The following is a 72,089-nucleotide window of genomic DNA, read 5'->3' on the forward strand; positions in this document are numbered from 1 at the left end:
TGATGTGGGAGAGGAACTCACCGTGCTGTCTGACCATACTTTAGCCATCGTCATCATTTGCAATGTGTAATTCTGCTTGTAGAATGTTGACACCTAAACATTCCAGATCTATTTTGTATACAGCTAACTTCAGCTCTGATCCATCGAGACTAGTGTTGAGCCACCCCCGTAGTGTTCGAGTTCGGTTCGGTTCGTCGAACACCCGTGTGTTCGCCGAACTGTTCGTCGAACTGTTCGTCGAACACCTTCGAACACCGTTAAAACCAATGGCAGGCAAACAAAAACACATAGAAACACATAGAAAACACCTTCAAAGGTGTCCAAAAGCTGACAAACTGCTCAGAAGACACAACTAACACATGGAAAAGTGACAAGTACATATAGTCATGCGAAAAGAAAAGAGGTGGAGGAGTAAAAGGAGGGGGAGACACAGATATAGGCATGTCATGCCCTTCTAAAATCCAAAAAGTGAGAAGCCGAGACGGCCAGTCCGCTCCTGCCCGTGCCACCTCCGTGTCGCCGGGTTTGTGCCAGAGCCGCGGTGAACCCTGACGGCCAGCCCCCCTCTCCCAATACTGGTGCCTGTCCGCTGGTGGGTCGAGAGAGCCCCCCTGTGGTGGAGGCAGCTCTAAGCTTTTTAATTTAAATTGTCCCTCTAATTTGAATGAATACACTTTAAATCCATTTACAAGGATCTATTGGAGGGCAAGTCTCATGCCAGCAGCCGCGTAATTCCAGCTCCAGTAGCGTCCACTAAAGCTGCTGCAGTTAAAAAGCTTTTATAAGGATCGAGCTCGGCTGTCCACCGCAAGGCATCCTAGTGCCAGTCCCAGCCCCTATGCCTTGGGGTGCCTCCTGATGCTCTTCACTAAGTATCCCGTGGTCCCGAAGCATTTCCTTTGAAAAAATTAAGTGTCCAAACTACAGGTGGTGTAGCTTGCTTAACAGCCGGGATAATCCGCTGACTAGCAGACACTGCTACTAGGCACAAAGTATTTCCTGGGCTAGATGCAGTTAAAAATTTGTAAGTAGATACTCTCGTTGGATGCTGAGAAAGCATTCCATAGAGTCTCCTGGCACGCCATATATGATTCTCTTAAAAAGCTTGGGGTAGGGGTCTAGGGGACCCTTTTATAGCCAAAATCACGGCCCTGTATCACAATACGTCACCTAGGCTGAAGATAAATGGAACTGTAGCACCGAGGGCTCGGTTGCTACAGACGTATTGCACCTCACCCAGAGGTGTGATATCTCACTCTCAGATAAGGATGGAGTGTGGATCAGGACCCGACACCTGCATGCATTACACCACATTGCCGTGGTGCAGGGCGACCAATATGCCCCTGAGATGGGCACGACAGTCCCTGTCCCTGGCTGGAGTGGGGGGAGGGAACACTGAGGAAGGGGAACCCTGCAGTGCAGGAGCAGGGAGGAAGCAGTTCCTGGGTGCATTGAGAAGGGAGTATAAAAGGTGGGCACCATCTTAGTTCAGTGCAGAGAAGTCTGAGCAGAAGTGGCAGGGAGCAGGGGCTCTGCATGAGCTCTGCTCCGGAGGCGGGCCTAGTAACAGAGGCCCAGGCCTGCAAGAGGGAGAAGGAAGGAAGAGGAGCGGAGAAGGCTCCAGGAACGAGGAATGAAGGGATCCCAGGGGTGCGGACGGGCGAGTCGCCACCGCACGCCCGAATCCACCTGCGTGGAGGGGTCAGGCCAAAGGGGGAGACCGGTCCCCGAACTAGTGGAGGCAGGAAACGACCCTCAGCTAGAAACCGGAGGCTCTGACATTTTATGTGGCGCAGCCCCTTGCTCCACCCGCTAGGAAGGCACCACATAGGGTCAGGGAAACTGGCGCCAAGTTTACCAAGAGGAGGCCCGAGGCAGCCGGACAGAAGTGTTGGTAAGAAAGGCCAGACAAAGGACACACAAAGGGGGTCCTGTGAAGCGCTCCAAAGTTATCTGGGAGTTGTCTGAGCCCCTCACCTGGTGAGCACAGTACGACGTGGGCAGCCGTTACCTGCAGACGTGGTCTGGATAATAAGAACTGTGAGTAAAGGCCCTGAACTGCATCACTGACTCCGTGTCGTTACTGCTGCTGCCCTGCACCATCACCCCCATCCTCCGCATACACTGCCCTGAGGCTATACTCCTCCCGTGGGGAGTTATGCTACGCTCTGCTGCACCCACAACACCAGCCTTAGCGGTCTGCCCTGTATCGGCGGTTCACTCTGACCGCAATCCACGGGTGGCGTAGTCGGACATTTAAACATCAAAACCACATAAATAGTTCCGCCACTGGTTTGACCGCCCTGAGCCACGGAACCGGATCGCCGCCACGAAGACTACAACCACCAGCATCCACCAAAAAGGGTGCAGCTCCGGGTGTCCCAAGGCCCAGGGGGCGCGTCAGAACATTTTCATCACCTTTCACAATCACCAATGGGACAAGGCAGGGATGTTCTCTGTCCCCTCTCTTATACATCCTAGTGACGGAGCACCTGCTCTCATCAATTCGCCATAACCCCAATATTAGGTGGATTGAGGTGGGAGGCACCGAGTACAAGTGCTCTCTATTTGCTGATGATGTCCTAGTATATATCACTCAATCACATATATCCATCCCTGCTGTTATGGCTGAAATAGATCACTTTGTTACATGGTCAAATTTTAAAATCAATGCAGCGAAGTCTGAGGCCCTCGATGTCTCCCTCCCCAAATCCATATAGGATTCCATCCAGTCCAACTTTCCCTTTGCCTGGCCCTCACAGGGTATCAAATACTTAGGAATTCCTATTCATAGAGACCTCTCCCATCTATGTTATCTTAATTTTGGGCCCTTTATTGAACAACTCCATACAGACCACGGTTGGCAAGTTAGAACTGTAAGATTCACTACGTGAACCACTGGTGTTTTGTGGAAAAGCACATGTACACCGTGTTCCAAATTATTATGCAAAAAGTGTTCAGGAGTGATAAGGGAAGAATTTGTTTGTTTGTCAGTTAAACTCATTGATGGTGATGTGTGTCAGGGCTCTTTATATCACTGTAAGCAATTGCAGACACCTGTGCTAATTAGTTTGTCAGGTGTGTCCAATGAAAGGCAAGACTACTTAAGAAGGCTCTCTCACATTATTCAGCAGCCTACATTTTCTGCCAAAATGGGAAAGAAAAAGGATGTGTCGGCTGCTGAGAAGCAACAAATTGTGGAGTGTTTAGGTCAAGGCATGACTACAATCAACATTGTGCGATGATCAGGATGAAGTGTCTTGGCAATCAAGAAGTATGTAGCTGATTCACAGTACACACGTGTGCGTGCTGATAAGGGCAAATTGAGGACTCTTTCCTACAGGCAATTACGTCAGGTTGAAAGAGCAGCGGCAAAAAAGCCTTGTCATAGCAGCAGACAAGTTTTTGAAGCTGCTTGTGCCTCCAACGTCCCCCGAACAACAAGATGCAGGGTCCTTCAGAGGTTTGCAGCTGTGCATACGCCATCCTGTCGACCTCCTCTATCCACTTCACACAAGCAGAAACGGCTCCAGTGGGCCAAACATTACATGAAGACTGATTTCAAAACTGTTTTGTTCACGGATGAGTGCCGTGCAGCGCTCGATGGTCCAGATGGATGGAGTGGAGGATGGCTGGTTGATGGACACCCCACGCAAACACGGCTACAGCGCCAACAAGGAGGAGGTGGAGTAATGTTTTGGGCTGGAATCATGGGGAGAGAGATTGTCGGCCCCTTTAGGATCCCTGAAGGGGTAAAGATGAACTCCATAATGTATGTGGATTTTCTCAAACAGCACTTCCTGCCATGGTTCAAGAAGAAGAACCGTGTATTTCACAGCAAGATCATTTTTCTGCATGATAATGCACCATCTCATGCTGCACATAAAACATCTGCATCTCTGGCTGATATGGGCATAAAAGGGGACAAACTTATGGTGTGACCCCCATGCTCCCCTGACCTCTACCCCATTCAGAACCTTTGGAGCATCATTAAAAGGAGTGTCTATGATGGCGGGAGGCAGTTCACATCTAAGCAACAGCTCTGGGAGGGTATTCTGTCCTCATGCAAAACAATTGAAGCAGAAACCATCCAAAACCTGACAAATTCAATGGACGAGAGAGTTCAGAAGCTCCTTTCGAACAAGGGGTCCTATGTGAAAATGTAACATCACCTAGAATAAAGTTTTGAGTTGAAAACTGTTTGATTTCAGTTTCTAACAACCTGCTAATGCTTATAATTTCAAAAATGACCATTTTTTTGGTCTTTATTAAAATGAAAAGGTTGATCGAAAAGTTTGGGGGATCTAAGAGTGTGGCAACCCAGTAGTCATGATTACTTCGAATTCTGACAATATGAGGGTCATGCTGCAGGTAGTGCAGCAAGAAGGCACTTATGTGTCTTGCGCATCTCGGAGCCCCAAAATTATTTTCCGGGCTAGATGCAGCTAAAAATTATTTTTAATTTTAAATCTGGTGGAGCTTATTATAGATGGCCTAATAGGATCAGTGCTGCACACTGCTACAAAGCCCAAATTATTTTCCAGTCAAGATACAGATAAACATGATTAGTAATTTGAAAGCTTAAAACGGTTGGTAGGGTGATTTTAAACAATCATCAAGCTTTTACTCTCCCCAGGATGACACAGGGGTAGAAAAGTCGTTTCGGATCCATGATTTGTTCATCTTTATGAACGTGAGTCTGTCTACATTATCAGTGGAGAGCCGCGTGCGCTTATCTGTCAGCACACCACCAGCAGCGCTGAACACACGTTCAGACAGAACGCTGGCTGCGGGGCATGACAAGATCTCCAAGGCGTAAGTGGCTAGCTCCGGCCATTTATCCAGATTGGAAGCCCAAAAAGAGCAAGGGTCCAGTGACACAGTCGTGGCTTCAATGTTTACTTGGAGATACTCCTGTACCATCGTCTCTAGGCGTTGACTATGTGTCAGACTTCTTGTCTCCTGTGGCCTTGCAAAGGATGGGCTAAAAAAGTGGTGAAATGATTCCGCAAAATTGATGTTACCACCAGATACTGTGGTTCTGTTACGGTTTGAGTGCTGAACACTTGACGGTCCCACGGTTGGAAAGTTGGAACTGTGAGATTCACTACGTGCACCACTGGTATTTTGTGGAAAAGCACATGTAAGATTCTGCAACAGTCTCTGCTGATACTCCTGCATGCGTGCATCCCTTTCTATGGCAGGAATAATTTCTACAAATTTACTTTTGTACCGGGGATCTAACAGTGTGGCAACCCAGTAGTCAGGATTATTTCTAATTCTCACAATTCGAGGGTCATGTTGCAGGTAGTGCAGCAAGAAGGCACTCATGTGTGTTGCGCATCCAGGAGCACCAAGTCCCTGTTGTGTTGGTGGCGAGGTAACAATCATGCTTCCTTCCTCTGTCCTCTCCCCCCAACCTCGCACAACAGAAATGTGATCAAGGTCTCCCTCATCTGATGAGTCTTCCATCAGTTCGTCCTCCACTTCTTCCTGGGCTCCTGCACCTTCCTCACTAGTTTGGCTGCTACCATGCGCCCTGGTAAAACCATCTCCCCCACCCTCACATGCCTGCCGCCTTGGTGCTGCCGACCGTCTGGACCTTGCAGATGTTAGCCCTTCCGCATACAACTCCTCCTCCTCTACTTCCTCCACCTCCTCTTGTGCCACCACCTGACTCCGAATTCTGTTTAACATGTGCTCCAGCATGTAAATCACCGGAATAGTCATGCTGATAATGGCATCGTCAGCACTAAACATCTTCGTCGCCATTTCAAAACTGTGCAGAAGGGTGCATAGGTCCCTGATCTGAGACCACTCCTCCAGCGTGATTTGCCCCACCTCTGAATCTCGTTGGCCCAGGCTATACGTCAGAACGTATTGCACCAGGGCTTGTCGGTGCTGCCACAGTCGCTGCAACATGTGCAGAGTTGAATTCCACCGGGTAGGCACATCGCATTTTAGCCGGTGAAGTGGCAGGCCCAACGACTTCTGTAGAGATGTAAGTCGCTGAGCTGCGGGATGCGAACGGCGGAAGTGAGCACACAGCGACCGTGCCCTCTGCAGAAGGCCATCTAGTCTGGGATAGTGGGCTAAAAATTGCTGGACAACCAGGTTCAACACGTGAGCCATACAAGGCACGTGTGTGACATTGCCCCGGCGAAGGGCCGCACCCAGGTTTGCAGCATTGTCGCACACGGCCTTCCCTGGTTTCAGGTCCAGTGGAGACAACCATTCATGAAATTGGTTCTCCAGAGCTGACCACAACTCCTCAGCTGTGTGACTCACATTTCCCAGACATTTCAATGTAAAAACCGCCTGATGACGTTGAGCCCTACTGCCAGCATAGTAAGGAGGTGTGCAGGATCCCTTCTGCGCAGTTAGAAAGCTTGTGGCATGACCAGACAGGCTTTGGGTGCAGGTGGAAGACCGAGAGGAGGTTGAGGAGGCAGAAGCAGTGGAGGAAAAATGACATAAAGAGGATTGACGCACAACTCGTGGGGACGGCAAGACTTGGACAGCAGCCCCTTGTCCTGCTGTCACCATAGTTACCCAGTGCCCAGTCAGAAACATGTAACGCCCCTGTCCATGCCTACTCGTCCAAGTGTCTGTGGTGAAATGCACCCTGTCACACACAGAGTTTCTCAAAGAAGCGGTGATGTTGTGTGCGACATGCTGGTGGAGCGCAGGCACACCTTTCTTTGAGAAGTAGTGCCGACTGGGCATCTGGTACTGGGGCACTGCGACGGACATAAGGTCTCGAAAATCCTCTGTGTCCACCAGGCGGAAAGGCAGCATTTCTGTAGCCAAGAGCTTGCAGATGGTGAAATTCAACCTCTTAGCTTTCTCATGGCTAGGAGGAAATGGTCTTTTACTTGTCCACATCTGAGGGACCGAGGGCTGGCTATTGTGCTTAGACGGGGTTGATAAGGGTGTCCCCGGCAAACTGCCGGTCTGTGAGGAAGATGCAGGCGGACATGTTAGGTTGCCTTGATCCAAAGGTGGTGCTATCGATGTCGGACAGCGCTCAAGACCAGCTGGTGTTACCACCTCCAAAGAAAATGATGACCTGCTAATCACGCTGGCTGTTGCGGGTAAAGAGGTGGCAGGTCTGCGCCCCAAAACAGGTGTGACTGCTGTCCCCCCAGTCACAGAGGATGAAGAGGCCGCGGATGCACAAGATATGGCAGACGGTGGTTGGCCCGGCCGGCTAGACCGCATTGTAGCACACTGAGCTTCCCACTGCAACTTATGCTTCATGTCCATGTGCCGGTTCATGCATGAAGTACTCAAACTATGTATTTTTTGGCCTCTACTTAGCTTTTGCTGACAAATGTTACAGATAACACGAGTTGGGTCATCTTTATCGATCTGAAAAAATGCCCAGGCTATGCAAGGCTTAGCACCCATGCGACCTGAAGAGCCACCACGACTTGTGGTGAGAGGCAGAGTTGTGTTTGAGGATGCAGTTGTTGACGTGCTTCCAGTACTACGTCTCTGTCCAGGAAGGCGCAACCTGACCTCGTCGTCACTAGCATCTTCCTCCACCTCCTCTGCTGACCTCATCTCTTGGCTGACTGTGGGTTGACAGTAAGTGGGATCTCCGACCTCATCATCATCACCCTGTGCGTTATCACACCCGTCGTCCTCAGAGCCAACCTGTTCCTGCCCTGACAAAAAACTAAAGTTGTCGCTCCAATCAGGTATTTGAGTCTTATCATCGTCTTCCTCATTGTCTCCACCAACAGGAGTTACAGTTTGGGAATGAGGGTCTACATTATGGTCAGAACCTTCTGCGTCTGGTCCTGGATCCGACTCATAAAGATTCTGGGCATCAGTGCAGATCATTTCCTCGTCTGGATTCACAGAAGCGCTGGAGTCGACCTCTGATTCCCAGGCTATAGTATGAGTAAACAGCTCTGCAGACTCAACCATCTGTTCTACCTCATACTCAGACGGGCAGCTGGAGATTTGGGAGCTGTGAGGAAGCAAGTGCGATTTGGGTGACACCTTTGAGGACTGGAGTATTTGTGATGTTGAAGTTGATGTGGAGGAGAGCCCACTTAAAGGAGCACTTGATATCCGTTGAAGCACCTGCTGTTTTTGTGCCTCATCTGGAATTTGTAGCGATTGGCGTGGCCGTAAGAAAGGGATCTTATCACATTGTCCGCTAAAAGAAGTAGACATTTTAGTTTGGCTGGAAGATGGTCTTTCTTCTGCACCTACCCCACGGACACAACCTTTTTTCCCCTTCCCAACACGCCTATTCCCCTTTCCACCAGCAGCAGGCCTTTTTCCACTCATTTTGGTGGTTAACTAATTCACAACTCTGGAGTTGTTTGCACAAAAAAACAATGGATGGTAACCGAGCAGAGCTGAGTGGCCAAACTGTGGTATTAGGCCAAAACTATTGGCTGGGTTAGATGCAGAAAAAAATTATTTTTAATTTGCAACCTGATGGAGGTCAGTATAGATGGACTAATAGACCAAGTCCCACACACCGCTAGAAGCCCAAATATTTTTTCAGAGCTAGATGCAGAAATTTTTTTTATTCAATTTGCAACCTGATGGAGGTCAGTATAGATGGACTAATAGACCAAGTCCCACACACTGCTAGAAGCCCAAATATTTTTTCAGAGCTAGATGCAGAAAAAAATTATTTTTAATTTGCAACCTGATGGAGGTCAGTATAGATGGACTAATAGACCAAGTCCCACACACCGCTAGAAGCCCAAATATTTTTTCAGAGCTAGATGCAGAAAAAAATTATTTTTAATTTGCAACCTGATGGAGGTCAGTATAGATGGACTAATAGACCAAGTCCCACACACCGCTAGAAGCCCAAATATTTTTTCAGAGCTAGATGCAGAAAAAAATTATTTTTAATTTGCAACCTGATGGAGGTCAGTATAGATGGACTAATAGACCAAGTCCCACACACTGCTAGAAGCCCAAATATTTTTTCAGAGCTAGATGCAGAAAAAAATTATTTTTAATTTGCAACCTGATGGAGGTCAGTATAGATGGACTAATAGACCAAGTCCCACACACCGCTAGAAGCCCAAATATTTTTTCAGAGCTAGATGCAGAAAAAAATTATATTCAATTTGCAACCTGCTGGACGTCAGTATAGAAGGACTAATAGAACAAGTCCCACACACTGCTAGAAGCCCAAATATTTTTTCAGAGCTAAATGAAGAAAAAAATTATTTTTAATTTGCAACCTGATGGAGGTCAGTATAGATGGACTAATAGACCAAGTCCCACACACTGCTAGAAGCCCAAATATTTTTTCAGAGCTAGATGCAGAAAAAAAATATTTTTAATTTGCAACCTGATGGAGGTCAGTATAGATGGACTAATAGACCAAGTCCCACACACCGCTAGAAGCCCAAATATTTTTTCAGAGCTAGATGCAGAAATTTTTTTTATTCAATTTGCAACCTGATGGAGGTCAGTATAGATGGACTAATGAACCAAGTCCCACACACTGCTAGAAGCCCAAATATTTTTTCAGAGCTAGATGCAGAAAAAAATTATTTTTAATTTGCAACCTGATGGAGGTCAGTATAGATGGACTAATAGACCAAGTCCCACACACCGCTAGAAGCCCAAATATTTTTTCAGAGCTAGATGCAGAAATTTTTTTTAATGAATTTGCAACCTGATGGAGGTCAGTATAGATGGACTAATAGACCAAGTCCCACACACTGCTAGAAGCCCAAATATTTTTTCAGAGCTAGATGCAGAAAAAAATTATTTTTAATTTGCAACCTGATGGAGGTCAGTATAGATGGACTAATAGACCAAGTCCCACACACTGCTAGAAGCCCAAATATTTTTTCAGAGCTAGATGCAGAAAAAAATTATTTTTAATTTGCAACCTGATGGAGGTCAGTATAGATGGACTAATAGAACAAGTCCCACACGCTGCTAGAAGCCCAAATATTTTTTCAGAGATAAATGAAGAAAAAAATTATTTTTAATTTGCAACCTGATGGAGGTCAGTATAGATGGACTAATAGACCAAGTCCCACACACTGCTAGAAGCCCAAATATTTTTTCAGAGCTAGATGCAGAAAAAAATTATTTTTAGTTTGCAACCTGATGGAGGTCAGTATAGATGGACTAATAGACCAAGTCCCACACACTGCTAGAAGCACAAATATTTTTTCAGAGCTAGATGCAGAAAAAAATTATATTCAGTTTGCAACCTGATGGAGGTCAGTATAGATGGACTAATAGAATGATGCTATGCCCAAAAGATTTTACTTCACTAGGTGCAGTAAAAAAATTGGTATTCTATACACAGGTGGTATATCTTGCAACACAGATAGGCTACTCCACTGACTAACACACTCTGCAATAGGCCAAAAAGGATTAGCTTTGCTAGATTCAGCCAAATGCTGTGAAAAAAACTTGCACAGCACTGGCACAGACCTGCCTGGCAAAAACTGATAGGAACTGATGTAACCTAGTCCTGAAAAGGACTCCAATTACAATTAGTCTTTACTCCCACAATCTATCTATTTAAGAGCACAGACCTGCCTGATAAAAGTCGTAGGAAATGCTGTAACCTAGTCCTTAAAAGGACTGCAATCACAACTATTCCCTACTCCCAAGCTATCTGTTTATTTGTGCGAAAATTGGCTTGAAATTAACAAGGTATAGCGCACACAGCAACAGCGGTGCCGTCTAACACGCAGCTGCAGCAGTGAGAAAATGGTGGCGACGGGGAAAATGGCTTGGTCTTATAGGGCAAGGACATGTGACATACACTGCCAATCACACATGCCCTTGCTTGTGTGAAAAAAAGCACTTCGCTCCGTGTGTGCGCTGCTGATAGGCTGACAGATTGCACCTCCCCACTGTAAATGCGGGAAAGAGAAAAAAAAATGGAGATCTTCATTGTTCCTGCAGAGATCCATCCCCTGCCCCTCCCCCCGCCCCGCTGTACACTCAAACTGTGTATTAACATTAATTTTCATCATTACTGAGAAAAAATCCAGTTATGATTTTGGTGCACGAACAGTTATCGAACATAACCTCGAACAGCCGAATTTTTCTCAAATTGTTCGTGTTCGCCGACCGGCTCGAACACCGCCCAAAACAGCTCGAATTTGAGATTGGCGAACAGTTCGAGTAGAACAACGCTCATCTCTAATCGAGACCTTGCTTTTTTTTTTACCTTTAAGTTGTCACGAGGAACTTCCTACTCTGTGTATATTATTGGATATGAATTGGTACAGTTTAATGGCAAACAGGACATACAGTATAAGTATGGGTCATCAGAAAGAAAAATATGTAAAACAAAAAGTAAGGATTGGATTTTTTGCTACTCTATGAGCACTTTTTTTTATCTCTATTTTCTCTATCAGCTTTTTTGAAGTTGGTGGAACGCCAGTGGGTGACACACGAGGCCAACCTTTAGCCAAAATAAGTCATATTTAATAGCTAGAAGATCCAAAGGTACTCTCTTGTTCAAAGGACAACCACAGAAGCAGCACATTCTTGAAATCTGAGTAGACAACCTGAACATGACTCCAAAGGAACCAGCAAAAAAGGGAACAAAACAAATTGATGCAAGAATCATGAAAATGATAATGAAGGCGAAAACACCAAGAGGCCGATTCATCAAGACGGGCTTAGCGCACGCTCGCTCTAGACCAGACTTTCTGGAGTAGAAGACAACAAATTCATTAAGAGGTACATTCCACTTAATGAATTTGGTTGCTCTTTCTGGCTTGCGTCTCCATATGCCATGTTTGAGTAGAAGACTGGAGTAATATTTCTGGCATACAATACAATATCCCTTTTGATGAATTTTAAGAGTGGACATGGCCACGCTCCCATCCTGCCTCGGTTCCTCTCCAGCACTTCCAATTTTGGAGGAGCTGATACAATTGAGAGTGAAATTGCCAAAATTCACCAAATGTTTGTGCAACTCTCCTTTGCACAAAAATTTTCCAACTTTTCAAAGCAGCTTTTATGCCCTCTTGGCTCCTTCCCAGCATCTCCCAAATTTGGCAGAGCTGATTCAAATTGGTGTGAAAACTTCAAAAATCGCAACATTTTTTAACAACTAGGCACTGAACAAAATTTTTGTGACTTTTCAAAGCTTTTATGCCACTTTTTTGGAAAAAAAGCTTTGATGAATTGTCCCTAATGTGCTCTAAAGAACTTCCCTTGGACCACCTTGGCCGTTCATGTTGCTTATACTATAAAATACATCACACAATTTATTTATGCATCATATAACATAATATATAACATCTTTATTCATTTTACATAGCTGCTTTATAAGCACATAAACATAAATATAAAAAATATACAGTATATAAAGAAAAAGTATTCATGGTATCATACAAGCCACACCCTGATTGTCTATGGTGCTGCCAGCAATACCACTACTGACCATCAGAGGCACATTTTAATTAAATCATATTTAATGTAAACAATGTATAATATATATATTCTCCAGTGATCACTTGGATCCACCTTCATGCTGTCTCATTATTCATTTCACCTCCACCACCTGGCCAAGCTCTTTGGATTATAGTTTAATACACTGTTGGCCAGTGTTCTCATATGAAAATGTTTTTGGTGGCTCTCCAAGATGTGGCAACCAACAAAGGTCCCTCTGATCAAACCTTTTCCTCCCAAGTATAATAAGGGGTCTACATCCCTTGATTTTTAGTGAGAGACCAAGAAGCCAAGATGCTATTTAAGAAGCCCCAAACCTGTAACAATGAACTTCTTCTTCTTGAGTCACATCTGGAGCCCCTATCACTAAATTTCAGTCATAGTCATACACCCACCACAGCATGTTACCAAAGTCCAAAACATTGAACAAATAGGCCAATACTGATTTTTCTCTTCAATAGAACATCATTGAAGCTCATTTAAGAATATGGAATGTCCTCCTTGTTAAGCTCTGATGTTGTAGCTTGTTCCACGACTGAGTCTTCTTAAACAGTAGACTGACTGTTTAAAGAGAGGGAAAAAAATCATATTAGTATTGTCCTATGTCTATTATTTTTTCTTTATAGTAAATCTTCAGGCAGCTAAAGATGTGCAAAACATTTGCCTAACAGGTGTACTTATTGGTTATTATTTCATCATTCTTCAGGATGTACAGTCCTTGCCTGATGAGCAGAGAATGGGACATTACTGTTATCAGTCTTGCCTCCTGAGCAAGGGAGGGTACTTTACTTTTATCAGTCCTTGCCTGCTGAGCAGGGGAGGACACTTTACTGTTATCAATCCTTGTCTGCTGAGCAGGGGAGGGTACTTTACTGTTATCAGCCCTTGCCTGCTGAGCAGGGGAGGGCACCTTACTGTTATCAGTCCTTGCCTGCTGAGTAGGGAAGGACACTTTACTGTTATCAATCCTTGTCTGCTGAGCAGGGGAGGGTACTTTACTGTTATCAGCCCTTGCCTGCTGAGCAAGGGAGGACACCTTACTGTTATCAGTCCTTGCCTGCTGAGTAGGGAAGGACACTTTACTGTTATCAGTCCTTGCCTGCTAAGTAGGGAAGGACACTTTACTGTTATCAGTCCTTGCCTGCTGAGTAGGGGAGGACACTTTACTGTTATCAGTCCTTGCCTGCTGAGCAGGGGAGGACACTTTACTATTATCAGTCCTTGCCTGCTGAGTAGGGGAGGACACTTTACTGTAATCAGTCCTTGCCTGCTGAGCAGGGGAAAGCACCTTACTGTTATCAGTCCTTGCCTGCTGAGTAGGGGAGGGCATATTACTATTATCAGTCCTTGCCTGCTGAGTAGGGGAGGGCATTTTACTATTATCACTCCTTGCCTGCTGAGTAGGGGAGGGCATTTTACTATTATCAGTTCTTGTCTGCTGAGCAGGGGAGGGTACTTTACTGTTATCAGCCCTTGCCTGCTGAGCAGGGGAGGGCAACTTACTGTTATCAGTCCTTGCCTGCTGAGTAGGGAAGGACACTTTACTGTTATCAGTCCTTGCCTGCTGAGTAGGGAAGGACACTTTACTGTTATCAGTCCTTGCCTGCTGAGTAGGGGAGGACACTTTACTGTTATCAGTCCTTGCCTGCTGAGCAGGGGAGGACACTTTACTATTATCAGTCCTTGCCTGCTGAGTAGGGGAGGGCACCTTACTGTTATCAGTCCTTGCCTGCTGAGCAGGGGAGGTCACCTTACTGTTATCAGTCCTTGCCTGCTGAGTAGGGGAGGGCATTTTACTATTATCAGTCATTGCCTGCTCAGCAGGGGACTTCACTACTCTGTTCCAATCAAATCTCTTTCAACTTAAGAACCCCTTCCGACCCACTGCATGCAGTTTCACAAACACATAGATAAAAAACAAATACATCCTCTCCTTATCCAACCTACTAGATGCTTTTTGGGTGAAATTATGATCTTTTTGAAGTCTCCTGTTATGGAGATGGGGACTACAGGCTGCTGGAAGGTGAGGAAGACATCTTTAGAATAAATCAGATTGGACATATACTTACCCCACAGATTGTGCTTATGATGGCAACCAATCCAAGGATAACAGCAAGACATATTAGAATGATGCCCCAGTCGGGAATAATGTTGGTCGAGGGAGATGCTGTAAACAGAATAGAAAGAAACATATAATTATACTGTCTCAAAATTTTCACTTTTTTGCTTTAATGTACTATCACAATTCACTTACCAGAAGTTGATCCTGTGGGTGTATTTGAACTGGTGGAAACTTTGGTTGTTGTCGAAGTTCCACTTGTTGGTTGTTGACTGGCACCACTTGAAGATACTACTGTATTGGCAGTTTGTGGTTTCACACTGGTTGCAGTGCTGATAGTGCTGGTACTTGTGCTAACTAGAGGAGTAGTTGTACCAGTTGTAATTGTTGACGTTGGGTTAGATTCAGTCCCCGTTTTGGATGGTGTCACTGTTGATTTACTTGTTATAAGGCTAACAGTAGAGAAAGATGTGGAAGAATTGGAAGCTTCCGGTATAGTTGGTTGACTATTAGCACTCTGGCTGGTAGTTGGAGTGGAGAAGGATGCGGTAGTTGGTTTCACTGATGGAGAAGATGTGTTTAAAGCAGTAGAAAAAGTTGCTGAATCACTGGTCGGAGGTGTATTGCTGCTGGTGGTTGTGGTCACTGTGCTGATAGGGATTAGGCTTGCAGTAGTTGACGTAGTTGAGGAAGCCCCATTGCTAGTATTGGAGGGATTTTGATTGCTATCAGTCATGAGAGTTGTCACAGTGCTGGTAGAAGATGGATTGGTTTCAGTAGGTTTTTGGCTACTCAATGCATCACTAGTAAACCTTGATATACTTGATGTTGAGCTGGTAGAGGTCAAAACAGTTGAATGGGTTACAGTGTTTTTAGAGGCAGATGTTGGCGCAGTATTCGTTGATGTATGAGTTAAGGTAGTTGAAGGTGTAGAAGGATTAATTGTTCCATACATATGAGATGTTGTAGCACTGGTTGAGTTTTCAGTAGATGTCGCAGTAATTATAGTTGTAGATTTTTGAATGTTGTCTGCAGTTGATGAAAATGTCAATGTTTCAGGTGAAGTTGATTTTGTAGTGATCAAGGTAGTCAAAGTAAGTGGAATACTATAAGTATTAGAGCTCTGGGTACTGACAGGTATAGAAGAAGATGTCACAGTACTTTTTGAAGTTGTATTTGTACTGGTTAAAACTGTGGAAGCACCAGAGCTAGTAGACGGGTTTGTTGTGGTTATGATGGTTGCAGTTGTATCATTGGCTGAGTTTGTCAATGGACTGACAGAAGTAGAAGATACTACAGTACTTATGGTTGAAGAGTTCTTAATATTGGATGTTGTAGATGGAGATTTCAATGTCAATGAACTGACAGAAGTAGAAAATACTACAGTACTTATGGTTGAAGAGTTCTTAATATTGGATGTTGTAGATGGAGATATTGCTGTTTGGGGTGAAGTTGTCTTTGCAGTGCTCAACGTAGTTGAAGTAGCTGTAGTAATATTAGTGGTAGGATTCTGGGTACTGATTGGTAAAGAAAAAGATGACACAGTACTTTTTGAACCTGTGTTTGTGCTGGTTTTAGTAGTTGAAGCAGTAAAACTAGAAGAAGGTTTTGTTGTGGAGGTTAGAGAGGTTGTTGCATTGGAAGAGTTTGAGGTTGATCTCACAGAAGTAGAAGATGCTACAATACTTATGGTGGAAGACTTTTTAACATTAGATGTGGTAGATGACACAGTACTTTTTGAAGTTGCATTTGTACTGGTTAAAATTGTGGAAGCAACAGAGCTAGTAAATGGTTTTGTTGTGGTTATGATGGTTGCAGTTGTCTGAGAAGTTGTAGCATTCGCTAGGTTTGTCAATGGACTGACAGAAGTAGAAGATACTACACTAGTTATGGTTGAAGAGTTCTTAATATTGGATGTTGTAGATGGAGACGTTGCTGTTTGGGGTGAAGTTGTCTTTGCAGTGCTCAAAGTAGTTGAAGAAACTGTAGTAATGTTAGTGGTAGGATTCTGGGTACTGACTGGTAAAAAAGAAAATGATACAGTATTTTTTGAACCTGTGCTGATTTCATTTGTTGAAGCAGTAAAACTAGTAGAAGGTTTTGTTATGGAGGGTAGAGAGGTTGTAGCATTGGAAGCGTTTGAGGTTGATCTTACAGAAGTAGAAGACGCTACAGTACTTATGGTGGAAGAATTTTTAACATTGGATGTACTAGGTGGAGATGTTGCGGTGCCAGATGAAGTTGACTTTGTAGTGGCCAAAGTACTTGAAGTACTTGAGGTAGCTAGAGTAGCATTATTATTAGTAGAAGGTTTCACTGTGAGGCTTGGCGTAGTATATGATGTGGCACCGGTTGAGGTTGCCAATGTTCTGGGTGACATAGTAGACAGTATAGTGCTCTTAGATGCAGTAGAAATTGATGTAACGGATGAAGGTATCACAGTACTTGTGAAAAATCCACTATTATTAGTAGTAGGATTCTGGGTACTTATAGAAATTGTAGTAGATACCATGGTATTTTTTGGAGTTATATTTGTACTGGCTATATTACTGGTAACACTAGACTGTTTAGCTGTGGTGATTGAAGAATTTTGGGTGGAGAACAATATGGTGACGCTATTGTTTGATGTTGTACTAGTTGAGGACGGTAAAGACGCTGTGGTACTATTACTCCTTAGGCTTTGGGTGGTGATTCCTGTGGTAGAAATATTGTGTGAAGTTGGACTGGTTGGAAAAGGGGAAGTATTATTAGCACTAGGATTCTTCGTTGTTGGATTGATAGCGGCTACAGAAGCTGTAATATTGGTAGAAGATTTGGTGGTGATGGTTGGAGTTGCACTTTGAGATCTTGTTGTGTTGTTTGAGGTCGTTATTGTACTGAATAAAATTGTAAAGGCTGTAACACCTTTTCTTGTTGAGCTTTGGACACTGGATGCAGTAGGCTTTGAAGTTGGTAAACTTATATTGGTACTGCTTGGAGAAATTGAAGAAACCAATGAATTATTGGTGCTTGGATTCTGGGTACTGATTAGGGTTGAAGAAGAGGTCACTGGTCTGGTGGATGTTGCTGGGGCACTAAAGTATGTAGATGAAGAAAGTCCACTGTTTGTGGTTAAATTGGATACTGCACTTAAGGATAATAACTTGCTGGTTGATGCTTGTGTAGTATCTATTGTGGAAGATGCCATGATACTTATTGGGGATGTATTTGTACTGGCTATAGTACTGGTAATACTAGATGGTTGAGTTGTGCTAATTGAATGATTCTGGGTGGAGAACACTATGGTGGAGCTATTGTTTGATGCTGAACTAGTTGAGGAAGGTAAAGAGACTGAGGTATTATTAGTCCTAGGATTGTGGGTGGTGATTCCAGTGAAGGAAATATTGCTTGAGGTTGCACTGGTTGGAGAAGGTGATGAACCTGAAGTATTATTAGTGTAATGATTTTGTGAAGTGATCCCTATGGTGGAACTGATTGCTGTAGGTGTGTTTATAGTGGCTGCAGAAGATATAATATTGGTAGAAGATTGCGTTGTGATGGTTGGAGTCACACTTTGAGAAGTTGTGTTGTTTGAGGTTGTTATTGTTCTGAATAAAGTAGTAATAACTGACACATTCTTCGTTGACGAGCTTTGAACACTGGATGCAGTTGACGTTGAAGTTGGTAAACTTGTATTAGTACTGCTAGGAGAAATTGAAGAAACAAATGACTTATTGGTGCTTGGATTCTGGGCACTGATTAGGGTTGAAGAAGAGGTCACTGGTCTGGTGGATGTTGCTGGGGTACTAAAGTATGTAGATGAAGAAAGACCACTTTTTGTGGTTGAACTGGATACTGCACTTGAGGACAACAACTTGCTGGTTGATGTTTGTGTGGTACCTAATAATGTAGTTAAAGTGGCAGTACTTAAAGATGTTGGTAATGTTGTTGAAGTCTGGATAGTTGAGTTGTTACTATTTATTGCTGTCGATGGAAGAGAACTGAATGAATTAGTTGATTGGGTTGTGGCTATACTTATTGAAGCAGTGCTGCCTGTAGATGCTCTCTGACCACTAGTCATAGTACTGGACAATATCAATGTGTTTACTGAAGGTTGGAGGCTTGTACTAGAATTTATTGTCACCATGCTGCTGGTAACAGTGGATTGATTACTTGTAAGTTGTTTACTGGTACCACCAATTGTTGTGTTACTGGTAACTGTTGAGTAGCTATCACTGGTTAATGACTGTTGGATGCTGGAGGATTGTTGAGTGCTTGCTACAATGCTGGAAGTACTTGCTGTACTAGTCGCAGATGTGATTACGCTTGTTGAGGATGAAAGGCTACTAATCGTAGTTCCAAATGTACTTTTAGTAGAAGTTGCTGCATTAGAAGTAACAGGTAATTGGCTACTAGTTACAAAACCACTAGTAATTGTTGAGCTGGTTGAGGAAGACTGGCCAGTTGTACCAGGTACTGCACTGGAAAATGACAAAGTGTTGGCTGATGGCAGGCTACTTGTTCCAGTATTAGAAAGTGTAACACTACTTGCAAAATTATTAGTTCCTGTACCCGAAGTAGTTGGACTATTTGTAGATGATGGGTTACTAGTTCCAGAATTAGTTGGTGTGCTGTTAAGTGAAGTTTTGCTACTTGTTGATATGGTACCAGTTGGAGGTTGGCTGTTGGTTAAAGTATTTGTTGTTGATGAAGTTTGGCTCACAACTGATTGGCTGCTGGCACTTGGGCTTGAAGTCTGGATAGTACTTTGATTTACAGTTATAGTATTGCTGTTGAAAGTAGTGGACAGTGTTATGGCACTAGTGGATGGTGGCTTGCTACTGACTGCAGAGGTAGAAGTTACTGCTGAGTTACTTTCTGGTTGACTGTTTGTGAAGGAGGATGCTGTATTGCTTACTTGAGATGACTGTGGAATGGTTCCCAAACTTGAAGTACTGGTTTTAGTAGACCCTAAAGGACTACTTGTCCCTGTAATAGCTGTAGATGATATCCCACTTGTCCCAGGTCCTGCACTGGGAAATGTAAGTGTGTTGGCTGATGGTTGGCTTCTTGTTCCAGTATTTGAAGTTGGAACGTTGCTTGCAATATTAGTAGCTCCTGTATTTACAGCTGCAGTAGTAATGGTAAAAGCAGTGGACGGTATTATTGCACTAGTGGTTGGTGGCTTGCTACTGGCTACCGAGAAAGAAGTTATTGCGGAGTTGCTTGCTGGTTGACTGTTTGTGATGGGGGATATAGTATTGCTTGCTAGAGATGACTGTGGAATGGTTCCCAAACTTGAAGTAAGGATAGCGCTGGTTGCAGTAGACACAAAAGGACTACTTTTCCCTGTAATAGCTGTAGATGAGATCCCACTTGTTCCAGGTACTGCACTGGAAAATGTCAGAGTGTTGGCTGATGTTTGGCTAGTTGTTCCAGTATTTGACGGTAGAACACTGCTTGCAAAGTTTGTAATTCCTGTACCCAAAGTAGATATTGGGTTAATAGTGCCATAATTTGTTGGTGTACTGCTAAGTGAAGTTTTGCTACTTGATGACAACATGGTACCAGTTGGAGGTTGACTGTTGGTTACAGTAGTTGATGTTGATGAAGTTTGGCTCACAACCAGCTGGCTGCTGGCAATTGGGCTTGAAAATTGGCCAGTTGTCCCAGGGACTGCACTAGAAGATGTCAGAGTGTTGGCTGATGGTTGACTACTTGTTTCAGTATTTGAAGGATGAATACTGCTTGCAAAATTAGTAGTTCCTGTACTTGCAGCTGCAGCATTACTGATAAAAGTAGTAGGCAGTGTTATGGCACTTGTGGATGTTGGCTTGCTATTGGCTGCAGAGACAAAAGTTATTGCTGAGTTACTCTCTCTTTGACTGTTTGTAATGGAGGATACAGTATTGCTTACTTGAGAGGACTGGGGAATGGATCCCAAACTTGAAGTAAGGATAGCACTGGTAGGGTTAGACACAAGAGGGCTACTTGTCCCTGTAATAGCTGTAGAAGATACCCCAGTTGAGATAGAGTTAATTGGTGAGCTGTTGGTAATCGTGGTTGAAGAAGTAATGACATTGCCAGAAGATGGCTGGCTAGTATTGGCTGCATTACTGAGTAAAGTTTGGCTACTTACAGAACTAGAAAGTGTCTGTGGTTTGGTTGATGATACTTGACTACTGCTTTCAGTATTTGGAGTTATGGATGATTGCCTTTGAGTTCTAATACTGGAAGAAGGAATTGCACTAATGGTAGATGGCTGACTACTATAGCCACTGGTAGGAGCTGTTGTACTGAATGATGTTTGGCCATTTGTGGAAGCACTAGAGGAAGTTGGTGAGTTGGTTGATGGTGGCTGAATACTGGTTTGAACACCTGACGTTGGTGGTTTGGTAGTTACAGTAGATTGTGCTTGTGTCCCAACACTAGAAGAACTGAAGAAGATATTACTAGAAGATGGCTGGATAATAGATCCACTGGTAGGAGTTGTTGTACTGAATGTTGTTTGTCCACTTGTAGAAGCACTAGAGGGTGTTGGTGAGTTGGTTGTTGGTGGCTGACTACTGGTTTGAACACCTGACGTTAGTGGTTTGGTAGTTACAGTAGATTGTGCTTGTGTCCCAACACTAGAAGAAGTGAAGAAGATATTACTAGAAGATGGCTGGATAATAGATCCACTGGTAGGAGTTGTTGTACTGAATGTTGTTTGTCCACTTGTAGAAGCACTAGAGGGTGTTGGTGAGTTAGTTGTTGGTGGCTGACTACTGGTTTGAACACCTGACGTTGGTTGTCTGGTAACTATAGTAGATTGTACTTGTGTCCCAACACTGGAAGAAGTTAAGAAATTACTAGAAGATGGCTGGATACTAGATCCACTGGTAGGAGTTGTTGTACTGAATGATGTTTGTCCACGTGTGGAAACACTAGAGGGTGTTGGTGAGTTAGGTGTTGGCGGCTGACTACTGGTTTGAACACCTAACGTTGGTGGTTTGGTAGCTATAGTAGATTGTACTTGTGTCCCAACACTGGAAGAAGTGAAGATATTACGAGAAGATGGCTGGATACTAGAACCACTGGTATGAGTTGTTGTACTGAATGATATTTGGCCACTTGTGGAAGCACTAGAGGATGTTTGTGAGTTGGTTGTTGGTTGCTCACTACTGGTTTCAACATTTGACATTGGTGGTCTGCTAGTTACAGCAGTTTGTGCTTGTGTTCTGGCACTGGAAGAATTTAAGATATTACTAGAAGATGGCTGGATACTAGATCCACTGGCAGGAGCTGTTGTACTGAATGAGGGTTGTCCAATTGTGGAAGGACTAGAGGGTGTTAGTGAGTTGGTTGTTGGTGGCTTACTACTGGTTTGAGCACCTGATGTTGGTGGTCTGGTAGTTAGAGTAGATTGTGCTTGTGTCCCAACATTGGAAGAAGTGAAGATATTACTAGACGATGGCTGGATACTAGATTCACTGGCAGGAGCTGTTGTACTGAATGATGTTTGTCCAATTGTGGAAGCACTAGAAGATGTTTGTGAGTTGGTGGTTGGTTGCTGACTACTGGTTTCAACATTTGACGTTGGTGGTTTGGTAGTTACAGTAGATTGTGCTTGTGTTCCAGCACTGGAAAAAGTTAAGAAATTACTAGAAGATGATGGCTGCATACTAGATCCACTGGAAGGGGCTGTTGTACTGAATAATATTTGGGCACTTGTGGAAGCACTAGAGGATGTTTGTGAGTTGGTTGTTGGTGGTAGACTAGTGATTGCTGGGCTCCCAGTTGCACTTGAAGTTGTGGGTTTACTAGAAGATGGTAGCTTACTAGTTTCACTAGTAAAAGCCTCAGTACTGGTTGATGCTTGGCTACTTATAGCAACACTGGAGGAAGATTGTGGGATTGTTGATGATTCTTGGCTACTGCTTTGAGTATTTGGTGTTGATAGATTGTTAGTAAAAGATGATTGCACTTTAGTTCCTGCAGTTGAAGTGACAACGTTACTTGATGATGACTGGCTACTGGTTTCTGCAGTAATACCTGAACTGCTGAATGCAGTCTGAGCACTAGAAGATGTTGGAGTGCTACTTGTTTCTGGACTTAATGGCAAAGTAGATACTGAATTTGAGGAACTGAAGGTACCAGTTGTCAATGTTTGAGTTGTAGGTACAATACTGGATGATGATGATATTGGTATACTACTGGTTTCATGACTGACTGAAGATACAATGCTTGTGGTGGATGGCATTTTTGTACTTGTTTCCCCAGTAGTTGATTGCTGATTTGTGCCAGACGTAGATATCAGCTGGCTAGTTGGTCCAGTATCAATGGTTCCTGCAGTGTTTGATGGTGTAAATGCTGTGCTTTTTGCACCTGTAGTAGGAGTAGTCATACTAAAAGTGACTGATGCGTAAGGGGATGTACTACTCTTTCCAGTAGTGGATGTTGTAGATGTTGTCTCAGTCGGACTTCTGGAAGCACTGGTCAAAGTAGCGGATGTAGTAGATGTAGTCTGAGTGGTACTTGTGGAAGTACTGGTCACAGTAGTGGACGTAGTTGGAGAATTGCTGGTTACAGTTGGTGTAGTTTGGGTTGTAGTGCTGGTTGTGCTGCTTGATATTACCGCTGTGCTCGCTGTTGTAGTACTTGGTGCAGCAGTTGGCTTTGTCAGATTTGTTATCTGTTTTATTAGATTTGCAATAGCTTGAGCAATTGCAGCGATTATATTTTGTAATGTTGAAAGAAATGAATTTGCCTGTGCTTCAACAGGGGGCACTATGAGAGAAAACAAATAAGTAATATTAGTAAGTACTATCTAATCTATAGTGGATGTGCTTGAGTGGCCTGTTAGTTACTAGAGCCAAGTTGTGGTTGCTACCTCTACACTCCCTTTTGTTACAACCCTTGTGTCAACTCTCAACCAGGTCATCATTTTATATGACTTCCCTTGAAAGTCTACAACCTAATCGAGATCGAGTCTTTGTCAGCCTTCTTTGGCACAGTCCATATCTCTTTTTCGCTTTGTGACATACCTTGGCTTCAATCCTTCAGAATTATATCCTGCCCCTAACAGTGTTGTAGGTACTGAGGCACGACTCCAGCATGGTCTTCCAAGGTGCCTTCAGGTGGGAGACATTAACTTATGTGGTTGACATGTGTATTACATGAATTAGAAAACCTCTTTTTATCAAAATGCAATCGTTCCCTTTCTTTCTAGGCTGGGTTTACATCATGTCTTGAACCACGCCTAGCACTTTGTTGATGGCTTCCATCTAAATACCAGAAAGATGGCATTCAGACAGTTTCGATGATTAAACCATTGTCTTCAATAAGGCAGAGTTTAAAATATTAAACTTTAGACTTCATTTGTACCTTTTTTACCGTGTCCATCTTTTTAGCTGGACGCATCAGTGAAGTCTACATCGATAAACGTTCTTGACTGAAAAGATGGAAACCACCAGATAGGAGGTCAAACAGAGATCAAAGTTTCATATTTTAGACTCCATTTCTTTATTGAAAGCAATGACCCTGTTTCATCAAGACCAACATTTTTCATGCCGGTCCTGCTGAGGCGTTGGGGTGGAGTATGAGTTTCCTGAGTCATTAAGAGGGGAATGAAGTGGCGTTCAAAAATCTTCAGGCAGGGAATGGAGTAAAATTTGTAGCGCATCTCCCCATCACGCCCCATTCTGCGTGATAATGGCGTGAAAACGCCAAAAGTCGAAAAAAGTTTTGCGTTTCTCAAAATTGTAACTTTGATGAATTGGGGCCTAAGACTAGAGATGAGCGTTGTTCGACTCGAACTGTTCGCCAATCTCAAATTCGAGCTGCTTTGGGCGGTGTTCGAGTCGTTCGGCGAACACGAACGATTTGAGAAAAATTCGGCTGTTCGAGGTTATGTTCGATAACTGTTCGTGCACCAAAATCATAACTGGATTTTTTCTCAGTAATGATGAAAATTAATGTTAATATGCAGTTTGAGTGTACAGCGGGGCGGGGGGAGGGGCAGGGGATGGATCTCTGCAGGAATAATGAAGATCTCCATTTTTTTTTCTCTTTCCTGCATTTACAGTGGGGAGGTGCAATCTGTCAGCCTATCAGCAGCGCACACACGGAGCGAAGTGCTTTTTTTCAAACAAGCAAGGGCATGTGTCATTGGCAGTGTATGTCATATGTCCTTGCCCTATAAGACCAAGCCATTTTCCCCGTCGCCACCATTTTCTCACTGCTGCAGCTGCGTGTTAGACGGCACCGCTGTTGCTGTGTGCGCTATACCTTGTTAATTTCAAGCCAATTTTCGCACCAATCTACAGATAGCTTGGGAGTAGGGAATAGTTGTGATTGCAGTCCTTTTAAGGACTAGGTTACAGCATTTCCTACGACTTTTATCAGGCAGGTCTGTGCTCTTAAATAGATAGGTTGTGGGAGTAAAGACTAATTGTAATTGCAGTCCTTTTCAGGACTAGGTTACATCAGTTCCTATAAGTTACTGCCAGGCAGGTCTGTGCCAGTGCTGTGCAAGTTTTTTTCACAGCATTTGGCTAAATCTAGCAAAGCTAATCCTTTTTGGCCTATTGCAGAGTGTGTTAGTCAGTGGAGTAGCCTATCTGTGTTGCAAGATATACCACCTGCGTATAGAATACCAATTTTTTTACTGCACCTAGTGAAGTAAAATCTTTTGGGCATAGCATCATTCTATTAGTCCATCTATACTGACCTCCACCAGGTTGCAAATTGAATATAATTTTTTTCTGCATCTAGCTCTGAAAAAATATTTGGGCTTCTAGCAGTGTGTGGGACTTGTTCTATTAGTCCATCTATACTGACCTCCATCAGGTTGCAAATTAAAAATATTTTTTATCTGCATCTACCTCTGAAAAAATATTTGGGCTTCTAGCTGTGTGTGGGACTTGTTCTATTAGTCCATCTATACTGACCTCCATCAGGTTGCAAACTGAATATAATTTTTTTCTGCATCTAGCTCTGAAAAAATATTTGGCCTTCTAGCAGTGTGTGGGACTTTCTCTATTAGTCCATCTATACTGACATCCATCAGGTTGCAAATTAAAAATAATTTTTATCTGCATCTAGCTCTGAAAAAATATTTGGCCTTCTAGCAGTGTGTGGGACTTTCTCTATTAGTCCATCTATACTGACCTCCATCAGATTGCAAACTGAATATATTTTTTTTATGCATCTACCTCTGAAAAAATATTTGGGCTTCTAGCTGTGTGTGGGACTTGTTCTATTAGTCCATCTATACTGACCTCCATCAGGTTGCAAACTGAATATAATTTTTTCTGCATCTACCTCTGAAAAAATATTTGGGCTTCTAGCTGTGTGTGGGACTTGTTCTATTAGTCCATCTATACTGACCTCCATCAGGTTGCAAACTGAATATAATTTTTTTCTGCATCTAGCTCTGAAAAAATATTTGGCCTTCTAGTAGTGTGTGGGACTTGTTCTATTAGTCCACCTATACTGACCTCCATCAGGTTGCAAATTCAAAATAATTTTTTGTCTGCATCTAGCTCTGAAAAAATATTTGGCCTTCTAGCAGTGTGTGGGACTTTCTCTATTAGTCCATCTATACTGACCTCCATCAGGTTGCAAATTGAATATAATTTTTATCTGCATCTACCTCTGAAAAAATATTTGGGCTTCTAGCTGTGTGTGGGACTTGTTCTATTAGTCCATCTATACTGACCTCCATCAGGTTGCAAACTGAATATAATTTTTTTCTGCATCTAGCTCTGAAAAAATATTTGGCCTTCTAGCAGTGTGTGGGACTTTCTCTATTAGTCCATCTATACTGACCTCCATCAGGTTGCAAATTAAAAATAATTTTTATCTGCATCTAGCTCTGAAAAAATATTTGGCCTTCTAGCAGTGTGTGGGACTTTCTCTATTAGTCCATCTATACTGACCTCCATCAGGTTGCAAACTGAATATATTTTTTTTCTGCATCTACCTCTGAAAAAATATTTGGGCTTCTAGCTGTGTGTGGGACTTGTTCTATTAGTCCATCTATACTGACCTCCATCAGGTTGCAAACTGAATACAATTTTTTTTCTGCATCTACCTCTGAAAAAATATTTGGGCTTCTAGCTGTGTGTGGGACTTGTTCTATTAGTCCATCTATACTGACCTCCATCAGGTTGCAAATTGAATATAATTTTTTTCTGCATCTAACCCAGCCAATAGTTTTGGCCTAATACCACAGTTTGGCCACTCAGCTCTGCTCGGTTCCCATCCATTGTTTTTTTGTGCAAACAACTCCAGAGTTGTGAATTAGTTAACCACCAAAATGAGTGGAAAAAGGCCTGCTGCTGGTGGAAAGGGGAATAGGCGTGTTGGGAAGGGGAAAAAAGGTTGTGTCCGTGGGGTAGGTGTTAAAGCAACAGTAACATCTGCAGAAGAAAGACAATCTTCCAGCCAAACTAAAATGTCTACTTCTTTTAGCGGACAATGTGATAAGGTCCCTTTCTTACGGCCACGCCAATCGCTACAAATTCCAGATGAGGCACAAAAACAGCAGGTGGTTCAACAGATATCAAGTGTTCCTTTAAGTGGGCTCTCCTCCACATCAATTTCAACATCACAAATACTCCAGTCCTCAAAGGTGTCACCCCAATCGCACTTGCTTCCTCACAGCTCCCAAATCTCCAGCTGCCCGTCTGAGTATGAGGTAGAACAGATGGTTGAGTCTGCAGAGCTGTTTACTCATACTATAGCCTGGGAATCAGAGGTCGACTCCAGCGCTTCTGTGAATCCAGACGAGGAAATGATCTGCACTGATGCCCAGAATCTTTATGAGTCGGATCCAGGACCAGACGCAGAAGGTTCTGACCATAATGTAAACCCTCATTCCCAAACTGTAACTCATGTTGGTGGAGACAATGAGGAAGACGATGATGAGACTCAAATACCTGATTGGAGCGACAACTTTAGTTTTTTGTCAGGGCAGGAACAAGTTGGCTCTGAGGACGACGAGTGTGATAACGCCCAGCGTGATGATGATGAGATTGGAGATCCCACTTACTGTCAACCCACAGTCAGCCAAGAGATGAGGTCAGCAGAGGCGGTGGAGGAGGATGCTAGTGATGACGAGGTCAGGTTGCGCCTTCCTGGACAGAGACGTAGTACTGGAAGCACGTCAACAACTGCATCCTCAAACACAACTCTGCCTCTGACCACAAGTCGTGGTGGCTCTTCAGGTCGCATGGGTGCTAAGCCTTGCATAGCCTGGGCATTTTTTCAGATCGATAAAGATGACCCAACTCGTGTTATCTGTAACATTTGTCAGCAAAAGCTAAGTAGAGGCCAAAAAATACATAGTTTGAGTACTTCATGCATGAACCGGCACATGGACATGAAGCATAAGTTGCAGTGAGAAGCTCACTGTGCTACAATGGGGCCTAGCCGGCCGGGCCAACCACCGTCTGCCATATCTTGTGCATCCGCGGCCTCTTCATCCTCTGTGACTGGGGGGACAGCAGTCACACCTGTTTTGGGGCGCAGACCTGCCACCTCTTTACCCGCAACAGCCAGCGTGATTGGCAGGTCATCATTTTCTTTGCAGGTGGTAACACCAGCTGGTGTTGAGCGCTGTCCGACATCGATAGCACCACCTTTGGATCAAGGCAACCTAACATGTCCGCCTGCATCTTCCTCACAGACCGGCAGTTTGCCGGGGACACCCTTATCAACCCCGTCTAAGCACAATAGCCAGCCCTCGGTCCCTCAGATGTGGACAAGTAAAAGACCATTTCCTCCTAGCCATGAGAAAGCTAAGAGGTTGAATTTCACCATCTGCAAGCTCTTGGCTACAGAAATGCTGCCTTTCCGCCTGGTGGACACAGAGGATTTTCGAGACCTTATTTCCGTCGCAGTGCCCCAGTACCAGATGCCCAGTCGGCACTACTTCTCAAAGAAAGGTGTGCCTGCGCTCCACCAGCATGTCGCACACAACATCACCGCTTCTTTGAGTAACTGTGTGTGTGAGAGGGTGCATTTCACCACAGACACTTGGACGAGTAGGCATGGACAGGGGCGTTACATGTCGCTGACTGGGCACTGGGTAACTATGGTGACAGCAGGACAAGGGGCTGCTGTCCAAGTCTTGCCGTCCCCACGAGTTGTGAGTCAATCCTCTTTATCTCAAAGTTCCTCCACTGCTTCTGCCTCCTCAACCTCCTCTCGGTCCTCCACCTGCACCCAAAGCCTGTCTGGTCATGCCACAAGCTTTCTAACTGCGCAGAAGGGATCCTGCACACCTCCTTACTATGCTGGCAGTAGGGCTCAACGTCATCAGGCGGTTTTTACTTTGAAATGTCTGGGAAATGTGAGTCACACAGCTGAGGAGTTGTGGTCAGCTCTGGAGAACCAATTTCATGAATGGTTGTCTCCACTGGACCTGAAACCAGGGAAGGCCGTGTGCGACAATGCTGCAAACCTGGGTGCGGCCCTTCGCCGGGGCAATGTCACACACGTGCCTTATATGGCTCACATGTTGAACCTGGTTGTCCAGCAATTTTTAGCCCACTATCCCGGACTAGATGGCCTTCTGCAGAGGGCACGGTCGCTGTGTGCTCACTTCCGCCGTTCGCATACCGCAACTCAGCGACTTACATCTCTACAGAAGTCGTTGGGCCTGCCACTTCACCGGCTAAAATGCATTGTGCCTACCCGGTGGAATTCAACTCTGCACATGTTGCAGCGACTGTGGCAGCACCGACAAGCCCTGGTGCAATACGTTCTGACGTATAGCCTGGGCCAACGAGATCCAGAAGTGGGGCAAATCAAGCTGGAGGAGTGGTCTCAGATCAGGGACCTATGCACCCTTCTGCACAGTTTTGAAATGGCGACAAACATGTTTAGTGCTGACGATGCCATTATCAGCATGAATATTCCGGTGATTTACATGCTGGAGCACATGTTAAACAGAATTCGGAGTCAGGTGGTGGCACAAGAGGAGGTGGAGGAAGTAGAGGAGGAGGAGTTGTATGCGGAAGGGCTAACATCTGCAAGGTCCAGACGGTCGGCAGCACCAAGGCGGCAGGCATGTGAGGGTGGGGGAGATGGTTTTACCAGGGCGCATGGTAGCAGCCAAACTAGTGAGGAAGGTGCAGGAGCCCAGGAAGAAGTGGAGGACGAACTGATGGAAGACTCATCAGATGAGGGAGACCTTGATCACATTTCTGTTGTGCGAGGTTGGGGGGAGAGGACAGAGGAAGGAAGCATGATTGTTACCTCGCCACCAACACAACAGGGACTTGGTGCTCCTGGATGCGCAACACACATGAGTGCCTTCTTGCTGCACTACCTGCAACATGACCCTCGAATTGTGAGAATTAGAAATAATCCTGACTACTGGGTTGCCACACTGTTAGATCCCCGGTACAAAAGTAAATTTGCAGAAATTATTCCTGCCATAGAAAGGGATGCACGCATGCAGGAGTATCAGCAGAGACTGTTGCAGAATCTTACATGTGCTTTTCCACAAAACACCAGTGGTGCACGTAGTGAATCTCACAGTTCCAACTTGCCAACCGTGGGACCGTCGAGTGTTCAGCACTCAAACCGTAACAGAACCACAGTATCTGCTGGTAACATCAATTTTGCGGAATCATTTCACCACTTTTTTAGCCCATCCTTTGCAAGGCAACAGGAGACAAGAAGTCTGACACATAGTCAACGCCTAGAGACGATGGTACAGGAGTATCTCCAAGTAAACATTGAAGCCATGACTGTGTCACTGGACCCTTGCTCTTTTTGGGCTTCCAATCTGGATAAATGGCCGGAGCTAGCCACTTACGCCTTGGAGATCTTGTCATGCCCCACAGCCAGCGTTCTGTCTGAACGTGCGTTCAGCGCTGCTGGTGGTGTGCTGACAGATAAGCGCACGCGGCTCTCCACTGAAAATGTAGACAGACTCACGTTCATAAAGATGAACAAATCATGGATCCAAAATGACTTTTCTACCCCTGTGTCATCCTCGGGAGAGTAAAAGCTTGATGATTGGTTAAAATCACCTCACCAACCGTTTTAAGCTTTCAAATTGTTTATCTGTATCTTGGCTGGAAAATAATTTGGGCTTTGTAGCAGTGTGCAGCACTGATTCCATTAGGCCATCTATAATAAGCTCCACCAAATTTAAAATTACTAATCATGTTTATCTGTATCTTGGCTGGAAAATAATTTGGGCTTTGTAGCAGTGTGCAGCACTGATTCTATTAGGCCATCTATACTAAGCTCCACCAGATTTAAAATGACTAATAATTTTTAGCTGCATCTAGCCCGGAAAATAATTTTGGGGCTCCGAGATGCGCAAGACACATAAGTGCCTTCTTTCTGCACTACCTGCAACATGACCCTCATATTGTCAGAATTCGAAGTAATCCTGACTACTGGGTTGCCACACTCTTAGATCCCCCAAACTTTTCGATCAACCTTTTCATTTTAATAAAGACCAAAAAAATGGTCATTTTTGAAATTATAAGCATTAGCAGGTTATTAGAAACTGAAATCAAACAGTTTTCAACTCAAAACTTTATTCTAGGTGATGTTACATTTTCACATAGGACCCCTTGTTCGAAAGGAGCTTCTGAACTCTCTCGTCCATTGAATTTGTCAGGTTTTGGATGGTTTCTGCTTCAATTGTTTTGCATGAGGACAGAATACCCTCCCAGAGCTGTTGCTTAGATGTGAACTGCCTCCCGCCATCATCCTTTTGATGATGCTCCAGAGGTTCTGAATGGGGTAGAGGTCAGGGGAGCATGGGGGTCACACCATAAGTTTGTCCCCTTTTATGCCCATATCAGCCAGAGATGCAGATGTTTTATGTGCAGCATGAGATGGTGCATTATCATGCATAAAAATGATCTTGCTGTGGAATACACGGTTCTTCTTCTTGAACCATGGCAGGAAGTGCTGTTTGAGAAACTCCACATACATTATGGAGTTCATCTTTACCCCTTCAGGGATCCTAAAGGGGCCGACAATCTCTCTCCCCATGATTCCAGCCCAAAACATTACTCCACCTCCTCCTTGTTGGCGCTGTAGCCGTGTTTGCGTGGGGTGTCCATCAACCAGCCATCCTCCACTCCATCCATCTGGACCATCGAGTGTTGCCCGGCACTCATCCGTGAACAAAACAGTTTTGAAATCAGTCTTCATGTAATGTTTGGCCCACTGGAGCCGTTTCTGCTTGTGTGAAGTGGATAGAGGAGGTCGACAGGATGGCGTATGCACAGCTGCAAACCTCTGAAGGACCCTGCATCTTGTTGTTCGGGGGACGTTGGAGGCACCAGCAGCTTCAAAAACTTGTCTGCTGCTATGACAAGGCTTTTTTGCCTCTGCTCTTTTAACCTGACGTAATTGCCTGTAGGAAAGAGTCCTCAATTTGCCCTTATCAGCACGCACACGTGTGTACTGTGAATCAGCTACATACTTCTTGATTGCCAAGACACTTCATCCTGATCATCGCACAATGTTGATTGTGGTCATGCCTTGACCTAAACACTCCACAATTTGTTGCTTCTCAGCAGCCGACACATCCTTTTTCTTTCCCATTTTGGCAGAAAATGGAGGCTGCTTAATAATGTGGGACAGCCTTCTTAAGTAGTCTTGCCTTTCATTGGACACCTGCCAAACTAATTAGCACAGGTGTCTGCAATTGCTTACAGTGATATAAAGAGCCCTGACTTTTTGCATAATAATTTGGAACACAGTGTACATGTGCTTTTCCACAAAACACCAGTGGTTCACGTAGTGAATCTTACAGTTCTAACTTGCCAACCGTGGTCTGTATGGAGTTGTTCAATAAAGGGCCCAAAATTAAGATAACATAGATGGGAGAGGTCTCTATGAATAGGAATTCCTAAGTATTTGATACCCTGTGAGGGCCAGGCAAAGGGAAAGTTGGACTGGATGGAATCCTGTATGGATTTGGGGAGGGAGACATCGAGGGCCTCAGACTTCGCTGCATTGATTTTAAAATTTGACCATGTAACAAAGTGATCTATTTCAGCCATAACAGCAGGGATGGATATATGTGATTGAGTGATATATACTATTACATCATCAGCAAATAGAGAGCACTTGTACTCGGTGCCTCCAACCTCAATCCACCTAATATTGGGGTTATGGCGAATTGATGAGAGCAGGTGCTCCGTCACTAGGATGTATAAGAGAGGGGACAGAGGACATCCCTGCCTTGTCCCATTGGTGATTGTGGAAGGTGATGAAAATGTTCTGATGCACCCCCTGGGCCTTGGCACACCCGGAGCCGGACCCTTTTTGGTGGATGCTGGTGGTTGTAGTCTTTGTGGCGGCGACCCAGTTCCGTGGCTCAGGGCGGTCAAACCAGTGGCGGAACTATTTATGTGGTTTTCATGTTTAAATGTCCGACTACGCCACCCGTGGATTGCGGTCAGAGTGAACCGCCGCTACAGGGCAGACCACTGAGGCTGGTGTTGTGGGTGCAGCAGAGCGTAGCATAACTCCCCACGGGAGGAGTATAGCCTCAGGGCAGTGTATGCGGAGGATGGGGGTGATGGTGCAGGGCAGCAGCAGTAACGACACGGAGTCAGTGATGCAGTTCAGGGCCTTTACTCACAGTTCTTATTATCCAGACCACGTCTGCAGGTAACGGCTGCCCACGTCGTACTGTGCTCACCAGGTGAGGGGCTCAGACAACTCCCAGATAACTTTGGAGCACTTCACAGGACCCCCTTTGTGTGTCCTTTGTCTGGCCTTTCTTACCAACACTTCTGTCCGGCTGCCTCGGGCCTCCTCTTGGTAAACTTGGCGCCAGTTTCCCTGACCCTATGTGGTGCCTTCCTAGCGGTGTAGCGAGGGGCTGCGCCACATAAAATGTCAGAGCCTCCGGTTTCTAGCTGAGGGTCGTTTCCTGCCTCCACTAGTTCGGGGACCGGTCTCCCCCTTTGGCCTGACCCCTCCACGCAGGTGGATTCGGGCGTGCGGTGGCGACTCGCCCGTCCGCACCCCTGGGATCCCTTCGTTCCTCGTTCCTGGAGCCTTCTCCGCTCCTCTTCCTTCGTTCTCCCTCTTCCAGGCCTGGGCCTCTGTTACTAGGCCCGCCTCCGGAGCAGAGCTCATGCAGAGCCCCTGCTCCCTGTCACTTCTGCTCAGACTTCTCTGCACTGAACTAAGATGGTGCCCACCTTTTATACTCCCTTCTCAATGCACCCAGGAACTGCTTCCTCCCTGCTCCTGCACTACAGGGTTCCCCTTCCTCAGTTTTCCCTCCCCCCACTCCAGCCAGGGACAGAGACTGTCGTGCCCATCTCAGGGGCATATTGGTCGCCCTGCCCCACGGCAATGTGGTGTAATGCATGCAGGTGTCGGGTCCTGATCCACACTCCATCCTTACCTGAGAGTGAGATATCACACCTCTGGGTGAGGTGCAATACCTCTGTAGCAACTGAGCCCTCAGGGTGCTACAGTTCCATTTATCTTCAGCCTAGGTGACATATTGCGATACAGGGCCATGATTTTGGCTATAAAAGGGTCCCCTAGACCCCTACCCCAAGCTTTTTAAGAAAATCATATATGGCGTGCCAGGAGACACTATGGAATGCTTTCTCAGCATCCAACGAGAGTATCTAATTGCAAATTTTTAACTGCATCTAGCCCAGGAAATACTTTGTGCCTAGTAGCAGTGTCTGCTAGTCAGCGGATTATCCCGGCTGTTAAGCAAGCTACACCACCTGTAGTTTGGACACTTAATTTTTTCAAAGGAAATGCTTCGGGACCACGGGATACTCAGTGAAGAGCATCAGGAGGCACCCCAAGGCATAGGGGCTGGGACTGGCAGTAGGATGCCTTGCGGTGGACAGCCGAGCTCGATCCTTATAAAAGCTTTTTAACTGCAGCAGCTTTAGTGGACGCTACTGGAGCTGGAATTACGCGGCTGCTGGCATGAGACTTGCCCTCCAATAGATCTTTGTAAATGGATTTAAAGTGTATTCATTCAAATTAGAGAGACAATTTAAATTAAAAAGCTTAGAGCTGCCTCCACCACAGGGGGGCTCGGTCGACCCACCAGCGGACAGGCACCAGTATTGGGAGAGGGGGGCTGGCCGTCAGGGTTCACCGCGGCTCTGGCACAAACCCGGCGACACGGAGGTGGCACGGGCAGGAGCGGACTGGCCGTGTCGGCTTCTCACTTTTTGGATTTTAGAAGGGCATGACATGCCTATATCTGTGTCTCCCCCTCCTTTTACTCCTCCACCACTTTTCTTTTCGCATGACTATATGTACTTGTCACTTTTCCATGTGTTAGTTGTGTCTTCTGAGCAGTTTGTCAGCTTTTGGACACCTTTGAAGGTGTTTTCTATGTGTTTTTGTTTGCCTGCCATTGGTTTTAACGGTGTTCGAAGGTGTTCGACGAACAGTTCGACGAACAGTTCGGCGAACACACGGGTGTTCGACGAACCGAACCGAACTCGAACACTACGGGGGTGGCTCAACACTACCTAAGACCTTAAAATGTGCCAATGTGGTGGTGATCAGGGACCCTGACATTGTGATAACTCAGTGTTACTTGATATAAGGGTCTACATAAAACATTTGTACCAAAATGGTCATGCAATTTTGCATCACTAATGTCCGATTCTACGAGGGTGTGGTCCCACTGACGACATGGATTCCATATAACTGAATGTAATGGATCCATATGATCCATTTAGTAGCAGATCCTAATGGGATAATGGGATTGTCAGGTTTCCATTTTGTTAGTGGATGGAGTAGAACATTGTATTATGTCATTCTGCACAACAAAAGTAATGGAAACCTGATGGCAGTGTGACCGGAGCTTGAAGTCATGTATCTAGGCCACTGAATGATATTATACAGTCACGTAGATGGAGACCTTAACCAACAACCTAAAGAAAGCTGATAAGCTAGGTAAACAAGGTGGCTAACCAAGGTGAAAGGTAAGCAGGCGTGCCACAGTCACTTACTCAATGTATGGCCTCCGATATTTGCACTATGAGGTCACTGACGCTATCGGATACCCGCGGAATTCTGTTATCCAGAAAACAAGGACATGTTTGCTAATGAAGACTCTAAGTCACATCCTCTTTGTACTTCGCTTTATCACATCTTTTCTGCTGATAGAATCAACCCCCTCACATCATGGAACTTTTTCCTCACCAATATTTTAATCTGGGAAGTATGCGTTGTACCCATAATACATAGATAATAACGGGGGCCAAAGACAAAATGAGTGACAAAATATGCATCATTTTCTTAATTTTCACCTTTTAAACCACTATTTACTAGAATAAAAGTCTCACCCAACCCAACCTCATTGAAAGGACTTGATTAAAGGGGTTATCCACCTTTGAGGATTTTCTTTTTTTTTTACTTAAATACACATATTTAGGGCTAAAAATAATTTTTCATAAAAAATTATGCACAGTTTGCCTTCTATAGCCCCTGTGTTGCACTGTCTATTGCTGGCTACAGAATGCGTTAACTGAGAATCTGTCATTGAGCTCGTTATGATGGTCTGATGGAAGAGTCTTTAACTTTTTTACCTGTCTTTTTTTTAACTGCTATGTGGTGATTTATGACCACAGACCACATCAAAGTTGAATGCGTCAGGAAACAAAATAGCTTGTAAAAGTCAAACAGTGCAATTTTTTTTTAATGAAACCCAATTGCAAAAATGATTTTCAGCCTGAAATACATACATTTAAGTAAAAAAGAAAATTCACCAAATTTGAACAAGTAGGATTTTTCAGACCATCACTATTCAAGGTCTGTACAATAACTTCATGAAGTAAGGGGGCTGTCATTTTAAACAATGTTATGCAACCTGTTATTGTACAGCTATGTACAAACCTTATTATTTTCAGAGTCTGCTGAGAATTCAATTTAATTAAGCACATCGATCTCACTGCTACACCACATAAGAGTGCACTCATAGGTACGGGACCAAATATTGTTATATGAATTGTGCGTGAAATATCAAGAATTGCTACAGAATTTTTTTTCAAAAAGTTCATTGTCTAAAGAAAGCAAATAAAGCATTTAATGTTACAAAAAATAAGGAAAAAATAATTATTAAAGCCACCTAGTATAGCAGAAGTGACAAAACCTGGTCTCCACTGATGGTCATTTCTGAACTACCGGTTAGGAACGTTCACCAAATGATTCATTATGAAGTCTGAAGTCTAAGCAATTATTATTATTATTATTATTATTATTATTATTTTCCTTTTACCTACAAAAATATTATAAAAATAAAACAATTTATATACAAATATAGTGTTGAACACATCATGCAAATGAAATAATAAACTAAAATTGGAAATAATGTAAAATAATTAATAATAGGATACATTTAATTAAGTATATCAATAAAAAAAAAAAATGTAACATAAAACTATCCAATTCTATTCACTATAATACTATTTAATCAAATACAGTAAATAATAAGACGTAAAAAAAAAACACAGTATGATATAAAAAGTATAGTATGAGAAAAAGCATAAAACAATATCAAATAAATACAATTAAAAAATGAAGCAAAATCCCCCCAAAATAGAGATAAGCTTAATGAAAACTGATATAATAAGATTAAATGTGATAGAATAGAATACAATAGAATAGGCAAAAGTGTCATTTTCTTACCGGTCAGTAACAGTACAATCCCCAGGATAATCAGTCGTGTGGTCCCCGCAGTATACATGGTGAATAAATATTACATAAAAGTATTGAGCCAAATTAGAAGACAGCAAAGAAGTCACTTTGGCACAAAAAATAAATATCCAGAAAGGTCCTCCTGGAGGTAAAATGTCCAGAATATATTCTCCCACTCCCTTTATGTGTATAACAGAGAACACACACATATATATATATATATATATATATATATATATATGTACATTAAGACATATAGGAAGCAGGGAGTGCACCAAGGTGTGTGATCAATGACCTCATACGTGACAATCACAAAGTAACGTATGTATTCCTTTGGGTTAGATATCTGGGTGCTAGGTAAGGGTGGAGTTTCTATACATAGACTGGAAGGGTTAAAGTCAATTTGTCATTTTGGAAATGAAAGTAGCAGGAGTAGAGGAAGTGAAGTTTGAGAATTCTTGAAAACCTGGCTCATAAAAAATGTCATAAAGTGTGCAAACTTTCAAAAAATTATTTTGTAGACACGTATAGATGTAGTAGACGATAAAGAAACAAGACAGAAGAAGAATCAACACCTTCGAAATGTGGTGCTGGAGAAGGATGTTATCAATACCACGGATGGCCAGAAGAACAAACAGATCAGTTTTGGAACGAATGAAGCCAGACATGTCACTGGAAGCAAGGATCATCAAGCTACGACTGGACACATCATACGAAGAGAGCAATCACCAGAGAAGGACATCATGGTCAGAAGAAAAGAAGGAACAAGGTGAAGAGGAAGACCAGCAACCTGATGGCTTGATACTATCAAGATAATGGTGGAGAACACCCTGGTTGACTTATCTAGGCTACACAAGATCGATCTTCCCACAGAACGTTCATCCATCAAGTCGTCATTGCTCGAGATCGTGCTGAATGCTGTTAAATAATAAAATAAATAATTTAAAAAAAGATGTAGTAGAGGAGCAGTTCCTCTTTCACTGTTGAATGATGAGGGTGGGGTAGAATGGTAGATCATCAGTGATCGGGGTCAACAGCTTTATGACTTACAGTACATAGATAGATATATTAAAAAATAGGCAACACTCAAGTTTAGCAATGAAAAAAAGTACCTTTATTAGCCCATGTGGCGTGGACATATTTCAGTTATACAAAGTCTTTCTCAAGGCTGTGTAACTGAAACGTTTCCACGCCACATGGGCTATTAAAGGTCCTTTTTTCTTTGCTAAACTGGAGGGTTGCCTATTTTTTATTATATCTATGTACTGTAAGTCATAAAGCTGTTAAGTCCGATCGCTGATGATTTACCATTCTGGTCCACCGCCATCATTCAGCAGTGAAAATGGAACTACGTCTCTACTACATCTAGTTTTTATTATATCTAATTGCAACTGGATAATTTTTTGGGAAGCTTTACACCCTATTTTTTCCTTTGATTCTGTTTTGGTGCTGTTCCATTTGTTTGCTTAGATTGATAAGCAGATAGATATATACATAGATGATAGATAGATATATACAGGTGCATCTCACTAAATTAGAATATCATTCTAATCATCATTCAGCTGAGCTGGCGGAGTACCAGACAGATGACAATCAATCCTACTAGTTGCCCTGGCACACAAGTGCTTCTCACTCAATTAGAATTTCATCAAAAAGTTAATTTATTTTAGTTCTTCAATACAAAAAGTGAAACTCATATATTATATAGAGTCATTAAACACAGAGTGATCTATTTCAAGTGTTTATTTCTGTTAATGTTGATGATTATGGCTTACAGCCAATGAAAACACAAAAGTTATTATCTCGGTAAATTAGAATACTTTATAACAACACCTTAAAAAATGTTTTTAAAATCCGAAATGTTGTCCTACTGAAATGTATGTTCAGTAAATGCCCTCAATACTTGGTCGGGCTCCTTTTGCATCAATTACTGCATCAATGCGGCGTGGCATGGAGGTGATCAGCCTGTGGCACTGCTGAGGTGTTATTGAAGCCCAGGTGGCTTTGATAGCAGCCTTCAGCTTGTCTGCATTGTTGGGTCTGGGGTCTCATCTTCCTCTTGACAATACCCCATAGATTCTCTATAATAGATTCTCTATGGGGTTAAGGTCAGGCGAGTTTGCTGCCAATCAAGCACAGTGATACTGTTGTGTGTAAACCAGGTATTGGTACTTTTGGCAGTGTGGACAGGGGCCAAGTCCTGCTGGAGAATGACATTTCCATCTCCAAAAAGCTTGTCGGCAGAGGGAAGCATGAAGTGCTCTAAAATGTCCTGTTAGATGGCTGCGCTGACTTTGGTCTTGATAAAACACAGTGGACCTACACCAGCAGATGACATGGCTCCCCAAACCATCACTGATTGTGGAAACTTCACACCAGACCTCAAGCAGCTTGGATTGTGGCCTCTCCACTCTTCCTCCAGACTCTGGGACCTTGATTTCCAAATGAAATGCAAAATTTACTTTCATCTGAAAACAACACCTTGGACCACTGAGCAACAGTCCAGGTCTTCTTCTCCTTGGCCCAGGTAAGACGCTTCTGACGTTGTCTATTGGTCATGAGTGGCTTGACACAAAGAATGCAACACTTGTAGGACATGTCCTGGATACGTCTGTGTGTGGTGGCTCTTGAAGCATTGACTCCAGCAGCAGTCCACTCCTTGTGAATCTCCCCTAAATTTTTGAATGGCTTTTTCTTAACAATTCTTTCAAGGCTGTGGTTATCTCGGTTGCTTGTGCACCTTTTTCTACCACACTTTTTCCTTCTACTCAACTTTCCATTAATATGCTTGGATACAGCACTCTGTGAACAGCCAGCTTCTTTAGCAATGACCTTTTATGGTTTACCCTCCTTGTGGAGTGTGTCAATGACTGCCTTCTGGACATCTGTCAAGTTAGCAGTCTTCCCCATGATTGTGGAGCCTACTGAAACAGACTAAAGGACCTTTTTAAACGCGTAGGAAGCCTTTGCAGGTGTTTTTTGTTAATTATTCTAATTTACTGAGATAATGACTTTTGTGTTTTCATTGGCTGTAAGCCATAATCATCAACATTAACAGAAATAAACACTTGAAATTGATCACTCTGTTTGTAATGACTCTATATAATATAGGAGTTTCACTTTTTGTATTGAAGAACTGAAATAAATTAACTTTTTGATGATATTCTAATTTTGTGAGAAGCACCTGTAGATAGATACTACTGTATAGGTAGAGATACCTTTGTCGTAATTAAATCCCTTTGTCATTATTAGCAGCTGCCAGGCCCTCATATTTATTGTATTATATTTTGGTCACAGTGACATACAGAGAGTACACAGGAATGTCAGAGATGTCACATATTACACAAGTCACATCAGTAGGACTGAGGCTCGGGGAGTTGAAATAGAAGAAATGTGAATTATATGTTGGGTACAATGCATGATGCTTTCTAGAGATTTTCTGATTCCTCAATATGTGACGTACAGATGATTCAAAAAAGATATTGTGAAACTTTTGGGATTTCCCTGGATTTCTGCATTGATTACTAATAGTGGTGAGCGAGCACTAAAATGCTCGGGTGCTCGTTGCTCGGGTTGAGCAAATTGGAATACTCGGGAGCTCGACCCGAGCAACGAGCCCAATGTAAGTCTATGGGAAACTCAAGCATTTGTCAGGCGGCTCCCCCTGGCGGTCTGCAGAGGTCCTAAAAATTGCCCAAATCGATGGGAACATTGCTCAAATGACATGGGGACAGCATGGGGAAGACCCCTGGAAGCATTTCTGACACCCAGGTCACTGCTGTCAACAATGTTATCAGAGGTATTACGCCACTTTTACGGATTCACAATAAAACATACAAAAACAAAAACAAAATGGATTTTCCTGGGAAAAATGTTAAGGAACATCCTTTCCAGGGTAATGACTTGTATATAAGGCAAAATAAATAACCAAAAACAAAAATGCTCCTCCACACCTTGGGCTATTTACACACGTAGCGTTTTTGATGCTTTTCTGCACTTTTGTATTGCTTTCAACAGTGACAAATGCATTCACCGGTAAGTGTCATTTTAACATTTTACTACCTTATCTTGCCATGTGGTGTGTGAGACATGATCAGACACATCCTGTTTCATTTATGAAGGAGGGACTCTTTTATAGGGCCCTCGGGCGTCCCTTACTATTCTTAAAGGGCCAGCTGTCGGCTATGCTTTGATGTTCCAATTATTAAAGAGTGGGTCTCCTATATTAGTATTGGGTATGAAGTGACTGCAAAGGCTGTCAAGAATTTTGACACACCCCAATACCCCTTTGAAAAGACATAGAGGAGTGCCTCAGTAAAAAAAAATGTTCCCATTATAAAGGAGTGGGTCTCCTATAATGGTAATGCCCATGGAAGGGCTGCCAAAATTTGTGAAAAATCCCAATAACAATTTAAAGACACATAGAGGTGGGCCTCAGTAACGACATGTTCCCATTAGAAATGAGCGGGTCTGCTATCCAGTTATAGGGTATGCAGTGAGTCCAACGGCTGCCAAATTTTAGGAAAAACCCCAATAACAGTTTAAAGACACATAGAGCTGGGCCACAGTAATGACATGTTCCCATTAGAAAGGAGCGGGTCGGCTATCCAGTTATAGGGTATGCAGTGAGTCCAACGGCTGCCAAAATTTAGGAAAAACCCCAATAACAATATATAGACACATAGAGCTGGGCCACAGTAACAACATGTTCCCGTTAGAAAGGAGCGGGTCTGCTATAAAGTTATAGGGTATGCAGTGAGTACTACGGCTACCAAAATTTAGGAAATACCCCAATAACAATTTAAAGACACATAGAGCAGGGCCACAGTAACGACATGCTCCCATTAGAAAGGAGTGGGTCTCCCATACTGTTATTGTTTGGAAAACAAAAACAGTAGGAGCGCCAATGGTGAAGAGCCTGAGGTTTGGGGGGGGGGGGAATGAAGGGGGAGATGTTGTGACCACTCACCTGGTCCTGTTGTGCAAAGGAGCCCCGCACAACAAGGGAAAACGCTTCCAGGTGGGAGTCTGTAAGATGATCACAACTTAGCAGGAACTGTTGTAGGGAGCTTCTGTCTGCTTCAGCGGTCACATGACCAGGACCGTGTGACCGAAGTGGGCATTCCACAATGACATCACGGCAGGTCCTGTAGTAGGCTAGTTGTAAACAGAGCAGCTTCCACCACTCTCCACAAGGGAGATTAGCAATCAAGAAAGAAGGAATTCTGCGCTGTTAGTGAAGCGCTAGAACAACTAGACAGTGGATTAGGTTATAACACACAAACCTTTTATTGTTTAGTACGCTCTCTAACAACTAATCCACTGTCTAGTTGTTCTAGCGCTTCACTAACACCGCAGAATTCCTTCTTTCTTGATTGTTTATGCAGTGACTGCAACGGCTGCCAAAAATTTGGAGGAACTCCAATACCCCTTGCAAGAGACATAGAGGTCGGAGGGCCTCCTGAAAGCAATGTTCCCATTATTAGCAAGTGGGTCCCCCATACTGTTTGCCTACGCCGTAAATGCAACAGCTGGCAAAAATTAGGAGGAACTCCAATGCCCCTTGCAAGAGACGTAGAGGTCGGAGAGCTTCCTGAAAACAATGTTCTCATTATTAGGAAGTAGGTCTCCCATGCTGTTTGCCTATTGTCACGCTATCTCGGCGTTCAGGAGGTCAGGAGCCTATGCTGACCCTACACTGAGGCCCTGCCTAATCCCTCTACCTGGAGGTACTGTTGATGGTACAGAGGTCCAGGCCGCCAGCGTAAACCTACCTCCTGAGAATCCCTGAACCTCAGTAATCTAGTCCTGAGAAGGACCCCGATCACAACAATTGGGGACAGGACCGTATATGCCAAACACAGTACAAGACGAACGAGACAGTACAAGGGGCAAACCAAAAACCACCTTGCATACAAAAAACTTACACCACTACAACGGAGGGAACACCAACGGGTAAGGGGATAAAGAATAAAGCGAGGAAGGGAAAAAACCACACCGAGTAGACTTCGCTCCTAACTCCACAATACCACGTATCACTCTGATAGTCTGCATGAAAAGCTTTCACCGACAACTACCCTATCAGAACGGCAGGTATTAGAAGGAGTCCCAATACTGCAGAATTAACTGCAGCTGGGCGAGGCTGGGCCTCGTCTAGCACAGAGAGAGAGAATTAACTCCCTCCCTGCCGAAAAACACCAAGCACCAAAAACTCAGCTGCGAGAAGTCAGGCTGTGTAATCGCGACGATCTTCGTGGCGACACACCCGTGACAGTACCCCCCCTTCTACGAGGGGCCTCCGGACCCTCAGGGCCAGGTTTATCCGGGTGAGTCGTGTGGAAGGCCCGAATTAATCGGTCTGCATTAATATCTGACGCAGGAACCCACATCCTCTCCTCAGGACCATACCCCTTCCAATGAACCAGGTACTGAAGGGACCGGCGATTAAAACGTGAATTGATGACCTTCGATACCTGAAACTCCAAGTTACCATTGACCACCACAGGAGGAGGAGGTAAAGGTGACGGTATCACCGGCGCCACATACCTTTTAAGCAAAGATCTGTGGAACACGTTGTGAATTTTAAAAGTAGAGGGGAGTTCAAGACGAAATGTCACTGGATTAATTATAGAGCAGATCCTATACGGCCCGATGAACCTGGGACCCAGTTTCCAGGAGGGAACCTTAAGTTTTATATTCTTGGTAGACAACCATACCCGATCGTTCACACTTAGGTCCGGACCAGACACTCTCTTCCTATCAGCCATACGTTTGTATCGGTTCCCCATAGAACTTAGATTATACAGCAACCCTTTCCATATCGAAGCGAGTGATGACGAAAATCGTTCCTCCTCAGGAACCCCCGAAGAGCCCCCCCTACTGAAAGTACAAAACTGGGGGTGAAAACCATATGCCCCAAAAAACTGGGACTTACCAGTGGACTCACTCCGCCTATTATTAAGAGCAAACTCCGCCAGAGGTAAGAAAGAAGCCCAGTCCTCCTGGTTCTCTGACACCAAACACCGGAGATATGTCTCCAAACTTTGGTTCAGACGTTCCGTCTGACCATTGGTCTGAGGATGAAAAGCCGAAGAAAACGATAAATGCATCCCTCGCCGTGTACAAAATGCCCTCCAGAATTTGGACACAAACTGAGATCCCCGATCAGACACCACATCAGAGGGTACACCGTGAAGCCTTACAATCTCCCCAATGAACACCTGCGCAAGAGTTTTAGCATTAGGAAGAGCAGGAAGAGCGATAAAATGTGCCATCTTGCTGAACCTGTCCACTACAACGAGTATGACCGCTTTACCCGAAGATGGCGGGAGATCCGTAATAAAGTCCATAGACAGATGAGTCCAAGGACGCTCCGGGATCTTCAAAGGTAAGAGAGCCCCAGACGGACGGGTACGTGGGGTCTTAGAGCATGCACAAACCCCACAGTACGCAACAAAAGTTCCCACCTCCCTATGTAAATTAGGCCACCAAAACCGACGCGAAAGGAGATCCACAGTTGCTTTACTCCCTGGGTGTCCTGCCAAAGCTGAGTTATGGTGTGCCTCGATCACCTTTTGTCGCAACTGATCTGGAACAAACAGTCTCCCAGGAGGTCCAACAGGGGCGTCCCCCTGAGCCTCCAATACTTCCTCCTCAAGCTCAGAGAATACTGCCGACACCACCACCCCCTCCTGAAGGATAGGAACTGGGTCATCCGTATTCCCGGCCCCAGGGAAACTACGAGATAAGGCATCCGCCTTTACATTTTTTGATCCAGGACGATATGTGACGACAAAATTAAACCTGGTAAAAAGCAATGACCACCTAGCTTACAAAAAACTTACACCACTACAACGGAGGGAACACCAACGGGTAAGGGGATAAAGAATAAAGCGAGGAGGGGAAAAAACCACACCGAGTACACTTCACTCCTAACTCCACAATACCATGTATCACTCTGATAGTCTGCATGAAAAGCTTTCACCGACAACTACCCTATCAGAATGGCAGGTATTAGAAGGAGTCCCAATACTGCAGAATTAACTGCAGCTGGGCGAGGCTGGGCCTCGTCTAGCACAGAGAGAGAGAATTAACTCCCTCCCTGCCGAAAAACACCAAGCACCAAAAACTCAGCTGCGAGAAGTCAGGCTGTGTAATCGCGACGATCTTCGTGGCGACACACCCGTGACACCTATGCAGTGAATATAACAGCTGCCAAAAATTTGAAGGAACTCCAATGCCCCTTGCAAGAGACGTAGAGGTCGGACAGCCTCCTGAAAACAGTGTTCCCATTATTAGGAAGTGGGTCTCCCATACTGTTTGCCTATGCAGTGAATGCAGCAGCTCCCAAAAATTAGGAGGAACTCCAATGTCCCTTTCAAGATACGTAGAGGTCTGAGGGCCTCCTGAAAGCAATGTTCCCATTATTAGGAAATGGGTCACCCATATTGTTTACCTATGCAGTGAATGCAACAGCTGGCAAAAATTAGGAGGAAGTACAATGTCCCTTGCAAGAGATGTAGAGGTCGGAGGGCCTCCTGAAAACAATGTTCCCATTATTAGGAAGTGGGTCTCCCATACTATTTGCCTATGCAGTGAATACAATGGCTGCCCCTTGCAAGAGATGTAGATATGGTGATATGGTAGATATTGTGGTGATTTGGTGGTGGAGGATGAGGATGAGGAGAAGGAAGAGAAGGAGGTGGACAAGAGCAAATAGACAAAATCAGGAAGCATATACCCATGTCTGGGTGTGAAGACAGAGGTGCATGCGAATAGAGTTAGACCTCCCAAAAAAAGACACTGTATTTGAGTTTATGCTACGCTGCTATCATTTAGTAACATAGTAACATAGTTTTTAAGGTTGAAGGAAGACTAAGTCCATCTAGTTCAACCCATAGCCTAGCATGTTGATCCAGAGGAAGGCAAAAAAAACCCATGTGGCAAACACTAAGCTCCACATTGGGGAAAAAAATTCCTTCCCGACTCCATACGACAATCAGACTAGTTCCCTGGATCAACGCCCTATCAAGGAATCTAGTATACAGTATATAACCCGTTTTATTATACTTTTCAAGAAAGGCGTCCATGCCCTTCTTAAATTTTAATAGTGAATCACTCATTACAACATCATGCGGCAGAGAGTTCCATAGTCTCACTGCTCTTACAGTAAAGAATCCCCGTCTGTGATTATGATTAAACCTTCTTTCCTCCAGACGTAGAAGATGCCCCCTTGTCCCCGTCTCAGGCCTCAGAGTAAAAAGATCTGTAGAAAAGTCTTTGTACTGTCCCCTCATATACTTGTGCATAGTAATAAGATCACCCCTAAGCCTTCGTTTTTCCACAGTAAATAACCCCAAGTGTAATAACCTGTCTTGTTATTGCAGACCCCCCAATAACCTCTAATAACCTTGGTCGCTCTTCTCTGCACCCTCTCTAGTTCAGCTATGTCTTTCTTATATACCGGAGACCAGAACTGTACACAGTATTCTAAGTGTGGTCGCACTAGTGACTTGTATAGAAGTAAAATTATGTTGTCCTCATGAGCATCTATGCCTCTTTTAATACATCCCATTATTGTATTTGCCTTTGCAGCAGCTGCCTGACACTGGCCACTAAACGTGAGCTTGTCGTCCACTAATACACCCAGGTCTTTTTCAGTTACAGTTTTGCCCAGTGTTTTACAATTAAGCATAGAATTATACATTTTATTTCCCCTGCCCAAGTGCATTACCTTACATTTATCCCCATTAAAGCTCATTTGCCATTTATCAGCCCAAGCTTCTAGTTTACATAGATCATCTTGTAATATAAAATTGTCCACCTCTGTATTGATTACCCTGCAGAGTTTAGTGTCATCTTCAAATATTGAAATATTACTCTGTATGCCCTCCAGAAGGTCATTAATAAATATGTTAAAAAGAAGGGGGCCTAATACAGACCCCTGTGATACCGCACTGTTAACTGAGACACAGTCTGAGTGTCTTCCATTAATAACCACCCTTTGTTTCCTATCACTGAGCCAATTCTTAACCCACATACAGTACAGACCAAAAGTTTGGACACACCTTCTCATTTAAAGATTTTTCTGTATTTTCATGACTATGAAAATTGTACATTCACACTGAAGGCATCAAAACTATGAATTAACACATGTGGAATTATATACTTAACAAAAAAGTGTGAAACAACTGAAAATATGTCTAATATTCTAAGTTCTTCAAAGTAGCCACCTTTTGCTTTGATGACTGCTTTGCACATTCTTGGCATTCTCTTGATGAGCTTCAAGAGGTAGTCACAGGAAATGGTTTTCACTTCACAGGTGTGCCCTGTCAGGTTTAATAAGTGGGATTTCTTGCCTTATAAATGGGGTTGGGACCATCAGTTGTATTGTGCAGAAGTCTGGTGGATACACAGTTGATAATCCTACTGAATAGACTGTTAAAATTGTATTATGACAAGAAAAAAGCAGCTAAGTAAAGAAAAATGAGTGGCCATCATTACTTTAAGAAATGAAGGTCAGTCAGTGCGAAAAATTGGGAAAACTTTGAAAGTGTCCCCAAGTGCAGTTGCAAAAACCATCAAGCGCTACAAAGAAACTGGCTCACATGAGGATCGCCCCAGGAAAGTAAGACCAAGAGTCACCTCTGCTTCTGAGGATAAGTTTATCCGAGTCACCAGCCTCAGAAATCGCAGGCTAACAGCAGCTCAGATTAGAGACCAGGTCAATGCCACACAGAGTTCTAGCAGCAGACACATCTCTACAACAACTGTTAAGAGGAGACTTTGTGCAGCAGGCTTTCATGGTAAAATAGCTGCTAGGAAACTACTGCTAAGGACAGGCAACAAGCAGAAAAGACTTGTTTGGTCTAAAGAACACAAGGAATGGACATTAGAGCAGTGGAAATCTGTGCTTTGGTCTGATGAGTCCAAATTTGAGATCTTTGGTTCCAACCACCGTGTCTTTGTGCGACGCAGAAAAGGTGAACGGATGGACTCTACATGCCTGGTTCCAACCGTGAAGCATGGAGGAGGAGGTGTGATGGTGGGGGGGGTGCTTTGCTGGTGACACTGTTTGGGATTTATTCAAAATTGAAGGCATACTGAACCAGCATGGCTACCACAGCATCTTGCGGCGACATGCTATTCCATCCGGTTTGCGTTTAGTTGGACCATCATTTATTTTTCAACAGGACAATGACCCCAAACACACCTCCAGGCTGTGTAAGGGCTATTTGACCAACAATGAGAGTGATGGGGTGCTACGCCAGATGACCTGGCCTTCACAGTCACCAGACCTCAACCCAATCGAGATGGTTTGGGGTGAGCAGGACCGCAGAGTGAAGGCAAAAGGGCCAACAAGTGCTAAGCATCTCTGGGAACTCCTTCAAGATTGTTGGAAGATCATTTCCGGTGACTACCTCTTGAAGCTCATCAAGAGAATGCCAAGAGTGTGCAAAGCAGTCATCAAAGCAACAGGTGGCTACATTGAAGAACCTAGAATATAAGACATATTTTCAGTTGCTTCACACTTTTTTAAGTATATAATTCCACATGTGTTAATTCATAGTTTTGATGCCTTCAGTGTGAATGTATAATTTTCAAAGTCATGAAAATACAGAAAAATCTTTAAATGAGAAGGTGTGTCCAAACTTTTGGTCTGTACTGTACATATATTTTCCCTTATCCCCATTGTTCTCATTTTATGTATCAACCTTTTGTGTGGAACCGTATCAAAAGCTTTTGAAAAGTCCATATACACAACATCCACTGCATTTCCTTGGTCCAGTCCAGAACTTGCCTCCTCATAAAAACTGATTAAATTAGTTTGACAGGAATGGTCCCTCGTAAACCCATGTTGATATTGGGTCATGAGGTTATTCTTCTTCAGATACTCTAGTATAGCATCTCTTCGGAAACCCTCCAGGATTTTACCCACAGTAGAGGTTAAGCTTACTGGCCTATAATTTCCAAGTTCAGTTTTTGTCCCCCTTTTGAGTATTTGCACCACATTTGCTATACGCCAGTCCTGTGGTACAGACCCTGTTATTATGGAATCTTTAAAGATTAAAAATAATGGTCTATCTATGACGTTACTTAATTCCTGCAGTACTCGCGGGTGTATCCCAACCGGGCCCAGGGATTTGTCAACTTTAGTGATTTTTAGACGCCGCCGTACTTCCTGCTGAGTTAAGTCAGTGACATTTAATGGAGAATTTTTGTTATCACTAATCATGTTTTCTGTCATGCGATTTTCTTGTGTAAATACGGTTGAAAAAAAATCATTTAGCATATTGGCTTTTTCCTTATCCTCATCCACCATTTCACTCAGACTATTTTTAAGGGGGGCAACACTATAATTTTTTAGTTTCTTTCTATTTATGTAGTTAAAGAATATTTTGGGGTTATTTTTACTTTCTCTGGCAATGATTCTCTCTGCCTCAATCTTTGCTGCATTGATTTGGTTTTTACAGAATTTATTTAATTTTCTGTATTTATTTAATGCCTCATCACTACCTACTTGCGTTAGTTCTCTAAATGCTTTCTTTTTGTCACTTATTGCGCCCCTTACAGCTTTATTTAGCCATAGTGGTTTCATCCTATTTCTAGCATGTTTATTCCCATAGGGTATATATTGTGCACAGGTCCTATTCAGGATGCTAATAAATGTCTCCCATTTGCTTTGTGTAGCTTTATGTCTCAGGATATCGTCCCAGCTTATTGCACTAAGATCATCTCTCAACCGTTGGAAATTTGCCTTCCTGAAGTTTAGTGTCCTTGTAACCCCTCTGTCACATGAAAATAATGGGCTTTTGGATGAGTGGTTGTTCGACTACGCCACCTGTGGTTTCTGGTGAAGGCCACCAGCGCTGCAACAGTCCTCTGAGGCTGATGTTCTGGCAGCTTGGTTGGTACTACTCCCCACAGGCGGAGTAGGCCTCAGGGCAGTGATTGATGAGCAGTGTGGAGGGATGGTGGGTGCAGTGCCGTGCGGGAATAAACAAGCGGAGGCGGTGAATGAAGTCATCCGGGTCTTTACTCACTTTAGATGAACTTTCAGCCGCAAAGCTTCTCTCTGCTACACACGGCATACTGCGGCCACCAGGAAGGGGGTTCAGCACTTCCCAGGTAGATCAGGAGCACCTGTCAAGACCCCGTCAGTGAGTTCCTCTCCTTCTCCATCTCCTTCTCCTCCTGCTTGTGTTCCTCCCTGGGATCCACTAAGCCGCCGGGCTTTTCCAACAGTGACGTGAAGTACACAGTCAGATATCGGGGGCCGGTCACCCCTCTTGCAGCAGGAATCCCTCTGGCTAAGCCAGAGTGAAGGGTACAGGTGGCGACTCCGCTCTGTCCGTATCCCCCTGGGATCCTTTTGCCTGTGGAGCCTATCTCCTCTGCTCCCCTCCTAGGCCTTCTTAGAACGGGACCCTGACCAGGCAGAGACACTGGTTAACTCTGACCCGCTCCTCGTCTCAAGGCCTGAGAACGAGGACCGTGAATCTTCAGCCAGCTACAGACTCTTGCTGGACCCTGACAGAAGACCACAATCAAAAGACCTTGAACTAAAGATGGCCATTTATTATATACTAGATGGTGGCCCGATTCTAATGCATCAGGTATTCTAGAATATGTATGCGGCCGACCTGGCGCAATCAGCAAAACGGTGTTTAAATTTGGCGGCAATATCGGTGATTGGTCACGGGTGGCGGCCGCGACCAATCAGCGAACTGTGATAGTGAGGACCGGAGAGCTTGTTTAAATTTGGCGATAAAATCGACCAATCAGCAGAGCGTTGTTTAAATTTGGCGGTAATCTCGCTGATTGGTCTCGGCCGGCCGGCGGCCGGGACCAATGAGCAGAGCGGTGTTTAAATTTGGCGCCAAAATCGCTGATTGGTAGCGGTCGCTGGCGGCCGCGACCAATCAGCACAGCGGTGTTTACATTTGGCGCCAATCTCGCTGATTGGTCGCGGTCGGCCGGCGGCCGCGACCAATCAGCAGAGCGGCGTTTAAATTTGCAGTCTATATCGCTGATTGGTCGCGGCCGGCCACCGCGACCAATCAGCAGAGCTGCGTTTAAATGTGCCACCCATCTCGCTGATTGGTCGCGGCCGGCCACCGTGACCAATGAGCACAGCGGCGTTTAAATTTGCCGGCCATCTCGCTGATTGGTCGCGGTCAGCCACCGCGACCAATCAGCAGAGCTGCGTTAAAATTTGCCGGCGATATCGCTGATTGGTCGCGGTGGCCGGCCGCGATTAATCAGCAGAGCGGCATTTAAATTTGCCGGACATCTCGCTGATTGGTCGCGGTGGCCGGCCGCGATTGATCAGCAGATCGGTGTTTAAATTTGCCGCCCATCTCGCTGATTGGTCGCGGTGGCCGGCCGCGATTAATCAGCAGAGCGGCATTTAAATTTGCCGCCCTTCTCACTGATTGGTCGCGGTCGGCCACCGCGATGAATCAGCACAGCGGCGTTTAAATTTGCCGCCAATCTCGCTGATCGGTCGCGGTGGCCGGCCGCGATTAATCAGCAGAGCGGCGTTTAAATTTGCCGCCCATCTCGCTCATTGGTCGCGGCTGGCCACCGCGACCAATCAGCAGAGTGGCGTTTAAATTTGCCACCCATCTCGCTGATTGGTCGCGGTAGCCGGCCGCGACCAATCAGCAGAGCGGCGTTTATATTTGCCGCCCATCTCGTTCATTGGTCGCGGCCGGCCACCGCGACCAATCAGCAGAGCGTTGTTTAAATTTGGCACCAATCTCGCAGATTGGACGCGTCTGGCGTCCGCGACCAATCAGCAGAGCGTTGTTTAAATTTGGCGCCAAGCTCGCTGATTGGTCGCGGCTGGCGTCCGCGACCAATTAGCACAGCAGTGTTTAAATGTGGTGTCAAAATTGGTGATTGGTCGCGGCCGCTAATTAAATGTGGCGCCCAAATCAGTGATTGGTCGCGTGCGGAGAGCGCGACCAATCAGCGAATCGTATTGGTGAGGAGCGGGGAGCGGAATCGTATTAGTGAGGACCAGGGAGCGCCGCTGCCTCTACCGCTACTTCCGCTGCGAGAAGCCGGGACATGAGCGACTGCTCGCAGCAGAAGTATCCTGACCCGCAGCGCCACTCCCTGGTCCTCCCCTCACACCCTAGCCGCTGATGTCCCCACAGTATCTGCATGGTGTTACAAAGGTCCGGACATTTGTGTTAAAAATCGCTGATTGGTTGCTGGCGCTGCCCGCGACCAATCACCGATTTGAGCGCCAAATTTAAATATCGGCCGCGACCAATCACCGATCTTGGCTCCACATTTAAACACCGCTGTGCTGATTGGTCGCCGATGCTGGGCGCGACCAATCACCGATTTTGGCGCCACATTTAAATAGCGTCCGCGACCAATCAGTACAGTGGTGTTTAATTTGGAGCCAAGATCGGTGATTGGTCGCGGCCGATATTTAAATTTGGCGCCCAAATCGGCGATTGGTCGTGGGCAGCGCCAGCGACCTATCAGCGATTTTTAACACAAATGTCCGGACCTTTGTAACACCATGCGGATACTGTGGGGACATCAGCGGCTAGGGTGTGAAGGGAGGACCGGGGAGCGGCGCTGCGGGTCGGGATACTTCTGCTGCGAGCGCCCGCTCATGTCCCGGGTTCTCGCAGCGGAACTATCCGCACAGGCAGCGCCGCTGACATCCTTGCGGCTAGGGTGTGAAGGGAGGACCGGGGAGCGGCGCTGACATCCAATTGGTCACGGCCGCTATTTAAATGTGCCGCACAAATCGGTGATTGGTCGCCGTCTTGGCCCGCGACCAATCACTGATCTTGCTGCCAAAGTTAAACGCTACTGTGCTGATTGGTCGCGGACGCTGCCCACGACCAATCACCGATTTAGGCGCCAAATTTAAATATCGGCAGCGACCAATCACCGATCTTGGCTCCACATTTAAACACCGCTGTGCTGATTGGTCGCGGCCGATATTTAAATGTGGCGCCCAAATCGGTGATTGGTCGCGGGCAGCGTCCGCGACCAATCAGCACAGGGGTGTTTAACTTTTGCGCTAAGATAAGTGATTGGTCAGGTCCGAAGACCGCGACCAATCATCGAATCGTCTTGGTGAGCACCGGGGAGCGGCGCTGTCTGTGCGGGTGACGCGCCCCCTGGGCCATATTCTTTAGGGGGAATATCCGGAGCCGGATCAGATGGGAGTTGTAGTCTTCCGAGTGGCTGTGACCCGGTCCGTGCCCAGGGTGTCAAACTCAGTTGTATGTGGCAGTCCTACAGATGTTATAAGTTCTTTATTGTCGACTACGCCACCCGTTGTGTTGCGGTCACTATGGCCGCCGCTGCAGCAGGGTCCGCTGAGGCTGATGGTGTAGGTGCAGCTTGTGATGGTATAACCCCCAACGGGTGGGGTATAGCCTCAGGGGGTCAGGTGCAGAGGATGGGGGTTGTGGTGGTGCAGCATAGATGTTAAAGGAAGACAGAGTCGGGTTATGCAGTTTAGGGTATTTACTCACTGCTGATGTTCCGGTCACTCCAGCTTCAGGTGACCTCCCGAGCCGTGCTGCGTCCACCAGGTCCTGGATCCAGCCAACCCCCAAGCGAGTCTGGAGCGTGACCCTGAGCTCTCCTTCTGTCCTTTCTCTGGCCGTCCCCACTATTGATCCACCCAGGTCCAGCTCCCTCGGGCCTTCTGTTGGGTGACCCTTGGCCTTGGGTTCCCTGACCCTCCACGTGGTATGCCTTCGTGGTGGATGTGGTGGGTGGCCGTGGCAGACGCTGCCCACGGCCTCCGGTCTCTGGCTGGGGTGTGTTTTTGCCCCCACCAGCTTGGGTTCCGGTACCCTGATGCCGACTCTTCACCCGTAGCTTGAATTTGGGGTGTTAGAGTCCTCTCTTCTGCTTCCCCCTCTGGGTCTTTCCTTCTTTCTCCTCTCTCTCTCTGGATCTGCTCTGCTCCTCTTCCTGTGACTCCTCTGCAAAGGCTGACAGACTGACCCTGTTCTCTGATGGTGCCCACCTTATATACACCCTCTATGTGTGAGCTCAGGTGACCAGCACCCAATGAGCTCCTATCTTTACCCAGGCTGCTCCCCCTATCTGCCCCTACACTACTTGGGATGTTCCACCCCCCTCCCACTCCAGCCAGGAACAGACTCGGTCGTACCTGCACATTTCTAAGTGGGAGTACCGTCGGCCTGTTCCTCGGAAATGGGATGTGTGTAGTGCATGCAGCCTACCGAGCTCAGATCCACACTCCATCCTTACCCGGGAGTGGAATATCACACCTCTGGGTTGAGGTGCAATACCCCTGTAGCAGCCGAATCCTCAGGGTGCTACATTCCCCCCTGGTAAATCACAGCACGTCCTCGGGCTGTAAGACAAAACATCCACAAACATACATTTTTTTTTCATAAAACAACATAATAAAACATCATATAAAACTTTTCATATAAACATTCTCTCTTCTTTTTCTGGTTCCTCCTCCGGACACTGTGCAACGTGTGTCCGGGAAAAGTGCGACAGTCTCTTAGAAAAATGGTTTTCCTATAAAACCGGTAGGGGGCGCTTTAGGACGCGCAACTATATACAGGGGTATGGCCGCTCTCAGTCCTCGGCCAGGTATTAGGGAGGAATGACCGCTCTCAGTCCTCGGTCAGTGGGATTTAGGGAATTACGGGTAACAGTTCACACTTGCTGGTCCCAACGGGGACTATATTAGCAACAGTAACAGTTTCAGTTTCAGTTTATGGTGCCCCGACGGGCAACTATATACAGCTCCTGCTTCGCTGTACTTAACGACGGCGTCCTCCTGCTCTTTCTTTATTGTTACCTTTGGCTCTAGTTTCAGACCCGTCCGGGTCCTCTTGTTCTTCCTCCTCACACCGTAGCTCTTCCTCCGTCAGACGATGCACATGGAGGGCGTAGGGTCCTTTGGCACACTTGTGCCGGGTGAAGGTGACCTCGTCCCCGATGTAAAGGTCACGACCTCTGTGTCCCTCCGGTAGGTGGGACTCAACGTCTCTCCTCGTCACGAAGACGTCGCCTAGGGTGCGGTGGTCTCGGATGAAGCCCCACCCATGCTGCATATTAAACTTTATCACAGTCCCGGTGGTGCGGGGACTATGCGCTGCACGGGGGTCTCTCCTGGCCCGGCTCTTCTGCTCCGCGCTCCTTACTTGAGCTTGCTGTTCCCGGACCCGCCTCTCTCTCCGCTCCCTCTCAAAGTCCTCGAGCTGTTGGCGGCAGCACTCAGCACGCTCCGCTGCAGCTGCCCGAGTCTCTTGAGTGAGCCCCATGAGATCTTCTCCGGTGGGGTCCCACTCGAACTGCGCTTCTGCTAGCGGGGGCGAGATCCTCTTTACGGGCTTTGGAGCCGGGATCAGGGGTTCATCCAGGGGTCTCTCTCTCCGGAGTCGGGGATGGTGGAACTCCGGTGGCCATATAAATGGCTGCCCATCCGGGCACGTATGCTGGGCGTACAGGTCCTCTCCCAGATGCGGCACTTTAGGTCTTATGGGCGCGGTGGTGTTAGCGCCCGGGTTGCCCGGGCCTTGCGGCCAGGCCTGGGGTATCTGGAAGGTAAAGGGCACCGTAAGGACGGCGGCGCCCTGGGCTACTTGGCCCTGCGACCAGGCCGGGGGCTCCGCGGAGGTAGGGGGCGCTGTTGGTATTGCGGCGCCCGGGGGTACTAGGCCTTGCGACCAGGCTGGTGGTACTTCCTGCTTGGTCACGCCCGGGATCGAGGCGTGTGACGTCACAGGGGTCGCGGCTCCCGTTTGAGGCCTAGTCTGCGGCGGTGACGTTGCAGCGACGGGCACGGCAGGATAGACTTCGGGCTCTGCGACGGGGAGCTGGGGCAGGTACGCGGTTTCCCGGTTTGGGGTATAGACGTCCCCTTTACCTGCCTCCACTCGTTCGGCTCCCTTCTCGGCGCCGTCTCCGGCCTTCAGTCCTCCCGCGCCATCCTCAGAGGCGGTCGGTCTCCTCGTCTTGGGTGGCGTGCTCCGCTGACGGGTCTCGGTCTGCTGGGCCATCTCTCGGCTCCACTCCGCCAACGTCTCTCGCTGCACCCGGGCCATCCTCCTTGCGAGGCCCTCCAGAGCGGTCTGTGCACACTCCCGGTCTCGGGGGAGCTGTGCTAGGACCTCCACTAGGCCTAGTGGGGTCGTTGTTTCCAGCAGGCTCCTGACCAACGGGTCGGTGCTGCTCTGCTCTCCTTCAGTTGTCTCCAGCAGGCTCCTGGCCAGCGGGCCGGTGCTGCTCTGCTCTCCCTCCTCTGTTTCTAGCAGGCTCCTGGCCAACGGGCCGGTGCTGCTCTGCTTTCTCGCCATCTCCGGGTAAGCTCCTCCGATATTCTTCTCCAGGCTTCTTGCCTCCGGGTGCGCTCGCTCTAGACTGCTCCAGGCGGCACCCATCTTCGTTCTCTCCTTTCGTCTCCTCCCCCTTCGAGGGCGGTCCCGGGGCCACTTGGTGATTGTCAGCTCCAGGGGCTGTTCTTTCACGCTGACAGACACCTCTAGCATCACAGTCTCTGTTGGTGGGGGCGGTTTCCACTTTTGGCGCCATTTTCGGTCCTGGCCCACGATGGGAGGCGGCCTCTCGCCACCCTCTGGCACGCCCATAATGGCGTCCGCTCTTCCAAGGTGGGAAACCTTTGGAAATGGCGGGAATCGCTTCCCAGTGGAGGGAAACTCTGCAGATGGCGGGAAAAAGCTGTTAATGGCGGACAACCGGCGGGAATCGACCTGTGATGGGGTCCGATGGCGGGGACCCTCCGGAACCGGCAGGAGACTTCTTTTTGAGGTAAACTTGCACTTTTCTTCAGGCACGCAGTACCCGGGTGTTGCGGGCACGTAATCCTGCCGACTACGCCAAAGTTGACGCGCCCCCTGGGCCATATTCTTTAGGGGGAATATCCGGAGCCGGATCAGATGGGAGTTGTAGTCTTCCGAGTGGCTGTGACCCGGTCCGTGCCCAGGGTGTCAAACTCAGTTGTATGTGGCAGTCCTACAGATGTTATAAGTTCTTTATTGTCGACTACGCCACCCGTTGTGTTGCGGTCACTATGGCCGCCGCTGCAGCAGGGTCCGCTGAGGCTGATGGTGTAGGTGCAGCTTGTGATGGTATAACCCCCAACGGGTGGGGTATAGCCTCAGGGGGTCAGGTGCAGAGGATGGGGGTTGTGGTGGTGCAGCATAGATGTTAAAGGAAGACAGAGTCGGGTTATGCAGTTTAGGGTATTTACTCACTGCTGATGTTCCGGTCACTCCAGCTTCAAGTGACCTCCCGAGCCGTGCTGCGTCCACCAGGTCCTGGATCCAGCCAACCCCCAAGCGAGTCTGGAGCGTGACCCTGAGCTCTCCTTCTGTCCTTTCTCTGGCCGTCCCCACTATTGATCCACCCAGGTCCAGCTCCCTCGGGCCTTCTGTTGGGTGACCCTTGGCCTTGGGTTCCCTGACCCTCCACGTGGTATGCCTTCGTGGTGGATGTGGTGGGTGGCCGTGGCAGACGCTGCCCACGGCCTCCGGTCTCTGGCTGGGGTGTGTTTTTGCCCCCACCAGCTTGGGTTCCGGTACCCTGATGCCGACTCTTCACCCGTAGCTTGAATTTGGGGTCTTAGAGTCCTCTCTTCTGCTTCCCCCTCTGGGTCTTTCCTTCTTTCTCCTCTCTCTCTCTGGATCTGCTCTGCTCCTCTTCCTGTGACTCCTCTGCAAAGGCTGACAGACTGACCCTGTTCTCTGATGGTGCCCACCTTATATACACCCTCTATGTGTGAGCTCAGGTGACCAGCACCCAATGAGCTCCTATCTTTACCCAGGCTGCTCCCCCTATCTGCCCCTACACTACTTGGGATGTTCCACCCCCCTCCCACTCCAGCCAGGAACAGACTCGGTCGTACCTGCACATTTCTAAGTGGGAGTACCGTCGGCCTGTTCCTCGGAAATGGGATGTGTGTAGTGCATGCAGCCTACCGAGCTCAGATCCACACTCCATCCTTACCCGGGAGTGGAATATCACACCTCTGGGTTGAGGTGCAATACCCCTGTAGCAGCCGAATCCTCAGGGTGCTACATTCCCCCCTGGTAAATCACAGCACGTCCTCGGGCTGTAAGACAAAACATCCACAAACATACATTTTTTTTTCATAAAACAACATAATAAAACATCATATAAAACTTTTCATATAAACATTCTCTCTTCTTTTTCTGGTTCCTCCTCCGGACACTGTGCAACGTGTGTCCGGGAAAAGTGCGACAGTCTCTTAGAAAAATGGTTTTCCTATAAAACCGGTAGGGGGCGCTTTAGGACGCGCAACTATATACAGGGGTATGGCCGCTCTCAGTCCTCGGCCAGGTATTAGGGAGGAATGACCGCTCTCAGTCCTCGGTCAGTGGGATTTAGGGAATTACGGGTAACAGTTCACACTTGCTGGTCCCAACGGGGACTATATTAGCAACAGTAACAGTTTCAGTTTCAGTTTATGGTGCCCCGACGGGCAACTATATACAGCTCCTGCTTCGCTGTACTTAACGACGGCGTCCTCCTGCTCTTTCTTTATTGTTACCTTTGGCTCTAGTTTCAGACCCGTCCGGGTCCTCTTGTTCTTCCTCCTCACACCGTAGCTCTTCCTCCGTCAGACGATGCACATGGAGGGCGTAGGGTCCTTTGGCACACTTGTGCCGGGTGAAGGTGACCTCGTCCCCGATGTAAAGGTCACGACCTCTGTGTCCCTCCGGTAGGTGGGACTCAACGTCTCTCCTCGTCACGAAGACGTCGCCTAGGGTGCGGTGGTCTCGGATGAAGCCCCACCCATGCTGCATATTAAACTTTATCACAGTCCCGGTGGTGCGGGGACTATGCGCTGCACGGGGGTCTCTCCTGGCCCGGCTCTTCTGCTCCGCGCTCCTTACTTGAGCTTGCTGTTCCCGGACCCGCCTCTCTCTCCGCTCCCTCTCAAAGTCCTCGAGCTGTTGGCGACAGCACTCAGCACGCTCCGCTGCAGCTGCCCGAGTCTCTTGAGTGAGCCCCATGAGATCTTCTCCGGTGGGGTCCCACTCGAACTGCGCTTCTGCTAGCGGGGGCGAGATCCTCTTTACGGGCTTTGGAGCCGGGATCAGGGGTTCATCCAGGGGTCTCTCTCTCCGGAGTCGGGGATGATGGAACTCCGGTGGCCATATAAATGGCTGCCCATCCGGGCACGTATGCTGGGCGTACAGGTCCTCTCCCAGATGCGGCACTTTAGGTCTTATGGGCGCGGTGGTGTTAGCGCCCGGGTTGCCCGGGCCTTGCGGCCAGGCCTGGGGTATCTGGAAGGTAAAGGGCACCGTAAGGACGGCGGCGCCCTGGGCTACTTGGCCCTGCGACCAGGCCGGGGGCTCCGCGGAGGTAGGGGGCGCTGTTGGTATTGCGGCGCCCGGGGGTACTAGGCCTTGCGACCAGGCTGGTGGTACTTCCTGCTTGGTCACGCCCGGGATCGAGGCGTGTGACGTCACAGGGGTCGCGGCTCCCGTTTGAGGCCTAGTCTGCGGCGGTGACGTTGCAGCGACGGGCACGGCAGGATAGACTTCGGGCTCTGCGACGGGGAGCTGGGGCAGGTACGCGGTTTCCCGGTTTGGGGTATAGACGTCCCCTTTACCTGCCTCCACTCGTTCGGCTCCCTTCTCGGCGCCGTCTCCGGCCTTCAGTCCTCCCGCGCCATCCTCAGAGGTGGTCAGTCTCCTCGTCTTGGGTGGCGTGCTCCGCTGACGGGTCTCGGTCTGCTGGGCCATCTCTCGGCTCCACTCCGCCAACGTCTCTCGCTGCACCCGGGCCATCCTCCTTGCGAGGCCCTCCAGAGCGGTCTGTGCACACTCCCGGTCTCGGGGGAGCTGTGCTAGGACCTCCACTAGGCCTAGTGGGGTCGTTGTTTCCAGCAGGCTCCTGACCAACGGGTCGGTGCTGCTCTGCTCTCCTTCAGTTGTCTCCAGCAGGCTCCTGGCCAGCGGGCCGGTGCTGCTCTGCTCTCCCTCCTCTGTTTCTAGCAGGCTCCTGGCCAACGGGCCGGTGCTGCTCTGCTTTCTCGCCATCTCCGGGTAAGCTCCTCCGATATTCTTCTCCAGGCTTCTTGCCTCCGGGTGCGCTCGCTCTAGACTGCTCCAGGCGGCACCCATCTTCGTTCTCTCCTTTCGTCTCCTCCCCCTTCGAGGGCGGTCCCGGGGCCACTTGGTGATTGTCAGCTCCAGGGGCTGTTCTTTCACGCTGACAGACACCTCTAGCATCACAGTCTCTGTTGGTGGGGGCGGTTTCCACTTTTGGCGCCATTTTCGGTCCTGGCCCACGATGGGAGGCGGCCTCTCGCCACCCTCTGGCACGCCCATAATGGCGTCCGCTCTTCCAAGGCGGGAAACCTTTGGAAATGGCGGGAATCGCTTCCCAGTGGCGGGAAACTCTGCAGATGGCGGGAAAAAGCTGTTAATGGCGGACAACCGGCAGGAATCGACCTGTGATGGGGTCCGATGGCGGGGACCCTCCGGAACCGGCAGGAGACTTCTTTTTGAGGTAAACTTGCACTTTTCTTCAGGCACGCAGTACCCGGGTGTTGTGGGCACGTAATCCTGCCGACTACGCCAAAGTTGACGCGCCCCCTGGGCCATATTCTTTAGGGGGAATATCCGGAGCCGGATCAGATGGGAGTTGTAGTCTTCCGAGTGGCTGTGACCCGGTCCGTGCCCAGGGTGTCAAACTCAGTTGTATGTGGCAGTCCTACAGATGTTATAAGTTCTTTATTGTCGACTACGCCACCCGTTGTGTTGCGGTCACTATGGCCGCCGCTGCAGCAGGGTCCGCTGAGGCTGATGGTGTAGGTGCAGCTTGTGATGGTATAACCCCCAACGGGTGGGGTATAGCCTCAGGGGGTCAGGTGCAGAGGATGGGGGTTGTGGTGGTGCAGCATAGATGTTAAAGGAAGACAGAGTCGGGTTATGCAGTTTAGGGTATTTACTCACTGCTGATGTTCCGGTCACTCCAGCTTCAAGTGACCTCCCGAGCCGTGCTGCGTCCACCAGGTCCTGGATCCAGCCAACCCCCAAGCGAGTCCGGAGCGTGACCCTGAGCTCTCCTTCTGTCCTTTCTCTGGCCGTCCCCACTATTGATCCACCCAGGTCCAGCTCCCTCGGGCCTTCTGTTGGGTGACCCTTGGCCTTGGGTTCCCTGACCCTCCACGTGGTATGCCTTCGTGGTGGATGTGGTGGGTGGCCGTGGCAGACGCTGCCCACGGCCTCCGGTCTCTGGCTGGGGTGTGTTTTTGCCCCCACCAGCTTGGGTTCCGGTACCCTGATGCCGACTCTTCACCCGTAGCTTGAATTTGGGGTCTTAGAGTCCTCTCTTCTGCTTCCCCCTCTGGGTCTTTCCTTCTTTCTCCTCTCTCTCTCTGGATCTGCTCTGCTCCTCTTCCTGTGACTCCTCTGCAAAGGCTGACAGACTGACCCTGTTCTCTGATGGTGCCCACCTTATATACACCCTCTATGTGTGAGCTCAGGTGACCAGCACCCAATGAGCTCCTATCTTTACCCAGGCTGCTCCCCCTATCTGCCCCTACACTACTTGGGATGTTCCACCCCCCTCCCACTCCAGCCAGGAACAGACTCGGTCGTACCTGCACATTTCTAGGTGGGAGTACCGTCGGCCTGTTCCTCGGAAATGGGATGTGTGTAGTGCATGCAGCCTACCGAGCTCAGATCCACACTCCATCCTTACCCGGGAGTGGAATATCACACCTCTGGGTTGAGGTGCAATACCCCTGTAGCAGCCGAATCCTCAGGGTGCTACACGGGTACTTCCGCTGCGAAAACCCGGGACATGAGCGGGTGCTCGCAGCAGAAGTATCCTGACCCGCAGCGGCACTCCCCGGTCCTCTCTTCCGCATGGAGGTCAGCGATGCCGGCGGTCCTTCCGCTGCTACCGGCCGAGAGATGAGCGCCTCGCGCCGGTCATCTCCCGGCTGCATCTCCGTCCCGCAGATGGGTCCGGAGGTCGAGGTCCTTCTGCTGGTATCGGCCGGGAGATGAGCGCCTCGCGGCACTCATCTCCCGGCTGCATCGCTGCTGAGCTCCGTCCCGCAGATGAGCCGCTAACGGCCGCCATGTTTTTTCAGAAATCCCGCGGCGCTGATTGGCCGCTGCCGGACCAATGAGCGACGCGGGATTTCCTGGACAGACAGACAGACAGAAAGACAGACAGACGGGATAAGACGATTATATATATAGATGTTACTATCAGTGCTTCCTATAAGTGTGTCCTCCACCCTCACCCACTACTAGGTTCCCCCTATCTTTGGTTCCCCCCATCTCCTCTATCCCGGACTGGGGCAGCACCCTGGTGCATTCAGGCTCCCCCACAGGACATGAGTGGTGTAGTGTTGAGTGTGAAGTGGGATCCTGAGTGATGCTCCATCCTTACCTGGAAGAGGATATACCACACCTCTATCTGAGGTGCAGTACCCCTGTGGCGACTGAACCCTCAGGGGTGCCACAAAGTCCCCCATAATAATGACTTCTCCTTGAGTCGCTGCTTCATCTATTTGCTTTACGAGGATATTCTCCGCTGCTTCCATTATTTTTGGAGACTTATAACAAACCCCGATCAGTAATTTATTATTTTTTCCCCCTCCCCTTATCTCCACCCACAGGGACTCTATATTTCCATTAGATTCACATATATCATCCCGCAAGATGGGTTTTAAGGATGATTTTACATATAAACACCCCCCCCCCCTCGCTTGTTTGTACGGTCATTTCTGAACAGACTATAGCCCTGTAAATTAACTGCCCAGTCATGGCTCTCGTCCAGCCACGTCTCAGATATCCCTACCATGTCATAATTATTTTCCAACAAAATTAATTCTAATTCCTCCATTTTGTTGGTGAGGCTTCTGGCATTAGTGTACATGCATTTTATGTATCTCTCTGTACCTCTATTCCTTCTTACTTTATTGACTGTTCTAACCAGACCCCCAATTTCTTTATTTGTGCTCAGGTCACTATCTGCACTATATTCCCCACCTATAAAATGAATACCCTCCCCCCCAATCCCTAGTTTAAACACCCTCTAACCTTCTAGCCACTTTCTCCCCCAGCACCCTCCCCATTGAGGAGCAGCCAGTCCCTAGCGTAGAGTCTGTAGCCAACTGAGAAGTCGGCCCAGTTCTCCAGGAATCCAAATCCCTCCTTCCTACACCAGTTCTTGAGCCACTTATTTATCTCCCTAATCTCCCGTTGCCTCTCTGGCGTGGCACGTGGTACCGGTAGTATTTCAGAGAATACCACCTTGGAGGTCCTTGCTTTCAGCTTGCAGCCTAATTCCCTGAAATCATCTTTAAGGACCTTCCACCTACCTGTAACTTTGTCATTTGTGCCAATGTGCACCATGATCACTGGGTCCTCACCAGCCCCTCCCAGTAATCTGTCAACCCGATCAGCGATGTGCCGAACTCGAGCGCCAGGTAGGCAGCACACTGTTCGACAATCCCTGTCTTTGTGACAGATTGCCCTATCTGTTCCCCTAATAATTGAGTCCCCCACTACCAGCACCTGCCTGGCCTGCCCTGCGCTCCTATTTCCCTCCTTACTGGAGCTGACACTCCTCCGTCTTTCAGGGGACATGCCTTGCTGCAGCAGTGCTACCCCTGTACCGTCACCCCCCTCATCTGCCAACTTTGCAAACTTATTGGGGTGTGCCAGATCAGGACTAGCCTCCCTGGCTCTCTTCCCTCTAACCCCCCTTCCAACTGTCACCCAGCTAGCAGCCTCCCTGTCCTGCAGCTCCCTACTACCACCCTCCCTCACATCTACCCCAGTGAGCAGCTGCTCAGTGAGCAGCAGACTCTTTTCCATATTGTCAATGGATCTCAGTGTTGCCAGCTGCTCATTTAGATCCAGTATCTGGGCTTCCAAAAGCACAATGTGCACACATCTCGCGCAGCAGTATGCAACCCCGACCGGCTGTTCAAGGATTGCATACATGTGGCTAAATGTACACTGGATAGCATTGCCAATAATGGAGCTCTTTTCCTAATGGAGATTGCACTAGACAGAAATGTTAAGTAAAAAGAAATATAAAGAATTAATAAAATACAGACAGCAATTCAGTCCAAATTCCTCCCTTCCAAACTCCCTGAATCCAAGTCACTGAAAAACAAGTCACACACTTACTTTCGTTTGCACTTACGATCCGTTCACACTCAGCTCGCTAAGGAAGAAGATTTAAAGATTTTTTTTTTTTCCCTTTTGCAGCAATGCACCCTACAGCTCAATGCACTTCCAAAGGACTGGATGCCCCAACCAGCTGCCCCTTATAAACCCTTAATTATGACCCCTCAGTTCATGCCACATGTCCAGCTTGGATACCCAATAATTATAAGGCACAGAGGAATCACAGAGAACGTTAGTATGGGCAGCAAGGTACTTCCTCAGCATCTTCCGAAACTTTTCCCTCCTTGTGAGAGTACCCTGCGCCTCAGGGCCTGTGCAATGGGAGAGTCTGTCCCATTTTATTAGGCCTGTCTGGCAAGGTAATAAGAGACAGAAAGTTCTCCTTGTAGCGTGGGTCTAGAAGTGTCACCAGCCAGTAATGACTGTCACCCAAAATTTGGACAACGCGAGGCTCACGGGAAAGGCAGCGTAACATAAACTCAGCGATGTGTGCCAGACTGCAAAGAAGCAAGACTTCTGTGTCCTCACCAAGAGGATGACTGACCATGCTCTCCTACTTATCCTCCTCCCTGTCCCCAGGCGATCCACGCTGAACAGATGGTATAACAGTTGTGCAGGTAGTACAGTCTCTAGCGCAGGAAACGAACTCATGTTCTTCCTCCTCCTCTTCTTCATTGTCACCCAATCCACGTTGGGATGAGATGAGGCTGGGCTGTGTGGAATCACCCTGTATGGTTCCTTGCTCCATCTCATCGTGCTCCGCCTGCAATGCATTCTCTTTAATTGTGAGCAGAGAGCGTTTCAGAAGACAGAGAAGCTGGATGGTGATGCTAATTATGGTGTCATCGCCGCTCACCATCTTGGTGGAGTCCTCAAAGTTTTGGAGTATGGTACAAATGTCTGACATCCATGTCCACTCCTGAGGTCTTGTGTGTGGAGTCTGACCTGAATACCGACGGTATTGGTGGTGTCAGCTACAGATCTGCCTGCTCTTTCAGAGCTGTCCACAACTCTTCAGCGTTGTGCGGTTTGTCACGAAGCATATTAGCTTCAGCACAGCCTGTTGCTGCTAGGCCGAGGCAGTGCTGCAGTGCTTCCAGGTTGTGACTGATGTGGTCATTTTGTTGATGGAGGCTGAAGAGGAGAAAGAGGAGGATGAAGTGCAGGAGCTTTAGAATGTGGGGGCAACCCTGATTGACATAGGGCCCGCAATCCTCGGCGCCGGGAGTATGTGTTCCATCCCAAAGTCTGACTGGGTTCCTGCTTTCACTATATTAACCTAGTGATCCATCACCGAGATGTACCGTCCTTGCCCACAAGCACTTTTCCACATGTCCGTGGTTAGGTGGACCTTTCCAATAACTGCGTTGCTGAGGGCACGGCTAATGTGGTGGGGCACTTGCTGATGTAATGCGGGGACGGCACACTGGGAGAAATAATGGCGGCTGGGGACCGATTACTGAGGGACGGCCGCCGCCATCAGGTTGCGGAAAGCTTCCGTCTCCACGAGCCTAAAAGGCAACATTTCGAGCACAAGCAGTCGCAAAATGTGTGAATTTAGTAGTGTGGCCTGTGGGGCGTTGGCTGCGTACTTGTGCTTGCGGTCCAAGGACTGGGTAGAGACAACTGAACGCTGTGCTGGGACAAGCACGTAGACGTGCTTGCTGATGGTGCTAGTTGAGAGTGTGCAACGACACATGCAGGGTGGGAGACATCTTCACATGTGCCATGGACATGGGATTGGCGTGCACGCACAACAGCGGAAGAAGCAGTGGTGTCACCCACAGACATTATTTCTGGACCCTTGGGTTCGGCCCACTTAGTAGGGTGCTTTGCTGCCATGTGCCTGATCATGCTGGTGGTCAGGCTGCTAGTTTTGCTACCCCTGCTGATGCTGGTCTGGCAGGTGGTGCAAATGACCTTTTTGGGGTTATCTGCAGAGTCTTTAAAAAACAACCAGACTCGGGAAGACCTAACAGTTGTACTGGCAACTTCCGTTGTGTTGGTGTTACAGGGAACACTTTCCCGCCTTGTGTCTGTGGTCACCACACTGCTTCTTCCTGCCTGATGTGGTGCGACACCTCCCTCCCCCTGTGTGCTACTGTCCTCGCTCTGTATGTCCCCCTGCCAGGTTTGGTCAGTTACTATATCATCCACCACCTCGTCTTCCACTTCCGCTCCCTGGTCCTCCTCCTGACTCTCTGGAAATTGTGTCTCATCATCATCATCATCATCATCCACCTCTTGCCACAGTAATTGCACTTTCCCACCATTGCCTTCATGTGACCGTGGCTGCTCAAATATTTGGGCATTGCTACACGCGTTCTCCTCTTGACTCGCTTGAAGCTGGCCGGGCGAGAAGCCCGAATCTATAAATGGAGAAGTGAACAACTCTTCTGAGTGTCCAAGTGTGGGATCAGTTGTCTCCAGGCACTCGGCAGTGTGGGAGGAAGGAGGATTAGGGTGAGGAATATGCGGTCCAGACTCACGGCTACTGAGACTTGACCGTGTGGAAGACAGGGTGGTAGTGGTGGTGGCAAAGTGACTGGAAGCATTATCTGCTATCCAGCCAACAACCTTTTGACATTGCTCTGGGTTCAATAGTGGTGTGCTGCGGTCCCCTAGCAATTGGGACAGGAAGGTCGGGCGACAAGATGTGGGTGTTTGTTGTGCCACAATTTCAGTTTGCCCACAGCCTCGGCCTCTGCATGCACCATCACGTCCACTTCCCCATCTCTTATCACGCACCTTGCCCATTTTAAATGGAGGACAATATTTTCCACGTTCACTAGAAATGGCTGATTTTGGAACACAGCTATATGTGATACATCTAACAGAGAACCACGGTTTTAAATAGCAGGCCTGTAGTTTACTAATGTTATTCTTCACAGAGACCTAGTGTGAATAGCTTGACTAACACACTGCAACGAAATGGAAGGCAGAAATGGCTGATTTTGGAATGCTGTTTTATGCGATACATCTGACAGAGAACCACGGTTTTAAATAGCAAGCCTGTAATTTATTAATACTATTCTTCACAGAGACCTAGTGTGAATAGCTTGACCGACACACTTCAACGAAATGGAAGGCAGAAATGGCTGATTTTGGAACACAGTTATATATGTGATATGTCTGACAGAACCACGGTTTTAAATAGCAGGCCTGTAGTTTAGTAATACTATTCTTCTCAGAGATTAAGTGGGAATAGTTTGACCGACACACTGCAACAAAATGAAAATGTAAGCCAATATTTTCCACGTTAAGTTCAAATTTCTGCAGTTTTATCGCTGTAATATGGAAAATATCTGGCTGTATTCTGCAGTGCTAACAAGCAAATGGAGCAAAAAAAATGTGTACTCTGGATTGCTTTTTAAGCAAATAATCAGAATTAATATAAAGAAAAATAATTGGCCCTGGCCCCTCATATATGGGGCTATGTCTACAAATATATGTCAGGATAGCAGCAACAGACAGAACGTTCAATGGACACTTTTCTGCTGTATCATGTACTGCAGTCTGCCACATACACTGCCTGCCTAACTCCTGCTATCACCTTCACCACTGAAAATATGCACCTGGATTAGTCCTCAAAAGGACTGTTAGTTCAGATGGATAGATATATGTTATGGAATACCTATACTAACTATAAACAAGCAAGTCTCCCCCAGACTCAGCAGCAGCAGCTCTCCCTACTCTGCCTGATTCCAGGGTAGACTGTGACGAGCATAGCAGCGCCAGGTCTTATAAAGACCTGATGATGCTGTGCCGCCCGCCAATCACTGTACTGCCCACAACCAACATGGTTACGGCATTACAGTGCATGGCAAGCAATCCCTGCATGTTCATTGGCTCTCTAAAGAGTGCCAAACATGCAGGGAGGGGACCCAAGTTCCCGCCCGAGCAACCCGGAAATAGTCGGCGAACTTGTCAAGCACCATGATACTCGAGTGAGTGCCGAGCAGTGGCGAGCACGTTCACTCATCACTAATTACTAAGAAAGTGTGTTGTGATTGCTATTTAAGTCACAACTATAGACGTTCACATTGTAGCAAAACTAATAACACAAACAGTTGGACCAGTGAACCTCTGTCTTAATGACTTCTCCAGGAGCTATTTGGTGTTACAATTAGGCTAAGTGCCCACGATGCAGAAATGCTGCAGATTTTTTCTGCATCTCCCTGGCAGGAAAAACGCATGCGGATTTTACATGCATTTTTCCCGCCAGGTAGAAGCGTTTGTCAAGCATTTTTGCATGCATTTCTGCATGCGGGTTATCAAGCGCTTTTCCAAGTGATTTTAGCATCACTTGGAAAAGTGCTTGACAACTTGGTCACAGTATATAAATCCATGCAACTGGCATGGATTTATAGTAGTGTGACCAAGTTAATAGTTAAAAAAAGAATAAAAATGGTAAAAAATAGAAAATAAACATTATACTCACCTTCCGATGTCCCCCGGTCTCCTCAGCGATGCGTCCTGGCTCCCCGGTGGCTCGCGGTGGTCTAAAAGGACCTTTCATGACCTCATTTAGTCATGTGACAGGTCACGCGACTGCCGACATCAGCGGTCGCGTGACCTGTGACATGACTAAATGATGTAATGGAAGGTCCTTTTAGACCACCGCGAGTTGCCGGGGAGCCAGGACGCATCATACAGGAGACCGGGGGCCATCGGAAGGTGAGTATAATGTATTTTTTTATTTTAAATTATTTTTTTTTTACAGGTTCTATGGTACCCGGGTCTGCTGCAGAGACTCCTCTTCTCCAGACCCGGGTACCATCCGCACATTGAATCGCTTCATATCCGCGTGTGCACATGTTGTCATGCGGATATTAAGCAATTCAATGCAAGTCAATGGCGGCAATTACGCTGCGTGTCCGCAAAATTAATGGACATGCTGCGTATTTTTCTGCAATGATAATCCACAGCGGAAATATCCGCAGCATGTGCACAGCACATGTGGATTATCATTTGGGACCATGGGGCACGTATTAACAAGCGTTTTTTAAGCGTTTTCGCTGCGGAAATTCCGTGGCAAAGACGCTTGAAAAACGCATAGTGGGCACGCAGCCTTACAGGCAGATGAGACTGGAAATGAATTACAGGTGGCAATGAAGTAAAGGCACACAAAGCCTGGTTACAGATCTGTCTCTCCATGTGAATAAGATGACAATCAGTACACATTTTATTAAATGGTTATTCCTATCTCAGCCTTTCATGTGATTTCAGTACAGCTCTGACCATTGGAGGTAAATTTAGGAAATCAGCCCAGCTATGCTGGTTCTGTAAGTCCTATTCTTCGTATGGGCGTTACATAGCCAGCATTGCTCAGTAAATGCAGAAATATAGGTAATTGCTACTGGTTCATTTACTTTTTAATGCAGCTGTAATTTTGGATAATGGTAATATACTGATGTAGAGCTCGGCACAGTGCACTGTAGTAATGTGAACCGAGCCTAAGACGTGTGTCCAGTTCTTCTCTTCATATAGTGTAGCTCCGTGCCAGTGTTTATTAGTAATATTTTGAGTATTACAGGAGGAAGTCCATTGTTTGCAGTCCCCTCTTTCTGAGTAACATGTCCTATTGTGTCACATTTTGGGTTCGTAGAGGAACAGAAATAGCAGAGGAATGTGAGATGCGCCTTATATTATGCAAATTTTAGTTATCACCAACTTCCTCAACGGTAAATAAAAACTTCAAATAGAAACGATCACCAGGGCGGATTTACTCTATATGTCATTGACGCGCCCCTGGGCCTGTGTCGCGCTGCGTTGCGCACGCGGGAGCTTACCCGGAGCCGGATCTGTTGAGGGTTGTAGTCTCGTGGCGGTGACCCGGTCCGTGCCCAGGGAGTCAAACTGAGTGGCGATGTATCAGCGGTAGATGTTGGACGACTACGCCACCCGTTGAGTACATCTAAGGAGCTGCTGCTGCAGGGCAGACCGCTGAGGCCGGTGGTAGGATTGTGCAGCGTGATAGTATAACCCCCAACGGGAGGGGTATGGCCTCAGGGCAGCCGACGTGGATGATGGGGGTAGCAGGAACCACTCGGAGACGGTACGGTGTAGTTCAGGGTCTTTACTGGTGACAAAGATAGACCCTCCCGGAGTACTGGCTAGCGATTGGGGCCTGGTCAGTCCTTGAGCAGATGGGATCTCCCCTGGCCAGGCGGAGTTGTAGGCCTCCCAAACTAACTGTACTCTTCTGGCTACCTTGCTAGAGGCGGGTATAAGTAGCCCACGTCCCTGAGTGTACCGTGTGGTGCTCACCCGTATGGCCGGTGACTCGGGGCCTTCTAGTAGCTTCCGCTCCAAGACGGCGGTGCTGGTCCCATGCGTGTGACCGTGCCTTCGGGTTTCTTGGCCAGAGGACCTGGAATCCCCTGCCTGACGGATTCTGCTGCTGGGTAGGAGTTAGTCCCCACAGCCTCGGACTCCGGGTCCGGTAAGAAATCTTCTCAGTCAGGGCGAGCTCTGCAGCTGCCAGCCCCTGACTCCTTATAGCACTGCTCCCACAGAGCTCTAGATGTTCTGTTCCTATATTTGCTTCTTTTCTCTGTCTCTACTTCTTCTCTACTCACTAACCCTGCCTCAGCCCTAGGTTTATATAGGGGAAGTTCTTCCCCTCCCAGGACTGGGCAGGAGGTGTGGCATGCATAGGATTCCTGACCAAGAGACCTCCCACCTGCTCTCAGACATAACATTGCTGTTACTGTGGAAACCAGATCCCTGGGGTGCCACATTCCCCCCTAGTGAAATTTAGTACTCCGGGACTAAACATATTTTAGAAAAACATAACAAGATATAACAATAACAATACAATAAAGAAACACATAAAGGTGGTCACGGCATGTCCGTAACCGGGTGCAGTCTTTGAAGAAAGCAAGGTGTCCATTTCACCAAAACAGGGAGACGTAACCAGGTAGGGGTCTGTCCTGCCCCGAGTCCTTAACAGTCTTTAGTCCGTCCTGGGTTACACTCCAACTATGTACACAGGATTCCCGGTAAATCCACCAAAGACTCCTATAAACAACTAGAAACACATAATTATACACAAGCAACAAGAAAAACAGGTAACCACAAATAAAACAATTTATACACTTCAAATCCTCCAACGTGCGGGTAACTGGCCTCTAGTGGCCCTAGTGGACCTACGGAGCTGACTGTCTGGCCCTGAACTACAGGGTGTAGGAGCTGTTAAGGGTAAACTGGGCAGCGGTCTACGGGCCCTTTGGCTCACTAGGGATATGGCAGGCTCACTGCAAGCAGAGGGTTGATCCTCCTGGTCTGCTGGTGTGGGGTCTTCTGCCTCCTGGACCGGCTGTTCTTCCAGCTCTACCTGTTGCTCCGTAGGTGCTTGGGATGCTGGTTGGAGGAAGGTGAGTACGGGTACCACAACTGCACCATTGACTTGAGTCCAAGACCGAGGGAAGTCTCCGAGCACAGTACTAACCATATCTTCCCTTTCCTCTACGGGTCGATGGTCTTCTTGTTCCTCTTCAGGGTTCCGTAGCTGTTCAGGACACTTCTTCAGGTGATCCCGGGATACAATGGCTGTGGTCTCCCCTCCGTCTTTACTGATGGTACAGACCTTCGGGTTCTCGTGGCTTGAGGGCAGTACGGTGTACGGGTCCTTCTCCCACTGGTCGTCCAACTTGTGGAGCCGTCTTTTCCTCTTCAAGACCTGCTCTCCGGGCACCAGGGGAACAGCGGGAGCATACTGGTTGTAAGTTTTCTCTTGTCTCTCCCTAGCCTGACAGAGACTTCGCTCC

At 46.9% G+C, this 72,089-nt stretch overlaps 1 protein-coding gene across 1 annotated transcript; it reads right to left on the bottom strand.

Annotated features, from left to right (window-relative positions):
- Positions 1–11,645: 11,645 nt before the first annotated feature.
- LOC141155577 (uncharacterized) lies at positions 11,646–38,456 on the bottom strand. Its single transcript, XM_073642447.1, has 6 exons — positions 38,438–38,456; positions 20,379–23,230; positions 19,130–19,251; positions 14,678–15,315; positions 14,493–14,590; positions 11,646–11,675 (listed from the first exon to the last, which is right to left on the bottom strand). The coding sequence occupies exons 1-6, from the start codon at positions 38,454–38,456 to the stop codon at positions 11,646–11,648; spliced, it is 3,759 nt and encodes a 1,252-aa protein (XP_073498548.1).
- Positions 38,457–72,089: the final 33,633 nt, after the last annotated feature.

The sequence above is a fragment of the Phyllobates terribilis genome, unplaced genomic scaffold (genome assembly GCF_046119375.1).
Source record: "Phyllobates terribilis strain yellow unplaced genomic scaffold, ASM4611937v1 Scaffold_7__3_contigs__length_470593459, whole genome shotgun sequence".
Taxonomy (NCBI): domain Eukaryota; kingdom Metazoa; phylum Chordata; class Amphibia; order Anura; family Dendrobatidae; genus Phyllobates; species Phyllobates terribilis.

Coding starts and splice junctions, on each gene's coding strand:
- LOC141155577 (XM_073642447.1), bottom strand. Junction 14,591..14,677: donor ACCCACAGGATCAACTTCTG/GTAAGTGAATTG, acceptor TTCTGTTTACAG/CATCTCCCTCGACCAACATT. Junction 11,676..14,492: donor TCATAAGCACAATCTGTGGG/GTAAGTATATGT, acceptor CTTCTACTCCAG/AAAGTCTGGTCTAGAGCGAG.